Raw genomic sequence first — 72,089 nt, 5'->3', positions numbered from 1 at the left:
CTGAGTCAGTGATGCTGATGCTGTTGTTATTATGCTTGCAATGAGAGTTGTTACTGTTGTAGTTATGTCTGTCATTTGTCCTTGTTAGCAAGTTCTATTTGCCCTCTCTTGCCTTTTTTCAACACAGTTTCTTTCTTTGAGTCATATGGTTGCGAGATCCTCTCAAACTCCATCTCTTTATTTATTTGTTTCTTTTTTTTTTTTTTTCTCATTCTCCTTCTCATAATAGCAATCACTGCTGCCACCATGCATGTAATGCTAGTTGCTCTCATTCTTTTTCATTTGCTAGTGGAAACTTTGTTTCTTCTTGTTGCTCTCTTTTCTTTCTTTTTTCTCTTTTGCAGAGGATTCGAAAAAACACAGCTCTTCCCTGCAGTTGTAAACATTCCAGGATTGGATGCAGGCAGAAGAAAAACACTCTCACTAACTGTTTTCTTTTTTTTAGCATAAACCGTTGCAAACAAACACCTGAACATGTCTTCTTCACAAGAAAACAACACTGTTGTTGCCCCTTCTCCGAACTCTAAAGCGAAAAAAAAGAAAAGAAGGCAGTCACAAGAACAGAGAGACTTAAAGCTCAAAAACAAAGTCAGGGCCGCATTAGTTGCAGCGTGTGGCTCCGTAAACAGGGTTGTACCTTTCTATGGTACCAAGAAGAGGTACGCTGTTAGCTGTCCGATGCCTTTGTGCAAACATTCCTCCACAAGCATTAAAAGACACTTGACTAAAAAAGATCATTCTTGGACTTTGGATGAAGCTTCCATCTTTTACTCTGCAATGGTCAGGAAGTTTCAGCATGCTCGTCTCGAACGCAAGTCCGGCTGTCCAAAACCTTACCCCTGTTTGCAATGTTGGAAGTATTACGACCGACTGGACATACACTTGAAAGAGACTCATTTCTACGATTCCAAGACGATCAAACAAAAGATTGCAGAGGCAAAGCGGTACGACAACGACAAGCTCTATGTCCCTCAATTTATTCGACCTGCCTTCTTTGGTATTAAGCCAGTAGCTGAACAAGCGTCTGCATCAGGCTCTGCATCCTCTGCTCCTGGGCCTTCCTCCTCTTTTTCTTCTCCGGTTCTTTCCTCTGATCCTCTTTTAAGCTTGCCCTCATCAGTTGCTGGTTCGTCCGAGGCTCCTTCTGCAAACCACTGCACCTCTGTAGAAAACAAAGAGCTGAACACCGAATCCGTCCTAGACTCTGATTTTAATTGCTTAAAGCACTTGGTTTCCAACTCCTCCGTCTTGACAGAAGATAAGAGACTCTTGTTTCAGCTGGACAAAGATGCTTTTCACTTTTATTACCAGTCAGCAGATGAGCTCTTCAGAGATTTTGAAAAGTGGCTTGTGGTAGCCAACAACAACACTTTGTCACAAGCAAAGATCTACAAAAATGCAGTTGTTGAAATATTGACATGTTGTGACAGCACGCTGACGCTGCACCCGAACGCTCTCACCAATTCCAACGTTTTGGAGGATAGATACTTTTCCATGCACTTTAAAAACATTCAGCTCAATTCCAAGCTGAGTGAACTTGACCAAACAAAAGCCATGTCTTGTCACACGTTGTACAACCGCCTCGTCTACCTTTGTCTCCTGTTTCGTTTCAGTGAAGCCAGGAATGTCTATTTCGGACTTTCTCATGAGGCCATCCGACGTTTGCGCTGCAAGGTGGAGGAGTTACAAAAAGTGCTGAGGCCCTTTCGTTCTTTGAGGAGGAGCCTTGTGAAAAGCAAAAAATGCATCAACATCATCAATGTCAGTTTGCTGACCGAATATGGCAAGTCTGCATACGTAAGAGAGTTAGTGGAATCGATTAGAAAGCCGTCTCTTACACCGACTAGAGACAATGCTGTGTCTCTACGAAACCATCTTCTGCTCTCTGTCACTGTAATTAACAGTTTAAGAAAATCTAACATTGCTCTTTTGAACATTAGAGACTACATGGCTGCTGAGAAGAGTGAGTGTGGATACTGCATTGTGCAAGAGCGCTACAAAACAGCATACAAGTACGGAGCCAAAAACATTCTAGTGCCGAACGACTTGAAAGTGTTGATCGATATTTATTTGCTGAGATACAGAGACCTTCTTGTCAACGACTCTCACTACATGGCTGCAGACACCAAGACTGTTTTGGAGTTGAGCGACTGCTACAGGCCCCTTTTTCCATCGATGAGACCCAACAAAGACGAATGTGTGACACTCGGTGCAACTAGAGTGCCTGTTTACCAGATGGGTTCCTCTGCTATCTCCTCTTGCCTGACGTCCTGCTTCAGAAAAAGCCAAGTAAACATTCCCATGAAGCGTCTTACTCCCACTTGCATTCGCGGTTCGATAGCCACTTACTTTGCCAACAACAGCAAAGAAGATCGCGAGCGGTTTGCTACACTCTACATGAAGCACAGCAGGAACACAATGGATAGCTTTTATGTGTCCCAGTGGAACGCTGCAGAGGAGTTGCGCTTTGCCCTGGGCATCGGACAGTCCTTCGGAGTCATAGAGTCTTTGACTGTTGAAAAGTCTGAGAGACCACCAAAGAAGGAGAAGGATGTGATGGACTGGCTCCAAACTAATGCAGAGGAGTACGGTTTTCATGAGGTTGAGGACATCTTTGAGGAAGATTTAGACTCCGGTTCTGACTCTGAAGAATGTGCTGCTACTTTCAGCTGTACCACAGTGGTTCCGTTTTCTCCAGCTGTAGAAAACAATGTTCCTTTAGAGGATAGCAACGTCCATGCCGTAGATTTCTTGTGTGAACCTACCTCAACTCCTGTTTCGTCTGTTCCATCTGAACAAACAATCGCTGGTCCAGTTCTTGAACTATCCCCTGCTCTTGCACAACTAGTTCCTAACGAACAAGCTGTTTGTATGGATGTAGATCAGACTCTAGCTGTTCCTGTTGGCACAGCTTGTTCTCCTCTTGCATTAACATTATTTCCTGATGAACCGGATTTTATTGAACACCATGCAAAACTTTCTCCAGTTTACTTTAATGAGCAAGTGGTTGCCAAACCTGTTTCTGCTTCTCCTTCTCAGCAAGTCGCTTTCTGTCCTTCAAAAGAGGTCTTTTCTGTTCCTCTGACTCCTAGCCTTGTTGCTTTTCAGCAAACATTGGCCAAACCCAGTTTGTTTCTTTCATCTGATCCAGTTTCAGCTGTTCCTGTCCAACAGGCTGGTACTGTTCTTGCAAAGCAGCTCTCACCTTATGCTGTTCAATCTGTTGGTAGCCTATTTAGCCAAAGTCTTGCCTCTACATCCAGAGGTAAATTCTTTTTGATTTTTGATTTTTGATTTTTATGCAAATCTCAACACGCTTTCAAAAAATGAAAATGCCCAAATCAACTCCTTGCCCTATTGTTATTGTTAGAGCTGTAAAAAAAACAAAACAAAACAAAAAAACAACACAGAAGTGTGTATGTATTTGTTGCAGGACTAATTCTGTGATTGCTTAAATGTTTATACAAGTGAATGATACTAAAACTGATTATGTTTTAGAAGTAAAAGATCCAAGAAGAAAAAAAATCAAGTTGGAAATGCCATCTTTCACTCAAGAACTCATCGGTAATGTAAAACCTAATTTATACAAAGATATATAAACACAAACCTCTTCTTGCACAATTTCAGATGGTTAACTGTTAACAAAAACTAGCCATCATTGCTAAGTGCACTTTTAGAAAGTTGTGTCTACCCGATTTCTAATGATGAAGTTAGAAACATCACCGTTAGAAATCATGCACAGCTTGTTATCATCTCTAACACTTAGAAACTGTTGATGGTTTTTATGAATTAGAAAAATGAACATGGTTTTATTTTATTTCAGGATCAACTCAGCCAAGAACAAAGGAAAACAAAGCAGAAGTTAGCCAATGCCATTTAGGTAATCTTTCAAAAACCAGTTATTGCTATCAGTGCAAACAATAAGGTCAACAAAAAAAAATAAATAAAAAAACAGAATAAATCTTGTCTTACTTCAGAACCAAATGAATATTTGATTTAATCACTTTGTGTTATGACTTGAGTTTGTAAAATTTTAGATGAAATAGTTGAAGAGCTGAATGCTTGCCCTGGCCACAACGAATGGTTCAACACCAGAAGTTTTCCACGATGTGCAGCTTTGGTGTTGGCATACATCTTGCAAGACGTGTTTACAGATGTAAGCTCAAGTTGCTCGTACAAAGATTACCTTGGCATCTTGGCAAATCATAGCAGTGACAAGCTCATTCATGTCTTGCAAAAGTACTCCTACCAAAGCCATATTAAAGACAAAATTAAAAACATGAAGCTAAAAATTCAAGAAGAGGGTAGTTTAGAAAAGTTTGTTCAATATGGCAATATCGTGAAACCATTTATGTAGTTTAGATAAGTTTGTTCAGTTTGGCAATAAAGATGGGCCTTTTGTGTAGTTTGTTTTATCTATGCTTTTGCAAATATTTTTATCTGTTTCGCTAAAGACATAATAAACAAGAAGTTCTGTTAAACTGTTCTCACATTTCTTATTTAAAGATAGTTCAAACTTTTTTTTATCTTTAAAAAAAAAAAAAAGAAGTCGTTTTGTTATTCTGTGAAAACTTTTAATAGAGTTGCATTTAGAATTACTTCTGATGTTTTTAAGAGTTTGTTAAAAAGCAAAATAATATTTCCTGTGATGTTAAACTGCATAAGTGAAATTTAAAAAAGGAAAACTGCTCCAACCATTTTTCGGAAAAAGAAATCAAAAAGTTCCTTATTTTAAAAGATCTAGACATCCATTTCTTCTTCAGCAAAATAGCGAGGCTTTTTTATGAACTCTTACTCTCTATTTTTTCATATCTTTACACAAAGGATTTTATTTAGTTCAATGTAAACATACATAGAAGTATATTATGTTTTTTTTTTTTTTTTTGTTTTTATGCAGTCTAACTTTTGTTTCACTTCTATTTTATTTTACGTTTATCTTGTATTTTATCATGCCTTATTGGTTTTTGCGTTTTGTGATGTCAAGCTGCGTAAGCTAAACTTAAAAGGGGAAAACTACGCTAACTTTTCTTTGAAAAAATATTCAAGAAGTACCTTAAACGAAAGAGAAAGCACACGAATCTTGCCATCCAATTCTTCTTCTGCAAAGTAGCGAGGCTTTTTATGTACTTTTGCTCTCTAATTTATCTCTATTTACGCAAAGGGTTTTATTTCAATGTAAACACGTATAAAAGAATACTTTGTTAAAAATAATGTTAAAGGAGTTGCGTAAAAAAAAACGTCTGAATAAAGTTTCTTTACAAAAAAAACAACTAAGAAACAAGCGCGCCTAAGAAAAACCAGATCGCGATTCACTAAGTCAAAAAACGAAAGAAACAAAGTTTAAAAGGTCTTTCTAGACAACAAATTCTATTTTTGGCAATGCAGTTTTTGTATTTATGCAACCTAACTTTTGTTTGACTTCTATTTTATTTTACGTTTACCTTGTATTTTATCTTGCCTTTTTGTGTTTTGTGATGTCAAGCTACATAATCTAAACTTAAAAGAAGGAAACTAGGCTAACTTTTCTAGTAGAATATTATGTTGTTGGTTTTGTATGCAGCCTAACTTTAGTTTCATCTATATTTTATTATTTTGCGTTTATCTTATATTTTATCTTGTCTTTTTGAGTTTTGTATTTTGTGATGTCAAGCTACATAATTTAAACTTAAAAGAAGAAAACTAGGCTAACTTTTCTTTGAAAAATTGTTCAAAAACTACCTTACACCGATAGAGATAGCTCACGAATTTAAAAAGTTGCATCTATTCATCTTCTTCTTCAGCAAAGTAAAGCTTTTTATGCACTTTTACTCTCTAACTTACCTATATTTGCGTAAAGGATTTTATTTAATTCAATTTAAACATAACTAGTAGAATATTATGTTGTTGGTTTTGTATGCAGCCTAACTTTTGTTTCATCTATATTTTATTTTGCGTTTATCTTATATTTTATCTTGTCTTTTTGAGTTTTATATTTTGTGATGTCAAGCTACATAAGCTAAACTTTAAAGAGGAAATTTACGCTAACCTGTCTTTGAAAAACTATTCAAAAACTACCTTTAACAAAGTAGCGAGGCTTTTTATGCGCTTTTACTCTCTAACATACCTATTTTTGCGCAAAGGATTTTATTTAATTCAATTTAAACATGCCTAGTAGATTATTATGTTGTTGGTTTTTTATGCAGCCTAACTTTAGCTACATCTATTTTTCATTTTACGTTTGTCTTATATTTTATTTTATCTTTTTGTGTTCTGTGATGTCAAGCTACATAAGCTAATGTTAAAAGAGGAAAGCTGCGCTAACCTTTCTTTGAAAAACTATTCGAAATCTATTTTTGAGATAATCTAGATTTAAAAGAGGAACACTACGCTAATTTTGCTTTGAAAAAACTCTCGAAAACTAACTTATTCGATAGAGATAGCACACAAATTTAAAAAATTGTATCTACTCATCCACTTCTTCTACAGCAAAGTACTGAGGCTTTTTATGCACTTTTATTCTCTAACATACCTATATTTGCGCAAAGGATTTCATTTAACTCAATGTAAACATACATAGAAGAGTATTGTTACCCGTTTGTTTTATGCAGCCTAACTTTAGTTTCATCTATACATTATATTGCGTTTACCTTATATTTTATCTTGCCTTTGTTAGTTTTGTGTTTTGTTATGTCAAGCTTCATAATCTAATCTTAAAAGGGGAAAACTGCGCTAACTTTTCTTTGAAAAAGTACTCAAAAAGGACCTAAATCGATATAGATAGCTCACAATTTTAAAAAGTTGCATATAGTCATCTTCTTCTTCAGCAAAGTATCGAGGCTTTTTATGGATTTTTACTCTAACTTTCCTATATTTGCGCAAAGGACATTATTTAATTCAACTTAAACATGCCTAGTAGATTATTATGTTGTTGGTTTTTTATGCAGTCTAAACTTTGTTACATCTATATTTTACGATTAACTTATATTTTATCTTGCCTTTTTGAGCTTTGTGTTCTGTGATGTCAAGCTACATAGTCTAAATATAAAAGAGGAAAACTACGCTAAACTTGCTTTGAAAAACTACTCAAAAACTACCTTTAACAAAGTAGCGAGGCTTTTCATGCACTTTTACTCTCTAACATACCTACATTTGCGCAAAGGACATTATTTAATTCAATTTAAACATGCCTAGTAGATTATTATGTTGTTGGTTTTTTATGCAGCCTAACTTTAGTTTCATCTATATTATGTTTTAGGTTTATCATATATTTTATCTTTTCTTTTTGAGTTTTGAGTTTTGTGATGCCAAGCAACTTAAGCTAAACTTAAAAGTGGAATGCTACGCTAACCTTTCTTTGAAAATCTATTCATAAACTACCCTAGACAAAAGCTAGATTTAAAAGAGGAAAACTACACTATTTTTACTTTGAAAAAACTTTCGAAAACTACCTTAATCGATAGAGATAGCACACGATTTTAAAAAATTGCATATAGTCATCCACTACTTCTGCAGCAATGTAGCGAGGCTCTTTATGCACTTTTTCTCACTAGTTTGCTTATATTTACGCAAAGGAATTCATTTAATTCAATCCAAACATATATAGAAGATTATTATGTTACGATTTTTTTTTTCTTTTATGCAGCCTAACATTTATTTCACCTACATTTTATTTTACGATTAACTTTTATATTACCTTTCCTTTTAGTGTTTTGTGTTTTGTGATGTCAAGCTACATAAGCCAAACTTTAAAGAGGAAAACTACGCTAAGCTTTCTTTGAAAAACTATTCAAAAACTACCTTAAACAAAGTAGCGAGGCTTTTTATGCACTTTTACTCTCTAACATACCTACATTTGTGCATAGGGTTTTATTAGATTCTTGTAGGTTATTACGTTGTTGTTTTTTTATGCAGTCTAAATTTAGCTTCATCTATATTTTATTTTACGTTTATCTTATATTTTATTTTATCTTTTTGAATTTTGTGTTTTGTGATGTCAAGCTACATTAGCTAAACTTAAAAGAGGAAAGCTACGCTAACCTTTCTTTGAAAAGCTGTTCAAAAACTACCTTAGACATAATCTAGATTTAAAAGAGAAAGACTACGCTATTTTTGCTTTGAAAAATCTTTCGAAAACTACCTTAATCGATAGAGATAGCACAGGATTTTAAAAAGTTGTATCTAGTCATCCACTTCTTTCACAGCAAAGAAGCGAGGCTTTCTATGCGCTTTTACTCTCTAACATACCTATTTTTGCGCAAAGGATTTTATTTAATTCAATTTAAACATGCCTAGTAGATTATTATGTTGTTGGTTTTTTATGCTGCCTAACTTTAGCTACATCTATTTTTCATTTTACGTTTGTCTTATATTTTATTTTATCTTTTTGTGTTCTGTGATGTCAAGCTACATAAGCTAATGTTAAAAGAGGAAAGCTGCGCTAACCTTTCTTTGAAAAACTATTCGAAATCTATTTTTGAGATAATCTAGATTTAAAAGAGGAACACTACGCTAATTTTGCTTTGAAAAAACTCTCGAAAACTACCTTATTCAATAGAGATAGCACACAAATTTAAAAAATTGTATCTACTCATCCACTTCTTCTTTTTATGGATTTTTACTCTCTTATTTACCCAAATTTGCGCAAAGGACTTTACTTAATTCAACTTAAACATGTCTAGTAGATTATTAAGTTGTTTGTTTTTTATGCAGCCTAACTTTAGTTTCATTTATATTTTATTTTACGTTTATCTGATACTTTATCTTGTCTTTTTGTGTGTTGTTTTGTCAAGCTACATAAGCTAAACTTAAAAGTGGAAAAGTACGCTAACCTTTCTTTGAAAATCTATTCAAAAACTGCCTTAGACATAAGCTAGATTTAAAAGAGGAAGACTACGCTATTTATGCTTTTAAAAAACTTTCGAAAAATACCTTAATCCATTGAGGTAGTGCACGAATTTACAGTCATCCACTTCTTCTATAGCAAAGTAGCGAGGCTTTTTATGCACTTTTGCGTTCTAATTTATCTCTGTTTACGCATATGGTTTTTGTTTATTTCTATGTAATGATATACAAAAGAGTATTTTGTTAAAGATTATGCTGCAGGAGCTGCGTAAAAAAACTCTGGCGACCTTTCCTTAAGAAAAAAGCAACTGAAAGACATGTGCGCCTTAGAAAATTCAAATCGCGATTCACCAAATTAAAAGACGAAAAGAACGAACTTTAAAAGCTCTCACTAGACATTTGTGTTTATGATAGGCAATGCAGTTTTTGATTTTATGCAGCCTAACATTTGTTTCATCTATATCTTATTTTACGTTTATCTTATACTTTATCTTGCCTTTTTGAGTTTAGTATTTTGTGATGTCATGCTAAATAAACTATACTTTGCTAATTTTTATTTGAAAAAATATTCAAAAACTACCTGAATTATAAGCTAGATCTAAAGGAGGAAAACTACGCTAACTTTTCTTTAAAAAAATATTTAAAAACTACTTTAAACATAAGCTATATCCAAAAGAGGAAAACTATGCTAACTTTTCTTTAAAAAAATATTTAAAAACTACCTCAAACATAAGCTAGATCTAAAAGAGGAAAACTACGCTAACTTTTCTTTGAAAAAATACTCAAAAACTACCTTAAACATAAGCTAGATCTAAAAGAGGAAAACTACGCTAACTTTTCTTTGAAAAAATACTCAAAAACTACCTTAAACATAAGCTAGATCTAAAAGAGGAAAACTACGCTAACAATTCTTTGAAAAAATATTCGAAAACTACCTTTAAACATGATTTAGATTTAATAGATGAAAACTACGCTAACATTTCTTTGAAAAAACATTCAAAAACTACCTTTAAACATGATTTAAATTTAATAGATGAAAACTACGCTAACATTTCTTTGAAAAAACATTCAAAAACTACCTTTAAACATGATTTAAATTTAAAAAAGGAAAACTACGCTAACATTTCTTTGAAAAAATATTCAAAAAGTACCTTAATCGAAAGAGATAGCACACGAAATTAAAAAGTTGCATTTAGTCATCCGTTTCTTCTTCATCAAAGTAGCGAGGCGTTTATGCACTTTTTATTCTCTAAGTTATCTCTACTTACGCAAATGGCTTTTGTTTATTTCAATGTAAAACTTTTCAAAAGAGTATTTTGTTAAAGATTATGCTGCAGGGGCTGTGTAAGAAAACTCTGGTGACCTTTCTTTAAGAAAACGCAACTAAAGTAGATGTGCGCCTAAGAAAATCCAAATTGCGATTCACTAAATTAAAAGACATATACAACAAACTTTAAAAGTGAAACTATTTTTACAAGCGTATTTGGTAAAGATGAAATGTTCTTATGACATTTTAACGTTACGAAAGGGATTTTCTTCTGTTCAAATATTTATTACAATTTAAAGTGTTAAATAATGTTACAGAAACGACCTAAAACGCCTGTTGTATTAATTTAAACGAACAAAATAGATAAAAAAAAAGAAAAACTATCATTAAAAAAAAAAAAGTAAAAAAAGAAAAGAAATAGAAGTTGAGGAAAAATAAAAATAAGAACTTCTAACAAAGAGCTCTTCTTTTTATTTTTCAGATTTTAGATGCTTAATTCCTTGAATGAAAAGATGAACTGATGACTCACTACTAAGGTTGTTCCTAGCCTTCCGTTCTCAAACTAGGCCATTCTGAGAGGCTGTTTGATTAAGTACCGTTGATAGTAGTATCGCACGTAAGAGACTTCTAAAACTCTGATTATTAATTCCTGGAATGAAGAGATGACTTCATACTCACTAACGAGGTTGTTCTTAGCCATCCGTTCTTAAACTAAGCAAAACAGTGAAGTTGTTTGATTAAGTATCACAGTTTGCTGATTTGCACATGCACCATTGCCGAAACTGTGATGCTTGGTTCCTTGATTGGATTGAAGAAGCTCATCACCATGCATTTTACAAGCTGTCCGTTGTTATGTTTTGCAATTCAGTGGTTCTGTTTTGCAATTCATTTTCTGTTTGTTTAAGTATCATCGATGGTGGTGTCGTGCATGCAAACTTTCCGAAACTCTGATGCTTGTTTTTCTTGAATGGAGAGATGAGCTTATACTTTAGGTGACTTTTAAAACTGCAGTAATTAGTGCCTCGAATGGAAAAACGAACTCATTCATTACAGACCAAGGTTGTTCCTGGCCATCCGTTAACATATTAGGCAACAGTACAGCGAAGCTGTTTGTTTTACAAGCTTTTGTCGTTTCGAGAAATCACTACATTAAGCATTCGATGGTGATACACGACTGATGGCCAGGTTCTGATTTTCGAATGAAAAGAAGAGTCGCATCCGACCACCGGTCGGCTTTCGACGCAAAACAGCTGTACACACTCGTCCAACGATCCAGTGACTAACTGTTGCAACGAGAAAGTTAGCTTTATTTGTCGTGCAGATTGTCCGCTTTGACGTAAAATGCTAGAAATTTGCTGAACGCTCGGTTTGCGCCGCCCAAGAGTCATTCTGTTTCTGCGTTGCCAGCGTCTGTCGGCTAAATACAACTGTAGACTCCGCGCAAGCTTTTTCACCGCAAAAGTTGTACAGAGCCACACCGAAGGCTAAAATCGACTTTAAGGTCGAAGGTTAAAATCGACCCTAGAGGTTTGAAAACGACGTCACGAAATTTTCAAGACATCATCGAAGAAAATTACGGCGGCCAAATGCAACTCTTAGTACTAACTCTACTAATCTTAGTACGTTAAGCATTCCAGTCGAGAGATCAGACGTTTTTTCGTCACCTAAGAGACCGGCCGATGCGTTTGCGACGCTGCGGAAAGAAAGAAGATGGCAAACCACAGGGTTGTTACCGTAACAAACCTCCGTGAGTACCTCCATCTCGAGTGGCTTTTGAAGAAACGTTCGTTTTAAACTCAAAGGGATGGTTGTTAAAGCTCACAAACGCCTGGTTAACGATTTTCTAACGGCAGACACCGTGTTTACAATGGATACAGACCGATTAACTGAGCCCAAAGCGCAAGATCTATCAGAAAACTCCTCTAGGTCGATGCAACGAGACGACTAGACACGTGCGTCTAAAGGCATTTTACAATTGAAGGACGCCCCTCGTGGGCCCTAACCCTAACCCTAACCCTAACCCTAACCCTAACCCTAACCCTAACCCTAACCCTAACCCTAACCCAACGTCCAGTGACTAACTGTTGCAACGAGAAAGTTAGCTATCTCTTTCGATTAAGGTACTTTTTGAATATTTTTTCAAAGAAATGTTAGCGTAGTTTTCCTTTTTTAAATTTAAATCATGTTTAAAGGTAGTTTTTGAATGTTTTTTCAAAGAAATGTTAGCGTAGTTTTCATCTATTAAATCTAAATCATGTTTAAAGGTAGTTTTCGAATATTTTTTCAAAGAATTGTTAGCGTAGTTTTCCTCTTTTAGATCTAGCTTATGTTTAAGGTAGTTTTTGAGTATTTTTTCAAAGAAAAGTTAGCGTAGTTTTCCTCTTTTAGATCTAGCTTATGTTTAAGGTAGTTTTTAAATATTTTTTTAAAGAAAAGTTGGCATAGCTTTCCTCTTTTGGATATAGCTTATGTTTAAAGTAGTTTTTAAATATTTTTTTAAAGAAAAGTTAGCGTAGTTTTCCTCCTTTAGATCTAGCTTATAATTCAGGTAGTTTTTGAATATTTTTTCAAATAAAAATTAGCAAAGTATAGTTTATTTAGCATGACATCACAAAATACTAAACTCAAAAAGGCAAGATAAAGTATAAGATAAACGTAAAATAAGATATAGATGAAACAAATGTTAGGCTGCATAAAATCAAAAACTGCATTGCCTATCATAAACACAAATGTCTAGTGAGAGCTTTTAAAGTTCGTTCTTTTCGTCTTTTAATTTGGTGAATCGCGATTTGAATTTTCTAAGGCGCACATGTCTTCCAGTTGCTTTTTTCTTAAGGAAAGGTCGCCAGAGTTTTTTTACGCAGCTCCTGCAGCATAATCTTTAACAAAATACTCTTTTGTATATCATTACATAGAAATAAACAAAAACCATATGCGTAAACAGAGATAAATTAGAACGCAAAAGTGCATAAAAAGCCTCGCTACTTTGCTATAGAAGAAGTGGATGACTAGATACAACTTTGTAAATTCGTGTACTATCTAAATGGATTAAGGTATTTTTCGAAAGTTTTTTAAAAGCATAAATAGCGTAGTCTTCCTCTTTTAAATCTAGCTTATGTCTAAGGCAGTTTTTGAATAGATTTTCAAAGAAAGGTTAGCGTAGTTTTCCACTTTTAAGTTTAGCTTATGTAGCTTGACAAAACAACACACAAAAAGACAAGATAAAGTATCAGATAAACGTAAAATAAAATATAAATGAAACTAAAGTTAGGCTGCATAAAAAACAAACAACTTAATAATCTACTAGACATGTTTAAGTTGAATTAAGTAAAGTCCTTTGCGCAAATTTGGGTAAATAAGGGAGTAAAAATACATAAAAAGCCTCGATACTTTGCTGAAGAAGAAGATGACTATATGCAACTTTTTAAAATCGTGAGCTATCTATATCGATTTAGTTTCTTTTTGAGTACTTTTTCAAAAAAAGGTTAGCGTAGCTTTCCTCTTTTAACATTAGCTCATGTAGCTTGACATCACAGAACACAAAACTAACAAAGGCAAGATAAAATATAAGGTAAACGCAATATAAAATATAGATGAAACTAAAGTTAGGCTGCATAAAATAAACGGGTAACAATACTCTTCTATGTATGTTTATATTGAGTTAAATGAAATCCTTTGCGCAAATATAGGTATGTTAGAGAATAAAAGTGCATAAAAAGCCTCAGTACTTTGCTGTAGAAGAAGTGGATGAGTAGATACAATTTTTTAAATTTGTGTGCTATCTCTATCGAATAAGGTAGTTTTCGAGAGTTTTTTCAAAGCAAAATTAGCGTAGTGTTCCTCTTTTAAATCTAGATTATCTCAAAAATAGATTTCGAATAGTTTTTCAAAGAAAGGTTAGCGCAGCTTTCCTCTTTTAACATTAGCTTATGTAGCTTGACATCACAGAACCCAAAAAGATAAAATAAAATATATGACAAACGTAAAATGAAAAATAGATGTAGCTAAAGTTAGGCTGCATAAAAAACCAACAACATAATAATCTACTAGGCATGTTTAAATTGAATTAAATAAAATCCTTTGCGCAAAAATAGGTATGTTAGAGAGTAAAAGTGCATAGAAAGCCTCGCTACTTTGCTGTGAAAGAAGTGGATGACTAGATACAACTTTTTAAAATCCTGTGCTATCTCTATCGATTAAGGTAGTTTTCGAAAGTTTTTTCAAAGCAAAAATAGCGTAGTCTTCCTCTTTTTAATCTAGATTATGTCTAAAGTAGTTTTTGAACAGCTTTTCAAAGAAAGGTTAGCGTAGCTTTCCTCTTTTAAGTTTAGCTTATGTAGCTTGACATCACAAAACACAAAACTCAAAAAGACAAAATAAAATATAAGATAAGCGTAAAATAAAATATAGATGGAGCTAAAGTTAGACTGCATAAAAAAACAACAACGTAATACTCTTTTAGAATCTAATAAAACCCTATGCGCAAATGTAGGTATGTTAGAGAGTAAAAGTGCATAAAAAGCCTCGCTACTTTGTTTAAGGTAGTTTTTGAATAGTTTTTCAAAGAAAGCTTAGCGTAGTTTTCCTCTTTAAAGTTTGGCTTATGTAGCTTGACATCACAAAACACAAAACACTAAAAGGAAAGGTAATATAAAAGTTAATCGTAAAATAAAATGTAGGTAAAATAAATGTTAGGCTGCATAAAAGAAAAAAAAAATCGTAGCATAATAATCTTCTATATATGTTTGGATTGAATTAAATGAATTCCTTTGCGTAAATGTAAGAAAACTAGTGAGAAAAAGTACATAAAGAGCCTCGCTACATTGCTGCAGAAGAAGTGGATGACTATATGCAACTTTTTAAAATCGTGTGCTATCTCTATAGATTAAGGTAGTTTTTGAAACGAAAGTTTTTTCAAAGTAAAAATAGTGTAGTTTTCCTCTTTTAAATCTAGCTTTTGTCTAGGGTAGTTTATGAATAGACTTTCAAAGAAAGGTTAGCGTAGCATTCCACTTTTAAGTTTAGCTTAAGTTGCTTGGCATCACAAAACACAAAACTCAAAAAGAAAAGATAAAATATAAGTTAATCGTAAAATATAGATGAAACAAAGTTTAGACTGCATAAAAAACAAACAACATAATAATCTACTAGGCATGTTTAAGTTGAATTAAATAATGTCCTTTGCGCAAATATAGGAAAGTTAGAGTGAAAATCCATAAAAAGCCTCGATACTTTGCTGAAGAAGAAGATGACTATATGCAACTTTTTAAAATCGTGAGCTATCTATATCGATTTAGGTCCTTATTGAGTACTTTTTCAAAGAAAAGTTAGCGCAGTTTTCCCCTTTTAAGATTAGATTATGAAGCTTGACATAACAAAACACAAAACTAACAAAGGCAAGATAGAATATAAGGTAAACGCAATATAAAATATAGATGAAACTAAAGTTAGGCTGCATAAAATAAACGGGTAACAATACTCTTCTATGTATGTTTACATTGAGTTAAATGAAATCCTTTGCGCAAATATAGGTATGTTAGAGAATAAAAGTGCATAAAAAGCCTCAGTACTTTGCAGTAGAAGAAGTGGATGAGTAGATACAATTTTTTAAATTTGTGTGCTATCTCTATCGAATAAGGTAGTTTTCGAGAGTTTTTTCAAAGCAAAATTAGCGTAGTGTTCCTCTTTTAAATCTAGATTATCTCAAAAATAGATTCCGAATAGTTTTTCAAAGAAAGGTTAGCGCAGCTTTCCTCTTTTAACATTAGCTTATGTAGCTTGACATCACAGAACACAAAAAGATAAAATAAAATATAAGACAAACGTAAAATGAAAAATAGATGTAGCTAAAGTTAGGCTGCATAAAAAACCAACAACATAATAATCTACTAGGCATGTTTAAATTGAATTAAATAAAATCCTTTGCGCAAAAATAGGTATGTTAGAGAGTAAAAGCGCATAAAAAGCCTCGCTACTTTGTTTAAGGTAGTTTTTGAATAGTTTTTCAAAGAAAGGTTAGCGCAGCTTTCCTCTTTTAACATTAGCTTATGTAGCTTGACATCACAGAACACAAAAAGATAAAATAAAATATAAGACAAACGTAAAATGAAAAATAGATGTAGCTAAAGTTAGGCTGCATAAAAAACCAACAACATAATAATCTACTAGGCATGTTTAAATTGAATTAAATAAAATCCTTTGCGCAAAAATAGGTATGTTAGAGAGTAAAAGTGCATAGAAAGCCTCGCTACTTTGCTGTGAAAGAAGTGGATGACTAGATACAACTTTTTAAAATCCTGTGCTATCTCTATCGATTAAGGTAGTTTTCGAAAGTTTTTTCAAAGCAAAAATAGCGTAGTCTTCCTCTTTTTAATCTAGATTATGTCTAAAGTAGTTTTTGAACAGCTTTTCAAAGAAAGGTTAGCGTAGCTTTCCTCTTTTAAGTTTAGCTTATGTAGCTTGACATCACAAAACACAAAACTCAAAAAGACAAAATAAAATATAAGATAAGCGTAAAATAAAATATAGATGGAGCTAAAGTTAGACTGCATAAAAAAACAACAACGTAATACTCTTTTAGAATCTAATAAAACCCTATGCGCAAATGTAGGTATGTTAGAGAGTAAAAGTGCATAAAAAGCCTCGCTACTTTGTTTAAGGTAGTTTTTGAATAGTTTTTCAAAGAAAGCTTAGCGTAGTTTTCCTCTTTAAAGTTTGGCTTATGTAGCTTGACATCACAAAACACAAAACACTAAAAGGAAAGGTAATATAAAAGTTAATCGTAAAATAAAATGTAGGTAAAATAAATGTTAGGCTGCATAAAAGAAAAAAAAAATCGTAGCATAATAATCTTCTATATATGTTTGGATTGAATTAAATGAATTCCTTTGCGTAAATGTAAGAAAACTAGTGAGAAAAAGTACATAAAGAGCCTCGCTACATTGCTGCAGAAGAAGTGGATGACTATATGCAACTTTTTAAAATCGTGTGCTATCTCTATAGATTAAGGTAGTTTTTGAAACGAAAGTTTTTTCAAAGTAAAAATAGTGTAGTTTTCCTCTTTTAAATCTAGCTTTTGTCTAGGGTAGTTTATGAATAGACTTTCAAAGAAAGGTTAGCGTAGCATTCCACTTTTAAGTTTAGCTTAAGTTGCTTGGCATCACAAAACACAAAACTCAAAAAGAAAAGATAAAATATAAGTTAATCGTAAAATATAGATGAAACAAAGTTTAGACTGCATAAAAAACAAACAACATAATAATCTACTAGGCATGTTTAAGTTGAATTAAATAATGTCCTTTGCGCAAATATAGGAAAGTTAGAGTGAAAATCCATAAAAAGCCTCGATACTTTGCTGAAGAAGAAGATGACTATATGCAACTTTTTAAAATCGTGAGCTATCTATATCGATTTAGGTCCTTATTGAGTACTTTTTCAAAGAAAAGTTAGCGCAGTTTTCCCCTTTTAAGATTAGATTATGAAGCTTGACATAACAAAACACAAAACTAACAAAGGCAAGATAGAATATAAGGTAAACGCAATATAAAATATAGATGAAACTAAAGTTAGGCTGCATAAAATAAACGGGTAACAATACTCTTCTATGTATGTTTACATTGAGTTAAATGAAATCCTTTGCGCAAATATAGGTATGTTAGAGAATAAAAGTGCATAAAAAGCCTCAGTACTTTGCAGTAGAAGAAGTGGATGAGTAGATACAATTTTTTAAATTTGTGTGCTATCTCTATCGAATAAGGTAGTTTTCGAGAGTTTTTTCAAAGCAAAATTAGCGTAGTGTTCCTCTTTTAAATCTAGATTATCTCAAAAATAGATTCCGAATAGTTTTTCAAAGAAAGGTTAGCGCAGCTTTCCTCTTTTAACATTAGCTTATGTAGCTTGACATCACAGAACACAAAAAGATAAAATAAAATATAAGACAAACGTAAAATGAAAAATAGATGTAGCTAAAGTTAGGCTGCATAAAAAACCAACAACATAATAATCTACTAGGCATGTTTAAATTGAATTAAATAAAATCCTTTGCGCAAAAATAGGTATGTTAGAGAGTAAAAGCGCATAAAAAGCCTCGCTACTTTGTTTAAGGTAGTTTTTGAATAGTTTTTCAAAGAAAGGTTAGCGCAGCTTTCCTCTTTTAACATTAGCTTATGTAGCTTGACATCACAGAACACAAAAAGATAAAATAAAATATAAGACAAACGTAAAATGAAAAATAGATGTAGCTAAAGTTAGGCTGCATGAAAAACCAACAACATAATAATCTACTAGGCATGTTTAAATTGAATTAAATAAAATCCTTTGCGCAAAAATAGGTATGTTAGAGAGTAAAAGTGCATAAAAAGCTTTACTTTGCTGAAGAAGAAGATGAATAGATGCAACTTTTTAAATTCGTGAGCTATCTCTATCGGTGTAAGGTAGTTTTTGAACAATTTTTCAAAGAAAAGTTAGCCTAGTTTTCTTCTTTTAAGTTTAAATTATGTAGCTTGACATCACAAAATACAAAACTCAAAAAGACAAGATAAAATATAAGATAAACGCAAAATAATAAAATATAGATGAAACTAAAGTTAGGCTGCATACAAAACCAACAACATAATATTCTACTAGAAAAGTTAGCCTAGTTTCCTTCTTTTAAGTTTAGATTATGTAGCTTGACATCACAAAACACAAAAAGGCAAGATAAAATACAAGGTAAACGTAAAATAAAATAGAAGTCAAACAAAAGTTAGGTTGCATAAATACAAAAACTGCATTGCCAAAAATAGAATTTGTTGTCTAGAAAGACCTTTTAAACTTTGTTTCTTTCGTTTTTTGACTTAGTGAATCGCGATCTGGTTTTTCTTAGGCGCGCTTGTTTCTAAGTTGTTTTTTTTGTAAAGAAACTTTATTCAGACGTTTTTTTTACGCAACTCCTTTAACATTATTTTTACCAAAGTATTCTTTTATACGTGTTTACATTGAAATAAAACCCTTTGCGTAAATAGAGATAAATTAGAGAGCAAAAGTACATAAAAAGCCTCGCTACTTTGCAGAAGAAGAATTGGATGGCAAGATTCGTGTGCTTTCTCTTTCGTTTAAGGTACTTCTTGAATATTTTTTCAAAGAAAAGTTAGCGTAGTTTTCCTCTTTTAAGTTTAGCTTACGCAGCTTGACATCACAAAACGCAAAAACCAATAAGGCATGATAAAATACAAGATAAACGTAAAATAAAATAGAAGTGAAACAAAAGTTAGACTGCATAAAAAAAAAACAAACAAAAAAAAACATCATATACTTCTATGTATGTTTACATTGAACTAAATAAAATCCTTTAGATTAAATATCTAAAATCCTAAATATATGAAAAAATAGAGAGTAAGAGTTCATAAAAAAGCCTCGCTATTTTGCTGAAGAAGAAATGGATGTCTAGATCTTTTAAAATAAGGAACTTTTTGATTTCTTTTTCCGAAAAATGGTTGGAGCAGTTTTCCTTTTTTAAATTTCACTTATGCAGTTTAACATCACAGGAAATATTATTTTGCTTTTTAACAAACTCTTAAAAACATCAGAAGTAATTCTAAATGCAACTCTATTAAAAGTTTTCACAGAATAACAAAACGACTTCTTTTTTTTTTTTTTAAAGATAAAAAAAAGTTTGAACTATCTTTAAATAAGAAATGTGAGAACAGTTTAACAGAACTTCTTGTTTATTATGTCTTTAGCGAAACAGATAAAAATATTTGCAAAAGCATAGATAAAACAAACTACACAAAAGGCCCATCTTTATTGCCAAACTGAACAAACTTATCTAAACTACATAAATGGTCTCACGATATTGCCATATTGAACAAACTTTTCTAAACTACCCTCTTTTTGAATTTTTAGCTTCATGTTTTTAATTTTGTCTTTAATATGGCTTCGGTAGGAGTACTTTTGCAAGACATGAATGAGCTTGTCACTGCTATGATTTGCCAAGATGCCAAGGTAATCTTTGTACGAGCAACTTGAGCTTACATCTGTAAACACGTCTTGCAAGATGTATGCCAACACCAAAGCTGCACATCGAGGAAAACTTCTGGTGTTGAACCATTCGTTGTGGCCAGGGCAAGCATTCAGCTTTTCAACTATTTCATCTAAAATTTTACAAACTCAAGTCATAACACAAAGAGATTAAATCGAACATTCATTTGGTTCTGAAGCATGACAAGATTTATTTTGTTTTTTTATTTGTTTTTTTTGTTGACCTTATTGTTTGCACTGATAGCAATAACTGGTTTTTGAAAGATTACCTAATTGGCATTGGCTAACTTCTGCTTTGTTTTCCTTTGGTCTTGTCTGAGTTGATCCTGAAATAAAATAAAACCATGTTCATTTTTCTAATTCATAAAAACCATCAACAGTTTCTAAGTGTTAGAGATGATAACAAGCTGTGCATGATTTCTAACGGTCATGTTTCTAACTTCATCATTAGAAATCGGGTAGACACAACTTTCTAAAAGTGCACTTAGCAATGATGGCTAGATTTTGTTAACAGTTAACCATCTGAAATTGTGCAAGAAGAGGTTTGTGTTTATATATCTTTGTATAAATTAGGTTTTACATTACCGATGAGTTCTTGAGTGAAAGATGGCATTTCCAACTTGATTTTTTTTCTTCTTGGATCTTTTACTTCTAAAACATAATCAGTTTTAGTATCATTCACTTGTATAAACATTTAAGCAATCACAGAATTAGTCCTGCAACAAATATATACACACTTCTGTGTTGTTCTTTTTTTTTTTTCGTCTTTTTTTATTGTTTTTTTTTTTTTTTTTTTTTTTTTTTACAGCTTTAACATTAACAATAGGGCAAGGAGTTGATTTGGGCATTTTCATTTTTTGAAAGCGTGTTGAGATTTGCATAAAAATCAAAAATCAAAAAGAATTTACCTCTGGATGTACAAGCAAGACTTTGGCTAAGTAGACTACCAACAGATTGAACAGCACCAGGTGAGGGCTGTTTTTCAAGAACAGTATCAGCCTGTTGGACTGGAACAGCTGAAAGAAACAAACTGGGTTTGGCCATCGTTTGCTGACGAGCAACAAGATTAGGAGCCAGAGGAACAGAAAAGACCTCTTTTGAAGGATTAAAAACAACATGCAGAGAAGGAGTAACAGGAACAGGTTTGGCATCCACTTGCTTATGAGCAGGTTCAAGAAGAGCTGGTTCAAGATGAGCAGCTTCAAGAGGAGCATGGAAAACACGTGTGACAGCCATAAGATTATCTTGCTGTGAAGCAACATTAGACACTGTTTCCAGCAGAACAGAAAAGACCTCTTTTGAAGGACTGAAAGCAACTTGTTGAGCAGGAGCAGCAGAAACAGGTTTGGCAACCACTTGCTCACTAAAGTAAACTGGAGAAAGTTGTGCATGGTGTTCAATAAAATCCGGTTCATCAGGAAATAATGTTAATGCAAGAGGAGAACAAGCTGTGCCAACAGGAACAGCTAGAGTCTGATCTACATCCATACAAACAGCTTGTTCGTTAGGAACTAGTTGTGCAAGAGCAGGGGATAGTTCAAGAACTGGACCAGCGATTGTTTGTTCAGATGGAACAGACGAAACAGGAGTTGAGCTAGGTTCACACAAGAAATCTACAACATGTTCGTTGCTGTCCTCTAAAGGAGCATTGTTTTCTACAGCTGGAGAAAATGGAACCACTGTGGTACAACCGAAAGTAGCAGCACATTCTTCAGAGTCAGAACCGGAGTCTGAATCTTCCTCAAAAATGTCCTCAACATCATGAAAACCGTACTCCTCTGCATTAGTTCGGAGCCAGTCCATCACATCCTTCTCCTCCTTTGGTGGTCTCTCAGACTTTTCAACAGTCAAAGACTCTATGACTCCGAAGGACTGTCCGATGCCTAGGGCAAAGCGCAACTCCTCTGCAGCGTTCCACTGGGACACATAAAAGCTATCCATTGTGTGTCTGCTGTGCTTCATGTAGAGTGTAGCAAACCGCTCGCGATCTTCTTTGCTGTTGTTGGCAAAGTAAGTGGCTATCGAACCGCGAATGCAAGTGGGAGTAAGACGCTTCATGGGAATGTTTACTTGGCTTTTTCTGAAGCAGGACGTCAGGCTAGAGGTGATAGCAGAGGAACCCATCTGGTAAACAGGCACTCTAGTTGCACCTAGTGTCACACCTTCGTCTTTGTTGGCTCTCACCGAAAGAAAAAGGGGTCTGTAGCAGTCGCTCAACTCCAAAACAGTCTTGGTGTCTGCAGCCATGTAGTGAGAGTCGTTGACAAGAAGGTCTCTGTATCTCAGCAAATAAATATCGATCAAAACTTTCAAGTCGTTCGGCACTAGAATGTTTTTGGCTCCGTACTTGTATGCTGTTTTGTAGCGCTCTTGCACAATGCAATATCCACACTCACTCTTCTCAGCAGCCATGTAGTCTCTAATGTTTAAAAGAGCAACGTTAGATTTTCTTAAACTGTTAATTACAGTGACAGAGAGCAGAAGATGGTTTCGTAGAGACACAGCATTGTCTCTAGTCAGCGGAAGAGACGCCTTTCTAATCGATTCCACTAAGTCTCTTACGTATGCAGACTTGCCATATTCGGTCAGCAAACTGACATTGATGATGTTGATGCTTTTTCTTCTTTTCACAAGGCTCCTCCTCAAAGAACGAAAGGGCCTCAGCACTTTTCGCAACTCATCCACCTTGCAGCGCAAACGTCGGATGGCCTCATGAGAAAGTCCGAAATAGACGTTTCTAGCTTCACTGAAACGAAACAGGAGACAAAGGGAGACAAGGCGGTTGTACAACGTGTGACAAGACATGGCTTTTGTTTGGTCAAGTTCACTCAGCTTGGAATTGAGCTGAATTTTCTTAAAGTGCAAGGAGAAGTATCTATCCTCCAAAACATTGGAATTGGTGAGGGCGTTTGGGTGCAGCGTCAACGTGCTGTCACAACAAGTCAATATTTCCACAACTGCATTTTTGTAGATCTTTGCTTGTGACCAAGTGTTGTTGTTGGCTACCACAAGCCACTTTTCAAAGTCTCTGAAGAGCTCATCTGCTGACTGGTAATAAAAGTGAAAAGCATCTTTGTCCAGCTGAAACAAGAGTCTCTTTTCTTCGGTCAAGACATAGGAGCTGGAAACCAAGTGCTCTAAGGAATCGAAATCAGAGTCAAGGACGGATTCGGTGTTCAGCTCTTTGTTTTCTACAGAGGTGCATTGGTTTGCAGAAGGAGCCTCGGACGAACCAGCAACTGGTGAGGGCAAGCTTAAAAGAGGATCAGAGGAAAGAACCGGAGAAGAAAAAGAGGAGGAAGGCCCAGGAGCAGAGGATGCAGAGCCTGATGCAGACGCTTGTTCAGCTACTGGCTTAATACCAAAGAAGGCAGGTCGAATAAATTGAGGGACATAGAGCTTGTCGTTGTCGTATCGCTTTGCCTCTGCAATCTTTTGTTTGATCATCTTGGAATCGTAGAAATGAGTCTCTTTCAAGTGTATGTCCAGTCGGTCGTAATACTTCCAACATTGCAAACAGGGGTAAGGTTTTGGACAGCCGGACTTGCGTTCGAGACGAGCATGCTGAAACTTCCTGACCATTGCAGAGTAAAAGATGGAAGCTTCATCCAAAGTCCAAGAATGATCTTTTTTAGTCAAGTGTCTTTTAATGCTTGTGGAGGAATGTTTGCACAAAGGCATCGGACAGCTAACAGCGTACCTCTTCTTGGTACCATAGAAAGGTACAACCCTGTTTACGGAGCCACACGCTGCAACTAATGCGGCCCTGACTTTGTTTTTGAGCTTTAAGTCTCTCTGTTCTTGTGACTGCTTTCTTTTCTTTTTTTTTTGCTTTAGAGTTTGGAGAAGAAGCAACAACAGAGTTGTTTTCTTGTGAAGAAGACATGTTCAGGTGTTTGTTTGCAACGGTTTAAGCTAAAAAAAAAAGAAAACAGTTAGTGAGAGTTTTTTTTCTTCTGCCTGTATCCAATCCTGGAATGTTGCGTGGATTGATGAGAAACACAACTACAGCGAAGAGCTGTGTTTTTTCGAGTCCTCTGCAAAAGAGCAAGAAGAAAGTAAAGAGAGCAACAAGAAGAAACAAAGCTTGCACTAGCAAAAGAAGAAGAACGAGAGCAACTAGCATTACATGCATGGTGGCAACAGTGATTGCTATTATGAGAAGGAGAATGAGAAAAAAAAAAGAAACAAATAAATAAAGAGATGGAGTTTGAGAGGATCTCGCAACCATATGACTCAAAGAAAGAAACTGTGTTGAAAAAAGGCAAGAGAGGGCAAATAGAACTTGCTAACAAGGACAAATGACAGACATAACTACAACAGTAACAACTCTCATTGCAAGCATAATAACAACAACAGCATCAGCATCACTGACTCAGAGAGTGTTGAAAAAACAAAACAGATTAAAAAAAACAAGCAAAGTGGCTGAACAGTAACAACAACCATTGCATGTATAACAACAGCAACAGCATCACTTAATCAGAGGGTATTGATAAAAAAAACAAACAAAACAAAAACAAAAAAGAAAAAAAACAAAACAAATAAAAAAACAAAACAAGCAAACTGGGTGAACAGTAACAACTCTCATTGCAAGCATAATAACAACAGCAACATCACTGACTCAGAGAGTGTTAACAAAATAAAATAGATTATAAACAAGCAAAGTGGGTGAACAGTAACAACTCTCATTGCAAGCATAAAAACCAACTACAGCAACAGCAGCATCAGCAACAGCATCACTGACTCAGAGGATATTGATAAAAAAAAAACAACTAACAAACACACAAACAAAAACGAATAAAAGCAAAGTTGCTGAACAGTAACAACTATCATTGCAAGTAAAACAACAACAACAGCATCAGCAACATCATCACCGATTCAGAGAGTGGTGATAAAATAAGATAGATTAAAAAACAACCAAAGCGGCTGAACAGTAACAACTCTAATTACAAGTAAAATAACAAAAGCAGCATCACTGACTCACAAGGTTTTGATAAAACAAAAAACAAAAAACAAACAAAGCAAGCCAAGTCGGTGAGCATTAACAAACACTCATTGCAACTATAATAACAACAACAGCAACAGCATCACTGACTCAATGGGAGTTAATAAACAAAAACAAAAACACAAACAAAGCAAGCAAAGTGGGTGAACATTAATAAGACTCATTGCAACTATAACAACGACAACAGCAACACTATCACTGACTCATAGGGTGTTGATGAAAAAAAAGCTAACAAAAACACAAACAAAACAAGCAAAGTGGGTGAATATTAATAAGACTCATTGCAACTATAACAACGACAACAGCAACACTATCACTGACTAGGAGGGTGTTGATGAAAAAAAAACAAACAAAAACACAAACAAAACAAGCAAAGTGGGTGAACATTAACAACACTCATTGCAACTATAACAACGACAACAGAAACAGCATCACTGACTCAAAGGGTATTGATAAACAAAAACAAAAACACAAACAAAACAAGCAAAGTGGGTGAACATTAACAAACACTCATTGCAGCTATAACAAAAACAACAGCAACAGCATCACTGGCTCAAAGGGTGTTGGTAAAATAAAAAAATTAATAAAAACAAAACAAGCAAAGTGGGTGAACATTAACAAACACTCATTGCAGCTATAACAAAAACAACAGCAACAGCATCACTGGCTCAAAGGGTGTTGGTAAAATAAAAAAATTAATAAAAACAAAACAAGCAAAGTGGGTGAACATTAACAAACACTCATTGCAGCTATAACAAAAACAACAGCAACAGCATCACTGGCTCAAAGGGTGTTGGTAAAATAAAAAAATTAATAAAAACAAAACAAGCAAAGTGGGTGAACATTAACAAACACTCATTGCAGCTATAACAAAAACAACAGCAACAGCATCACTGGCTCAAAGGGTGTTGGTAAAATAAAAAAATTAATAAAAACAAAACAAGCAAAGTGGGTGAACATTAACAAACACTCATTGCAGCTATAACAAAAACAACAGCAACAGCATCACTGGCTCAAAGGGTGTTGGTAAAATAAAAAAATTAATAAAAACAAAACAAGCAAAGTGGGTGAACATTAACAACACTCATTGCAGCTATAACAAAAACAACAGCAACAGCATCACTGGCTCAAAGGGTGTTGATAAAATAAAGAAATAAAAACAAAACAAGCAAAGTGGGTGAACATTAACAAACACTCATTGCAGCTATAACAAAAACAACAGCAACAGCATCACTGGCTCAAAGGGTGTTGGTAAAATAAAAAAATTAATAAAAACAAAACAAGCAAAGTGGGTGAACATTAACAACACTCATTGCAGCTATAACAAAAACAACAGCAACAGCATCACTGGCTCAAAGGGTGTTGGTAAAATAAAAAAATAAATAAAAACAAAACAAGCAAAGTGGGTGAACATTAACAAACACTCATTGCAGCTATAACAAAAACAACAGCAACAGCATCACTGGCCCAAAGGGTGTTGGTAAAATAAATAAAAAAAAAAAAACAAAACAAGCAAAGTGGGTGAACATTAACAACACTCATTGCAAGCATAAAAACTTACTCAGAGAGTGTTTATAAATAAAACAAAAAACAAAAAACAAAAATACAAGCCAAGTGGGTGATTACTAACAGCGCAAACAGCAGCAACAACAGTGTCTTTAGAAACAACAAACAAGTACAACAGCAACAACTGCTTTTACAGAGTATAACAATAACAACAACATGGCACTAACAACAACAAAAGGGTTGGAATAAAAACCTATAGGCAAAAGGAGAGCTGCATTCAGACAAGATCGATTACAAAGAGGCTCTTCTTTTGGACAGAGGAGAAACTGCTTTTGAGGGACAGAGGGACTTTTGTTGTTGTTGTTGTGCAGAAACCAACAAACTTTTATTGAACCGAATATAACCGAACATAACCGAAAGTCTTGTTTGCTTCTGTTTTGTGCCATCAAGAAGGGAAAACAAAACATCACGAAACAAACGAAGCAAACGAAACAAACAAACAAACGAACGAAACAAACAAAAAAACGATTAAATAAATAAACAAACAAACGAAACAAACAAACAAACAAAAACAAATAGGAAAAACAGAAAACGCTGTACCGAAACCTCGCCATTTTTATCCTTCCTCGAGCTTTCTTTGGGCGCCAAAGACCGAGAAAGTTGAGCAAACGTGACGTTGAGGGGGGGGGGGGGGGTACTTAAGGCCAGCAGACCGACCAATGGCACGCTTAGGAGAGACCCACGTGAATGTTACATTTTCTTTCTATGCTAGCTGGATCCGCTCAAAGTCTGGAATTTCCAGCATTCACGTGTCATCACTCCAGCCACCAGATTGGCCCACACTTTGCATACTTTCAAGACTAGAACTTCACTTAATCACAAATTGAGCCAAAAAAAAACTAAGTCTCGCATGGCGACAACTTTTCCAAAAGCAAACAAAGGCAAACGAAGGCAAACGAAGAAAAAACAAAAACAAGTAAACAAAAACAAAACCGAAAAGGGAGAGAGAGAGTGAGTCGACTCATTTCTTTCGACTGCCTTAAACGAGAAGTCTAAAACGTTTAAAAGTTGAAAACTAAGTTTTTTAAATGAACTGCACCGAAAAAACTTTACGACAGTTTAGCTGGTCAAAAAAGCAGAGGAAAATATTTTAATAAAATTTAAGCGTTCTAAAGATGTCCATTTTTGTTTTTGTTTTATTTGTTTTGGTTTGTTTCTGGTTTGTTTCTTTTTTTAAATTCTAGCGATCGAGCATATTTGAACGGTTTCATCAACCTGTTGGCGCACGTGCTCGAGGGCTAGAACTTTGATTGCTTTTGTTGTTGAGAATAGAGAATGTCCGAGCAGGTTTTTTTATCGATTTCATCGCTTGTGGCGAGGCAAAAATCAAAACGCTTTTTGGACGAAAGAAAAGAGATTAAAAGGAAAAAAGAGAAGAAAAAAAAAACAAAAAAATAGGTTATGTGTCATAAACATTTATTTTCTCACGCGATGACGTCTAGTTTTGTTACAGTAATTAAAATATGGTATCAAGTTTGTAATTTCTATCTTATTTTTAGTTACGGATAATTGCCAATTATGTCACGTTTAGTATACACAACGCTGTTTTCTTAATAGCAATATGATACAAACAAGTTATAAAAAAAAAAAGCGTTCGCTCGATCTTCCTTAGTCAGTTGAACAAAAAGAAATTTTCACAACATATGATTGATTTGGTTGTCCTAGCAAGCTGTTTTAGCAAACGGCTAGAGGTTGCAACTGTTGTTCATTGAAAACGAAACATCTAGCGTCAGCAAGAAATTTTTGAATACATAATGTACACAAAAGTGGCACTAACAAATGAAAATGTAAAAAAAATTGTTTACCTTGATGCCAGACTCGCAGAGATGTTGTCGCTCGTTGCTATCGACTGCGAACAGCTTTGTTGTTTTTCGAAGTGCCTCTTTATTCTACTTATAGCCGAAGTTTTGGCTTCGAAAAAAAATACGAACGTCGTTAAGCACAACGAGCTGCTTTAATTGTTGTTCGTGCGAAAACGAAATGCTTAAAACGGATAAAAGTGTTGGCGTAATTATACTTTTCGACCGCGATGCAGTTTGTCAACTCTAGCGTACTTTTTTGGCTCGTGGAGCAAAAGCCTCATGATAATAGCAAAGGCTTAAAATGTCCTAACATGTCAGCAAAGGCTTAATATGCTTAATAAACTGTGGTTAAGTTTTTGCGGTGCAGTTCATTTACAACTTAATTTGCAATTTGCTGGCACAAGCAAACGTTTATGACTTCTCGTCTAAGGCAGTTGAGCGAAATCAGTCGACTCACTCTTTCTCCCTTTTCTGTTTTGTTTTTGTTTTTGTTTTTGTTTTTGTTTTTGTTTGTGTTTTTGTTTTTGTTTGTGTTTTTGTTTTTGTTTGTGTTTTTGTTTTTGTTTGTGTTTTTGTTTTTGTTTGTGTTTTTGTTTTTGTTTGTGTTTTTGTTTTTGTTTGTGTTTTTGTTTGTGTTTTTGTTTTTCTTTGTTCGTCTTCGTTTAAAATATAAAGAATTCGAAAGGAAGGTTGTTGCTTTGTTTGCTTATTGAAAGTTGTCGCCAGTTGTGAGGCTTAGTTTTGTATTTGTTTACTTTTTAAAATATCGAGGAAAATATTTTAGGACATCGCATTCTAAAGGTGCCTTTTTAATAAAACATCTAACGATTTAGCTTTTAACGTTATGCTCAAAAGAATGCCCGTTTCGGTTTCTTTTTTCTTTTTTTTCTTTTTTTTCTTTTGTTTCAATTGGGCAGAGTGCTCATTTGAGCAGCCCATTCATGATCCAAAATTATGAACTCTGTACAAGATACGTTTCATGGACTGTAGAAATTTCAGGAAACCAACACAGTGACTAGTTGGTAGTGTGTGTTAGTTCCACCTTTATTCACGGTAGAGCGGACCTGTTCGAGTACTCGAACATTGGGTCACGTCTGAAACGTGAGAATGCTAGAGTGCGTTTTACTAACAATTTTATCGCTTGTGGCCAGGAAAGCAAAACTTTCCGTTTTTGTCTTTTGCATCCTAAAGGAGCCTTTTTAATAAAACCTCTAACGATTTAGCTTTTAACGTTATGCTTAAAAGAATGCCCGTTTTGGTTTCATTTTTTTTTTCTGTTTGTTTTTGTTTTTGTTTTTTTTTTCAATTCGGCATTTTAAGGGTGCCTTTATAACAAGATCTAACGATTTAGCGTTTAATGTTGTGCTCAAAAAAAAAAAAAGTGCCTTTTATATCTCTCAATGGTCTCCAACGATAAAACTGCCGACCAATCGCAACGATTAAACAGCCGACCAATGGCAGCTCAATAGTCTCCAAACATGACACTGCCGACCAATGGCAGCTCAGTGGTTTGAGAAGTGAGATCATTCGATTTCGCTTTATTATCTCCAGTTTGAACTAGTGCTTGGCTTTTATAAAAATTGTCAAATTTTGCCAAGCAAATCTTATACGAAACGCTACTTTGATGTCAAACCTTCGTTACTCCCTATTCCCTTCTAGCGGAGGGCCGGCTAAAAGCTAGAAAAAAAGAGAAAAGGAAACTTTTTTCTTTTTTTCTTTTTCTTTTTTTTTTTTTTTTAAGAGGGGTGGGGGGGAAGGAGTAAGAGAATTACGGGGTTAGGATTGGAGGGGGATGAGGTTACGGTTTGGAAGCCTGGGGACAAAGAAAAATTGCGTTCGTATAGTGTCCACGAGGGTCGTCCTTCGGTTGTAACGTGCCGCTAGGTGCACGCGTCTAGTAGTTTCGTTGCATCGACCTAGAGGAGTTTTCAGATAGATCTTGCGCTTTGGGCTCAGTTAATCGGTCTGTATCCATTGTAAACACGGTGTCTGCCGTTAGAAAATCGTTAACCAGGCGTTTGTGAGCTTTAACAACCATCCCTTTGAGTTTAAAACGAACGTTTCTTCAAAAGCCACTCGAGATGGAGGTACTCACGGAGGTTTGTTACGGCAACAACTCTGTGGTTTGCCATCTTCTTTCTTTCCGCAGCGTCGCAAACGCATCGGCCGGTCTCTTAGGTGACGAAAAAACGTCTGATCTCTCGACTGGAATGCTTAACGTACTAAGATTAGTAGAGTTAGTACTAAGAGTTGCATCTGGCCGCCGTAATTTTCTTCGATGATGTCTTGAAAATTTCGTGACGTCGTTTTCAAACCTCTAGGGTCGATTTTAACCTTCGACCTTAAAGTCGATTTTAGCCTTCGGTGTGGCTCTGTACAACTTTTGCGGTGAAAAAGCTTGCGCGGAGTCTACAGTTGTATTTAGCCGACAGACGCTGGCAACGCAGAAACAGAATGACTCTTGGGCGGCGCAAACCGAGTGTTCAGCAAATTTCTAGCATTTTACGTCAAAGCGGACAATCTGCACGACAAATAAAGCACGCGAAATTAAAAAGTTGCATCTAGTCATCCGTTTCTTCTTCATCAAAGTAGCGAGGCGTTTATGCACTTTTTATTCTCTAATTTATCTCTACTTACGCAAATGGCTTTTGTTTATTTCAATGTAAAACTTTTCAAAAGAGTATTTTGTTAAAGATTATGCTGCAGGGGCTGTGTTAGAAAACTCTGGTGACCTTTCTTTAAGAAAAAGCAACTAAAGTAGATGTGCGCCTAAGAAAATCCAAATTGCGATTCACTAAATTAAAAGACATATACAACAAACTTTAAAAGTTAAACTATTTTTACAAGCGTATTTGGTAAAGATGAAATGTTCTTATGACATTTTAACGTTACGAAAAGGATTTTCTTCTGTTCAAATATTTATTACAATTTAAAGTGTTAAATAATGTTACAGAAACGACCTAAAACGCCTGTTGTATTAATTTAAACGAACAAAATAGATAAAAAAAAAGAAAAACTATCATTAAAAAAAAAAAAGAAAAAAAGAAAAGAAATAGAAGTTGAGGAAAAATAAAAATAAGAACTTCTAACAAAGAGCTCTTCTTTTTACTTTTCAGGTTTTAGATGCTTAATTCCTTGAATGAAAAGTTGAACTGATGACCCACTACTAAGGTTGTTCCAAGCCTTCCGTTCTCAAACTAGGCCATTCTGAGAGGCTGTTTGATTAAGTACCGTTGATTGTAGTATCGCACGTAAGAGACTTCTAAAACTCTGATTATTAATTCCTTGAATGAAGAGATGACTTCATACTCACTAACGAGGTTGTTCTTAGCCATCCGTTCTTAAACTAAGCAAAACAGTGAAGTTGTTTGATTAAGTATCACAGTTTGCTGATTTGCACATGCACCATTGCCGAAACTGTGATGCTTGGTTCCTTGATTGGATTGAAGAAGCTCATCACCATGCTTTTTACAAGCTGTCCGTTGTTATGTTTTGCAATTCAGTGGTTCTGTTTTGCAATTCATTTTCTGTTTGTTTAAGTATCATCGATGGTGGTGTCGTGCATGCAAACTTTCCGAAACTCTGATGCTTGTTTTTCTTGAATGGAGAGATGAGCTTATACTTTAGGTGACTTTTAAAACTGCAGTAATTAGTGCCTCGAACGGAAAAACGAACTCATTCATTACAGACCAAAGTTGTTCCTGGCCATCCGTTAACATATTAGGCAACAGTACAGCGAAGCTGTTTGTTTTACAAGCTTTTGTCGTTTCGAGAAATCACTACATTAAGCATTCGATGGTGATACACGACTGATGGCCAGGTTCTGATTTTCGAATGAAAAGAAGAGTCGCATCCGACCACCGGTCGGCTTTCGACGCAAAACAGCTGTACACACTCGTCCAACGTCCAGTGACTAACTGTTGCAACGAGAAAGTTAGCTTTATTTGTCGTGCAGATTGTCCGCTTTGACGTAAAATGCTAGAAATTTGCTGAACACTCGGTTTGCGCCGCCCAAGAGTCATTCTGTTTCTGCGTTGCCAGCGTCTGTCGGCTAAATACAACTGTAGACTCCGCGCAAGCTTTTTCACCGCAAAAGTTGTACAGAGCCACACCGAAGGCTAAAATCGACTTTAAGGTCGAAGGTTAAAATCGACCCTAGAGGTTTGAAAACGACGTCACGAAATTTTCAAGACATCATCGAAGAAAATTACGGCGGCCAGATGCAACTCTTAGTACTAACTCTACTAACCTTAGTACGTTAAGCATTCCAGTCGAGAGATCAGACGTTTTTTCGTCACCTAAGAGACCGGCCGATGCGTTTGCGACGCTGCGGAAAGAAAGAAGATGGCAAACCACAGGGTTGTTACCGTAACAAACCTCCGTGAGTACCTCCATCTCGAGTGGCTTTTGAAGAAACGTTCGTTTTAAACTCAAAGGGATGGTTGTTAAAGCTCACAAACGCCTGGTTAACGATTTTCTAACGGCAGACACCGTGTTTACAATGGATACAGACCGATTAACTGAGCCCAAAGCGCAAGATCTATCTGAAAACTCCTCTAGGTCGATGCAACGAGACGACTAGACACGTGCGTCTAAAGGCATTTTACAATTGAAGGACGCCCCTCGTGGGCCCTTTAACCCTAACCCTAACCCTAACCCTAACCCTAACCCTAACCAGGGTTAGAGTTAGGGTAAGGGTTAGGGTTGGGGTTAGGGTTTTTTGTTATTTTTTGTTATTTTTTGTTTTTTTTTGTTATTTTTTGTTTTTGTTATTTATTATACATAGTTTACTGTTTTATATTTTGGGTTAGAGTTAGGGTTAGGGCGATGGGGTGAAGTTAGTAAGAGGCGGCGCGTTAGCATGGCTATGAGGTTTTTTGTCGTCCGATGCCCGAGGGAAGAGAATTAAGGTGGAGTGCAAACACAGATGTAGGGGCGGAGGAAATTATATGTAGGTAGTGAACGGTACAAAGCCGATGGTACGGTCTGGGTTAGTTTAGGAAGAAGTCGTTGCCAAATGCTCCTCATGCCCTTGCCTTGAGGTAAGGGCAGCGGTTTAGGGTTAGTTGCTTTTTTAGTGTTTGTAGCCTACCTTCTCTGTAAGGTTCAGATCTCCCAGGACCCCGGCCACGAATCCAGGGCGATTCACCAGCCCTCACAGGACGGGCCGGCAAGGGTATCGGTCCAACTCGACCAAGCGGTACGGGCTGGAAGGTCTCCGGTAACGGTCCACACAGTGCAAACTGATAGGGGTGGTTCCACAGATCGAACGGCATAGATTAACCGGAGACCAGCCGCGAGCCACAAAGTGCAAATTATCCGAAGCAGCTACACCAAACCGAACGCGGTATGGGTGGCCGGAAACTAGTCGGGAACCACAAAGTGCAAATTATCCGAAGCGGTTCGCCAAGCCAAACGATGGGGATTCGCCCGGAGCAACCGACCAGAACTGAAAAGTGCAAATTATCCGAAGCAGTTCCCCAGACCAGGGGTGAGAGTCGACCGGGAACCCCGCCATGAGCCACAAATATGTCTATCGGAAATCTTAAAGAAAAAAAATAGGAAATAGCACACACAAATAATTTTTAAATATAACAGACTGTCATTCAAGATAAATCATACAATAACCTTATGAATTTAAAAAAATATACAGTGGTGGCAAAAAGTCTTGGAACAACATATTTTATGTTATGATAAATTTTTATACTAAAAATAATAAACGATAACAGTAAAATAAATTAACAAATAAATAATTTGTAAGTATTTTTTTAAACAACATCCTCTTTAAAAATATACCTCAAAACTTCAAAATTTCTACTTTAGATCAAAAATAAATTTTTTTGGTCGTTAAATGTTTTGTTCCAAGACTTTTGGCCACTGCTCTCTCTCTCTCTCTCTCTCTCTCTCTATATATATATATATATATATACATATATATATATATATATATATATATATATATATATATATATATATATATATATATATATATATATATATATATATATATATACCTATATATATATATATACATACACATATCAACACATATACAGACATACGCAAGCATAGCCACACGCAACAAAAAATTAATACATTAAATACATAACATAACATACATACATACATACACACATACATACATACATACATACATACATACATACATACATACATACATACATACATACATACATACATACATACATACATACATACATACATATATACATACATGCATACATACATACATACATACATACATACATACATACATACATACATACATACATACATACATACATACATACATACATACATACATACATACATACATACATACATACATACATACATACATACATACATACATACATACATACATATATACAGCGGTGGCCAAAAGTCTTGGAACAAAACATTTAACGACCAAAAAAATTTATTTTTGATCTAAAGTATAAATTTTGAAGGTTTGAGGTATATTTTCAAAGAGAATTTAGTTTAAAAAAATACTTACAACTTATTTGTTTTTTTATTTATTTTACTGTTACCGTTTATTATTTTTAGTATAAAAATTTATCATAACATAAAGTATGTTGTTCCAAGACTTTTGGCCACCACTGTACATACATACATACATATATACATACATACATACATACATACATACATACATACATACATACATACATACATACATACATACATACATACATACATACATACAGACATACATACATACATACATACATACATACATACATACATACATACATACATACATACATACATACATACATACATACATACATACATACATTCATACATACATACATGCATACATCTATGCGATTAAATAAAAAATAGTATGCGAAATATGAATATATGCATCGTGCATGAAGCTACAAAGTACTGATATTGGTGTCATCTGTAATGAATGCATTTTAATCTTTTTAATTACGTGCTTGCAGTTAATATGCATGTTCGTTTTATTTTTACAAAAGTTATGTTAATACTGAAGGAAAAAAATAGTACCTATAACTTAGCAATGTGTAAACCAAAAATCTTTCCTTTAGCTCCCTTAATTTTTTAAAAACCTCATGCAATAAATTGACTGACCTTTTAAGCATATACTAAAACGGAAAAACTCAATATTATATGATTCTTAACGTAAAGCCTGATTTTTAAATAATGCATTGAAAAAAAGATATTTTCCTCTAGCTCTTTGAAGACAGTTGATATACCCAGCAAGCATATCAACGTTGAAAAAACGTTGAAAAAATGTTGAAATTTATGTTTGAAAAGCTGTTAATTTTTGGTTAAAATGGAAACGCAAACCTACGTTGAAACCAAACGTTAGTTAAACGTTGAAAACAAACCACAGATCAACGTTATATTAACGTTGATTTAGCGTTGGTTCAACGAGCATTTCTTATATTACAATAATGTTATTGTGAGTAGAATATTCTACTCACAATAACAATATTGCATAGATAAGAAATATTGTGCAGGTGGTAAGAATCATTGCATGTGCTATTACTACTAGACATTGCCGATTCTGGCGCATTGACATTTTCTTGATACCACATTAACATTTTTTATAATTCCGCATTGTGATTTTTAGAAATACCGCATTGACATTTTCTTAATACTACATTGATACTTTTCCATAGTTAATGAATTCAAGATGGCATCGTGTTTTTAATTTTCTGCAATTATGAATTGTGAATTCTAACGAATTGTCATTTTTGTTGACTTACCTTTTTGTGTCCTCGATAATCTTTCTGCACTCTGCGATCAAGCTTTTTGCATCTGTCTCTACCTCGTGTTCTAGACTGAAGAGTTGATCATAATCCATAAATGTAAAGCACGGTTTTATAATTAAAAGGTTGGGGTAAAATTCCATCCGAGTTTTGCAAACAGATGGGAGCAAATGTCGTCGTAAAATCTTTTCTTGTCGATAGTCTTTAAAACTGAAAAATCTTCCAGACGACACGGATGACTTCTATTTTGGAGCAACTGAAACAAAATGTACTGCGCGTTCATGAAACTCTTTCTTTTTAATTCTTTCGGCTTGCCTTTTCCGTGCACCAGATCGTACAAGAAAGACAAATCCTTAAAATCTTTGATGAGCTGTTCTTCTAGGTACTCTATATCATCTCGCTTACCGACGAGCACGTAATAGATGTAGTTGGCGTTTTCATACTGATTCGTGTAGTTGAGTAGTTTTAAAAAGATCAAAATGTGTTCTTTGGTGATGCGAGAGTATTTCACATTGGTGTTTTCAGAATCAATCAACAAGTTGAGCGCTTTGAATTTTTTCTCTAATTTTTCAAAGACTTCTTCAGGAATCTTGCATTTTTGTTTGCCCTGATATTGTTTTATACATTCTTGAAAACGAATGATGCGCGAGTAAGTGTATTTGTTCATCGAGTTGGATCGATCGTTGTCTTTATACGGGACAGCTGTTTCTAACATTTCTTGCTGCCCCGAGCACACGAGACAGAATTTTTTATTGCTGTCGTCCATTTCAAACTGGCTGGGATCGTCGTTGATGCAAAACTTGCATTTGGTGCGCGAGACGAGTTTCTGAGTGATTTTAATATCGGTCCACTGTCGTTGAGAAAGCGTTTCTTCAGCAATGGTAAAATATTGACGTTGAAGCTGGTTTTTTTCTTCGTCAAATTTGGCACGGTCTTCAAACGAAAGCTGCGTCTGCAGGATGTCTTGATATCGCTGAATGAGGTGGTTTGTCTTGGCGATAAAAGTCATTTTCTCGGTCTTGCGTTTATTCCATTCGTCCTTGATCTCCATCAGATGCTTCAGAGCTTCCTCCGACAGGTCGTGTTTGTTTTCCAAAAGAAGAAATATGGATTTTAAGTGCTCTATATCGTCGATGTTATCCTTGTCAAACTTATCCATAATTTTCGTGTTTAATAAGACAATGCTCATTTTTTTAATGAGAGCTAGTTCATTCTTTTAATTCGTCATCGTATTTGTTCTATTACTGTTGACGATACTGAAAAAAAATTTTTTAAAATGACTTAAATAAAATTCTTTTTATATTAAATGGATGCGATATATAAAGATGATCTTATTAATATGCTTAGTGGTGAAGAAGTGAAATGTTCTACTGAGAAATCTAGTCGATATATTAAATTCGAAAAAAACGTTCGAAAGCTTCCAAAGTGTGTTAAAATATCGTTTATAGAAATGATTAAAACAACACCATTAGAAGAAGTTTTAAGAAGATTAAAATCTACTTTTGATACATATAATCGTATTGAAATGAGAAAAACAAAGGTTAAAGGGTTATCGAATGCTTTCTCAGCAAAAAGAATTTATCACCATTATAATGGAGAAATTGTTAGTCATGCGAAAGCAAATTTAGATACAAGTAAAGAATAATTTTATATATCAGTAATATATATATAAAATTTACAAGAGTTTATTCATAGAATAGCACCTAAAAAGGGAATGCTATTAAAGGGTGAGTTTGGTCCTAGCAATAATCCAGATCCAATAGATTGATAGTCTTTTCCATTTTTAACAAAGAGTCCTTCACCAATAGTAGGTTTCACCCAAGGTCTTAAAAAAACTCCTGATCCTGCAGCAGTCATTTTCATTCCACTTCCATTCTTTTTCAAGTAAACGATTCCTCTTCCTGCAATTTTATCAACCATAGCAGAGCCAGCAGAAGAACCTACACCTGCTAACAATCCGGTGGCGAGAGCAGGAACTACTCTTGTAGCAATAGTGCTGCCTAACATACCTAGTAACGGTAGAAGAGCTCCGATGAATCCACCTTCAATGGTTGAGTTGTGCGCAAGTTGTCTTTTGCTCAGTTTGAGTGTAACACCTTTACCAGCTTCATACGCTTTTGTAATTTTTTTCAATTGCGCATGAGTGATAGCGAGAATATGTTCACCGTTCAAGTCTTGATGAGATAGTCTTATATTGACATTAGTCTTGTCTTGAATCGCTTTTTTTACTTTGTCAGATTGACTTTGTGAAATGTTTAATTTTACTTTTTGGTAACTCATTTTTTAAATAAAAGAAAAAAATTATCGTTGAACAGCGCTGCTCGTAAAAAGGTCTTGAAGCACAGAGGTTATTCTTTCTCTCACGTGAAATCTGAGGATAATGTCTTCACCTCTAAAGTCGATCAAGTTACCGTTTTGATCTAAAATTCTTGTTTCCATTCTTGAAATTCTACCCACCACGATAGGTAAGTATATCAAGTGGAAAGGCTTTTCGGTAATTTTGTAGCCTGGAGGAGTGTCAGGATGAAAAGAGTAAATGTCAGATGTTCTTTTTCCGTTATCATAAGATGCTCCGATCACATCGTTTGTGATTCTGATGATGGTCACATCGTCTATTCTCGAAAGTGCTTCAGACTCGTAATAGTCAATATAACTTGTGACTTTATCCGGATTAGCCGGATCTTCTTTTTTCTCTACATAGGTATATTCTGCTTTATTAAATCCAAGAACAGGAGCTAAACTGTTATTCACGTTGAAATCCACCCAATATTTTGTTGTAGTTCCAGGTTTTCCAAATTTCAGAGTAGATCTTAAAGTCATTAGGTTTGCACCGATAACAACACCATCCTTTCTATACAAGGTTCCAACTTGTTTTTCCATTTCCTTCTGAAGATAATCATTAATCTCGCTAATTTCATACGCTCCTTCTTCGATGTAAATGGTGTAGCTGTTTGAACCGGCGTTGGGACTGTATCTGAAAACATTATTTGTCGAATTGATGTTGGTGTAGCTGTGAATAGTGTCAAAGCCAACAAGAGCCATTTCATACTTTTTATTAGGATCAAATTCGATGGGGTTGTCAAACTCGGTTTGGATGACGCTGTTTCTTATGGTTGGAGTTTCTTTTTTTGCTTTTGCAAGGAGATAAAATCCGCTCATCTTTTTATATAGAGTTGGGAAAATAAAAATTGTCAAATCCGCTTCGATATTTCCCACAATCCTTTTTAGAGGATAAATCAATGACAGCGAATCCGTGAGGTTGTGACCAACAATATTTACAAAACTTTTTAAACTCTTCTATTTTCATATCGCTTGAAACATGATCTTGATAAATGTGGTTTATGTTTTTAAAGTCTTGAGGAAACAAGCAAATGAAATTAGCATTTTCTCGAATGGTTTGTCTAGGCAGCATAAAATAGTTTTGAGCGAGGTAAAAGCAGTCAACGTTAGAATGTCTTCCTCGGATGTAATATTTTTCACACTTGTTTTGTTTAGTCAATTGCAAATCGTCAAAGATCATTAAATTGTTTTTGGATGAATCAAGATCTTCAGGATTAGGCACATCGTCAGCCGTTTCGAAAAATTGGCATTCCATATCCTCTGTGTTATCCCATTTTTTTGAAATTTCATCAATAACACATTCAGGGCTTACGTTTAATTCCTCAATTTTGCTTTGAAGTTAAACAAATCAAGAATAACTCCCTTTGGCAATTTCTTCTCGAACGAGCTTTTGAGTATTTTATATTCTGGCTGAAAAAGGGATTTTCCAAAGACTTGCAAATGGTTGTAATCTAGCCATCCAGGTCTTAAAAGTAAATTGAGTAGCAACGTTGTTTTCCCACATCCTGATTTCCCAATAATGATTCCGCGTATACTTCTAGGCAAAAGCTTGTTGTTTTTCCTTTTGCTTTTATTTACATTCCATGATAAATCAATCACTTCCATTTTTTATTATGTTGAATATAAAAAAATGTATTGTGTTAAATGTAAAAAAATAACGGAAACGAACAACTTATACCATTCTATAAGCAAAAGCAATAGAAATATGCTTAAAGGAGCTTGTGTCGTCTGTGGAAGAGGCAAATGCAAGTTTGTTTCTGCGAATGAAATCAATGGAGGAGACTTGGTGGAATCGATCAACAATTTTTCGAAAAAAATAAAGCTTCCATGGGCAAAGTTTCCAGGAGAAATGCACATTCCAGGGATGAATTTTGCAGGACCGGGAACCAATTTAGACAAAAGACTCACATCCACAGATATGTATCAAGAGTGGAGTAAACCGGTGGATAGAGTAGACAATACAGCATACCACCACGATTTAGCTTACAAATATTTAAACGATGTTAAAAGCAGAAATGTAGCAGATCAAATGATGCTTGAAGAAATGAACTCCATTCCAAACCCTACTCAAAAAGAGATAAACGAAAGAAAACTGATCACTCCCATCATCAAAGCCAAAGCTAAATTCGGATTAGGTCTAAAAAAAAAAAAGCACCGGAGAACCTGAAATGGACGGATCAACTTGCAAACGAGCTTCATAAACCAGTGATACATCATTTTAAAAGAAGAAAAGTGTTTGTGAACGACATCGACGAAATATGGGCTGCTGATTTGGTTGACATGCATTCGTTTTCAAAATTCAACAACGGGGTAAAATATTTGCTCATGGTGATCGACGTGTTTTCAAAGTATGGATGGATCGTTCCGTTAAAGAGTAAAACTGGAGTTGATGTAGCTAACGCTCTAAGAAAAATATTTGAGGAGAGAAAGTGTACAAAGATGTGGGTGGATAAAGGTAAAGAATTTTATAACAAGCATGTACAAGCTCTAGGAGTGCAATTATACTCCACTGAAAATGAAGAAAAAAGTTCTGTTGTTGAACGATGGAATAGAACGATGAAAGAGAGAATGTTTAAATATTTTTCAGCCAACAACACTCATAAATACATTGACGTATTGGATGAGATGGTGAAAAATTACAACAACACCAAGCACTCTTCCATCAAAATGACTCCAATGGAAGCTAGCGATGAAAAGAATAAAGGTAGGGTATGGTGGAATCTGTATGGAAAGGATCAAACATTACCAGCAAAACCAAAATTCTTAATGGGTGACAAAGTGAGGATCGTAAAAAAGAAGTCTCATTTTGAAAAGGGGTATACACCGAGATGGACTGAAGAGGTTTTTACCGTGTTAAATGTTCAGCATACGAATCCACCCACGTATAAAATCGCTGACGCTAACGGTGAAGAAATTAAAGGTACCTTTTACGAACAAGAAATGCAAAAGACCAATCAAGACATATTTAGAATTGAAAAAGTCATTCGTAAGCAAAAGAACAGATCCTTAGTCAAATGGTTTGGATATCCAGACTCTTTCAACTCATGGGTGAATAATGAAGAATTGATACGTTTGCAAAAATAGTCACGTCGTTTTGTACGGCAAGAAAAAAATTTTTATTTTGAGTTAAATAAAAATCTTGTATATAGAAAAGAAATGAATTTTATTACAATTGAAAATTTTGATGAGAGCAAATTATCAGTTGGAGAAATTTACGCGGCAACAAAACCAGTCGTATATCAAAAAGTACCAGTAAAATATTCTTATCCAACTGGAGATGGTCCTCTTGTATTACGAACACCTACATTATTTTCGTATGGCGTATGCGAGAATAAAGAACCAGCAACACAAAAATTGACTGGCTATTCCATGCCATTCGTTTGCTTTGATGCTAAAAAGGGTAAAACTGAAGAAGAAGAAAAGTTTATTAGCACAATGGAAAAAATTACTTTGTTTATTAGAGGTGAAGTGGATAAATTGTCAGCCAAGCTTAAAAAGGGAGGAAGAAAAAAGCAAATTAATTCAAACGAATTGAGTATTTTAAAATATAAAGCTGAACATCCTGAAGCAGCACCAGTCTTTTATGCCAAAATGTATATAACTAAAAATCCTTTACACGGATCTGAAGACGAAATATCCATTACTTCTACATTTTATAGAAAGAAAACAGATATTGATATACAAAATGGAGTCAAAGGAGAACGTCATAATAAAAATTTGGTCTTATCTTCTGGACATGATTTTATCAATCAACGATGTTACGCTATTGGAGGACTTCGAATTGATGGGGTGTATATTGGTCCTTCGATTGTGTCTATTCAAGTTAAACTGTCTGAAGCCATCATCGTAAAAAATGCAACTTTACATCGCAGCCTTATGATGTGTGAAGACTTGAATTTAGAAATGAAAGAAGATGAAATAGAACAGGATGAAATGTGAAATTTTTAAAATTTTTCTGAATTTTAAAAAATGATCAACGTTGAAGGAATTGTACTACCGAACAAACCTCTGACCAACTTTCAATTAATAGATGCTGTGAAAAAGCTCAAAATTAAAAACTTTAGAGGTGTTTTTGTGAGGGATGAATTGCCTAAAAAGCCAAGAAAAAAAGAATGCGGCATTGTGAATACAGGAGATTCGAGCACAGATGGATTTCATTGGGTGTGTTGGTATAAAGACGCTGACAAAAAATACAGTTTTGACTCTTATGCTCAGCCTCCTCTTGTCGAGCTAGTTCATTATTTGAAAAGCCCGGTTTATTATAACAGCGAGAGAGTTCAATTTGGTGATACGTCTTATTGTGGTCACTTGTGTCTCTACGTCTTGAAAAAATTACAGGAAGGGGTGGACTTTCAAAGCGTTGTTAACACACTTTGGTGAAAAATTTTTTCCCTCATTAAAAAATGATTGACAAACTTGGAAGAACTGAATTAGGGAGGTATTTTTATGATCCTTATTCAGCAACAGCTATAACAGGTGATCTCTATGTCAGAACAGATGGAAACAGCACCATCACTGCAGATTTAGATTACAACTCTCATAAAATCATCAATTTGGGTGAACCCACCAACGCACACGATGCAGCTACGAAGAATTATGTAGATACGCATTCGTCAGGTGGAGGATCATCGATTGGAACTGCAGATTTGGATTTAAATTTTCACAAAGCCATCAATTTGAATGAGCCAACTAATTTGCATGACGCCGCCACCAAAAACTACGTTGACGTCAGCTCAAGTCAGTGTGTTAAAACAGATGGATCCAGCACCATCACAAGGATCATCGACATGAACTCTCACAAGTTGATTAATGTGAGCGATCCAACCAATTTAAAAGACGCTGCAACAAAAGGCTATGTAGACACCAAAGTCGCTTACAACGCTATTTCATACACCGACATCAACATGACAGCTCATAAACTAACTAATTTGGCTGAACCTACATCAGCTTCGGATTCAGCTACTAAAAATTACGTGGACACGCATGCTTCGGGTGGATCAGTCATAGGTACAGCAGACTTGGATTTGAATTCGCACAAATTGATCAACGTGACTGATCCAGTCAACGCGCAAGATGGAACTACAAAGAATTATGTAGACTTGCTGTTGCAAAAATCAAGTCTGACCAGTGTCGTTCCAGGATCTAGTTTTACCAGTTTGGGATTCAAGTCTCAGACAGTGGCAGCATTAACCACTTCTCCTGTGTTTGCGTTTTCTGGAAAATCTGGTGTGCTGAGAAGATTGTGGTTGGCTTTATACAGCTCCTCTGGAACAAATATTCCCGGTCAAGTTTTCATTCGAATCTTCACTGACGGAGAAATCAATGTAGGGAATTATGCAGAAACCACGGAAGGAATTGGAGTGGATCAAACAGGTCTTGCTACTGATTTGCTTTTTTCACCATTGGGAGGAGCTTTTTACGCCAATTCTTTGCAGGGATGCAACATGTTTAACACCACTTCCTTAGGAGGATATTTCACATTGGACATGCCTTTCAGAAACGACGTCTCCATTCAACTCGTCAACAGAAATAATACTGCCATCACGTACTGGATTCAACCGTTCATTTCCACACTTGCTTCCATTCCTGCAACCATCCCTCTTTACAAGCTGTACTGCAGAACGTTTCGATATTTGAATACCACTTATGGCAGCGAATACGTTTTGTTGAACACCAACGGGAAAGGAAATGGTGTGTCGTTGAAATACATCAGGATGCACATCATTGGAGCATCTGGAAACTGGTGGGAATCCAGAGTTAGAATGTACGACGGAAATCTACCTCCAGGTAACGGTACTGTACTCACTCCTTGGACACCGTACAACACCAACAATTACACGTATTTTTCAGGATATGACGGTGACAGCACATGCTTCTTTTCCTCATCCGGACTGGAAGATTTTTATTTGTCCTCGTGGAATGGATCAAATGTGACTTCCTTCAACAACAAATCGACTGGACTGTTGTATCAATCCACATCCTCCATCGGTTCCGCCACCACCATCTCCTTTTACAGAAATTTTGGAGAAGCAGATTCTATGCCTACTGTCGCAGCTGGAAGAAGACTCGTTGTCACGCTCAACTCTGGTGATGCTCAAGTCGGCCAATCCGGAAGCTTTTACCTTCTTCTAGGACAAGCCTATTATTACGCTTAAAAAATCACTAGTGATTTCCATGAATCCGCAAACGGATTTACATGGATCTAATGTACAGATAAAAAAAATTTGAATTTTGAGTTAAATAAATTTCTTTTCATATAAAAAATAACAATGAGTATGTCAGATAATGAATTTTTAGAAGATCAGTGCGATGAACTCTATGAAAGCGAAGACGATGATAGTTCTGTTGCTGAGGATAGGCCTTACAATTGGCATATGTTGGTTAACCCTGAAGATGATGATCCAGAGGATATACCTAACAATAATATTGAAGCGAGTGCAAACAGAATACGTCCTCGCAATAGACTTATATTTGTTGACGCTGAAGATGATGATGATCCTGAAGATTTGCCTTACAATGGACCTTACAATGATACTATAGTTTTAGATTACAATTCGATGAGTGTTGAAGAACAAAATGAATATGATGATTATATATATAATGAATTTTTACAAGATATGCGTAATGTAAGCGTAGAATACATTAATGAGGAGGAGAAAAGAAATAGATTAAAGATTGAGGCGTTGATTGAAGGTTTTAAAAAAGATGAATATAGAACGTGTGCTTCTGCTGCTTAAAAACAATAATCATTTTATTCTCTTTACATGTGAGGAATAAAATGATGTATAAAAAATAATTTTTTTGTGATAATAAAATGGAGAATCATGTGCATAAAAAAAATTTTTTTAATAACGATCGAAAGGCTCGCCATAAATCATATCTTTTTTTCGACAAGTATTTGAAGCATCCTCCTGTAAAAGTGGGAAGTAAGTATGAAATATTTGCTCAAAAAGACATTACGCTCAATAAACTGAGTCATCAGAAAATAACTTTTATGTTTGGAATAAAACTTAAAAGCGGATTAGCTTTAGTGAATTTGAGGGAAAGCATAAAATCAAAACTGGATTATTTCAATGATCAAATTATAATATCAGAGTCGGTGGATAATGTGATCATGGAAATTCACAGTAACAGCAAGTCAGATGTTATTATTAAAAAAGGGGAAAGTTTAGGCTTTGTCATTTTCATAAATGAGTGAAAAAAAATATTTTTTTTCGTTTAATATAAAATGGAATACAATCACGATGCTAAATCTAACGCAAAAGCGCATGGACTTTATCCAGTTCTTCCAACAGCTCCTGCAGATGATGGAGGACACAATTACCGTCTTCAAAAAATAAGCGAAGTCCAAAAAGAGATGGACAACGAGAGGAAAAAGAGAGTGCATCTCAGCAAAAAGTATCATCGCGCTTTCAGAATCATTTCTTTTGTAGACTCTACGTTGCAAGCAGGTGGTGTTGCACTTGGAGTTGTTGGAATTGGAACTTTGAGCACCATCGCTGCTGCTCCTATTGCGATTGCGTGTGAAGGTGTGGCTATTGGAATGGGGTTTTTATCCATTGTAGGAGGACAAGTCAACAAAAAACTAGCATTAAAAGTGGAGAAGCATGAAAAGATTAAAGTGTTGGCAGAGTCGAAATTGAACACCATCAACAGTCACATTTCAAAGGCTTTAGTAGACAACATTGTGAGCGATTCAGAGTATGAATTGATTTTAGACGAGCTTCAAAAGTTTAAGAGTCTGATGAAAGAAATAAGAACTAAAACAAAAATCAACATTGACGAGATAACTAAAGAGTCGTTGATCCAAAAAGGAAGAGAAGATGCAATAAAAGCGTTCAACAACATGTTTAAAAAATCATAGATTTTCCACGGATCTAAAGGATCTAAGAAAAATTAATTTAAAAAAACATAGATAAGTTTACGTTTAAGTTTTTTTCTTGCGTTTTAAAAAATGTCCTTTTTTAAAATACTAGACCCTAACAAGAGGGATGAACTGGTGAAAGAATTTGTTGAAAGAAGAAAAAGAATCTATCAAGATAGTTTGAATGAGAATATTTATGATTCTAATCTTCAGACTGATTTGAGCAAGCTTTACAAGCCTCTGATTGAAAGCAATGAAAAGATGATCAAGAGCATCGAAGAAAGACGCAATGAACAAGCACCTCCCATTTTTGATGAGACAAATCATTTAGGAGACATTTCATCCTTCTATTTAAATAAGTATAATAAGCGATTCGTAAACGATGTTAAAAGAAATTTCGAACTTAGTAAAATTAGTGATAAATTATACTTTGGAAAAATGGAGGTGGAGGTGGATGGAAATGATATCATTGTTGGAGGAGAAAGGTATAAAGGAACAAAAGGTCTTTGGGAGCTTATGACAGAATCTAAAGCTCCAAACGAATTAATGAGCAATGTTACCGATGAAGATTTGGAAAATTATGAAAAAATTATTTTCAACTCTGGTGCTATTTTTTCTAATGCAAATCCAAACAAGCCAAAAGCCTCCAGAAGCGAAAAATACCGGAAAATTATAGGTCCTTTTTGGGATAAATTTAAAAGTGAAACTAAATTCAAAAAAGGTCGTGGTGTGATTATACTTCCAAGCGATTCAAACGCTCTTGTGGAAAAGCTCAACTTGAGCATCGCTGCAGGACATGCTGGAAATAAAGAGTCGAGAAATGTAGCTGTTTCCATTTGCGATGAGCTGTTGAGGCAGAATAGGATTAATAAAGACGAGTACAAGGCTATCATGGCGTATATCGATATGAAATAAAAAAAATCTTTGGAAATAAAAAAATGATCGTTTATAGAAATAGATATGTTAAGAAGCATATTGTAGGCGGAAGTGGAATCATGGACACGCTTAAGAATTTCTTGAGAAGAGCAGCATCTTCAAGCGCTTCAAGAGCGGCATCTACTTTGGCTAATAAAATTGCAAAAACTGAACTGGGAAGAGAAGCCATCATGGCTACTAAATCTGCAGGAAAAGAGCTAGCTTCTGCAGCTATTTCCACTGCTAAAGACGTAGCTATTGATAAAGGTAAAAAGACTATTGAGAAATTGTATGCCAAGACTGGAACTCAAAAACCGCGTGAAGCTGCAAAGAATGATCTCACTCTTAAAAGCAAGGAAATTATTTCAAGCATTGTTAACAAAGCAGCGGCAGCAGCACCACCAGTTATAGATGAATATTCTATGTTTGGATCAGGATTGTCAAAGAACAACGCGATTAGAATACAAGACTTGGTAAAAAGAGGAAATGGACTTTTGATTGCATGAGGATCTAAAAAATTTTTTTCTTCGACATATAAAAATGGCAAATTCCGATGTTTTAAATTTTACAGAAGAGATTATTGTTGATGAAGAAATTGAGAGATTCGAGTTTCACGAATACGAGCCTGTGAGTAAAAATCTAAATGTGGATGGAGAAATAAGAATCAATATTGAGCAGCAAGATTTGTTCACGCTTCCATCTGAGGCATACCTTTTGGTTGAAGGAAGACTTTTAAAAGCAGATGGAACTTCCTACGCTGATGCAGACCTCGTTACTCTTGTTAACAACGGTATCATGTATATGTTCAGTCAGATTACTTATCGTTTGGGAGACCGAGATTTAGAAACCATTTACGAACCTGGGCAAGCTACCACCATGATTGGATACCTCAAATATCCAATAGAGTTTCAATTGTCTGAAGGAATGAATCAGCTGTGGCAAAGAGACACAACAGCTTTAGCAAATGAAACCAACACTGGATTTGTACAAAGACGAGATTACATCATCAAGCAAAGTGAAGAAAAAGGATCGTTTTCGTTCTGCATTCCTTTAAAGCACATTTTTGGATTTTGCGATGATTACGATAAAGTGATCTATGGACTTAGGCATACACTTACTCTTGTGAGAAAGAGCGATAGTGATGCTATTTTTAGAGCAGAAACAGCAGCTGCAGGAAAAATAGATCTTAACAAAATATCCTTGTTTATGCCTCATGTCACACCCTCTATCGCAGCTAGTAACAATCTTTACAAAATTATTGAATCAAAAGTAGATGTTCCAATTTCGTTCAGATCTAGACAATGTGACACCATCGCTGTTCCTGTATCCAACAACTTTAGTTGGACGCTAAGCACAAAATCTGGTAGTGAAAGACCAAGGTATGTCATTGTTGGATTTCAAACCAATAAATCTGGAAGTCAAGTAGAGAATCCTTCAGTCTTTAATCACTGCGACTTGAAGAACATGTATGTCACTTTAAACAGTGAAAGGTATCCTGCTGTTGATTACAATTTAGACTTTAATAACAACAAATACTCAAGAGCATATAGAGACGCCTCTAAGTTTGACAATAGACTTTATGGGGTAAACGAACTTATATCTCAACCTAATTTGACTGCCTTAAATTATAGATACATTTGTCCTCTTTTTGTTTTCGACGTAAGCAAGCAGTCTGAGAGGTTAAAATCGGGAGTGGTAGATATGAAAATAAAAGCGACATTCAATGCAAACGTTCCTGCAAACACTCAAGCCTTTGCTGTCGTCATTTCCGATAGTTTGTTTACACTTAAATCAGATGGAAACAGATTGAATTTTGTTTATTAGATGCAGAGCATTCAATTCATTGAAATGTTTTCAAAAATAATATTTTTAAAATAAAAAATGAGATATACGAAAAAGGATTTGAAAAAATTACTGAAAGAAAACGGAATTTCTAAAACGTCAAACAATAAAATGTCATTATTAATGCTTGCGATTGAGAACAACTTGATTGATAAAAACATATTGATTAAAGACGTGAAGGAAGATCGACCTGTGGGTAGACCGAAAAAGGATTTAAATCTGTTAAAAGAAGAATAAAATGATTCAGTTTTTTCCATTTTTTCTAGAATGTAGTATCAAAGAGGCTGACATAAATAAAAAAAGACATCTTGAGCTTCTTGCATTTGGAAAAACAGGTGTGTTTCACGAATCTGTTTACGTCACTGAAAACGAAAATTTTAATATTCCAAAAGAGTACAGTGAGGAAGAGAGAGACAAGCTTTACCTACTTGTATGGAGTGGTGAGACAGAATATTCACGAATGGAAAAGAAAATCAAAGAGCATCTCAGTACTTGGAAAGTCTTGCCTAAAAAAGAAAAGCTAAGAATGATTGACAATTATGTGCTTGGTTTGGATTGTGATTTCAAGGAGAAGAAAAAGATTTCTGGAAATCTAAAAAGCGCAATTTTAAATCACTCACTAGGTTCCAATGACATTGTGTATGAAAACTTTAGAATCCTTCAAATCCATGTAAATTCTTCAGATGTTAGAAATGAAAAAAATGATTTAAATAAAATCTTGATATAATAAAAATATGCCTTACACAAGAAAGTTTTTGAAAAATTTGTTAAAAGAAAATAATGTTTCTAAAACGTCAGACAATAAAATGTCGCTCATGATGATTGCTGTTGAGAACAACTTGATTGATAAAGATGCCATTTTGGAAAACTCGAAAGAGGTGAGACCAGTTGGAAGACCTAGAAAAAATGAGAAAAAAGAAAAGAAGCCTCTTGATCCTAAATATGTTAGACTTGGTTTAATTAGAAATAATCCTTTACGTTTGAAAATAACTCATGTTGATACTGGTGAGGTAGTGGAATACAAGTCTGCTTATGAATCACAGAAAAAGACGGGTCATGGATGGCAGTACTTTGAATGTAGAAATGGAAAAGTAGTAGATGGATACAAATATGAGATTTCTGGAGGAAGAAGTTTTTAAATTCAATATAAGAATTTAAAAAATTGAAAAATGATATAAATAAAAAAATCTTGTTTCAATAAAATGGAAAACAAAACGGTGAAAGAATTAAAAGAAATTGCCAAAGGGCAAAAAATAAGAGGATACTCTAAAATGAGAAAGGGGGAACTTATAATGGCTTTGCAGCCTCCTAGAGTTTTCTCTGCTCCTGCTACTTTTCGTAGACGAACGACTGAGGCAAGACCGCTGCCTGAAAGACCTACCATGGTTAGGTTTGTTCGACCAGCTGTAAAAGTTTCTATAAAGCCGACAAAAGTTTCTGTAAAGCCGACAAAAGTGCAGTTTGTTGTCAAACCTTCCGCAGTGATAAAACCTCCTATTGCTCCGAAACCAGCAATCATTCCACCAAGACCTGTGGTAAAGCCTCCTATTGCTCCGAAACCAATTCATTTGCAAAAAAACATCCTTGATGAGCCTGTTTTAGATTTAACACCTGTCATAACACCAAAACCAGTCATTCCACCGAGACCTTCATTTTTTTCAAGTCTGAAGGCAGCTGCAAAAAGTGTGGCGTCGTATGTTAAAACTAAGTTTGATGATGTTAAAGATTGGATAGAACCCTACGTTCCTGAAGTAGTCAAGAAGAAGGTAAGTGAATCAGCAAAACAAATCGATAAAAAGATAAAGTCTATCAAATCACTTGTATTAAAAACAGTGTATAAAAAACCCTTGCCAAAGCCTTATAAAATAAAATTCAAGTTGACTGAACATTCAGCGGAGGGTTCTGTGAGACAATTTTCTTATAGACCTTCTTCTCGATATAACGACCTTGCAACCTTTTTTAATTTGGTGAGAGAGTCTGCCATTCAAACCATGGAAGGAGAAAGAAATACAAAGGTAAGAATTATTTTAACGTGTGAAATGAAATCTGTAAGCATGATGACTGGTGAAGAAGTGACTCGAGAAGCGAGCTTTTCATCAAGATCAGAGATTATTCTAGCGACTACGGATGTAAGAGAGCTCATGGGTGAAATGGAAGAAAAAGTCTTGGAAAATAGTGTTAAATACAATGCTTTAGGATCTAATTGCACTATATCTAAGATTTTAAGAATGGACATTAACTTTACTGATTACGAGCCTATCAGTGGTTCTTCCTATATTGAGTTGTCTAAAGAGCTGAAAGACAAAAAGGCGATCATCAACATGGAAAACAAGGACGATCAATGCTTTAAATGGTCAGTCACTCGAGCGTTGAATTTAAAAAATAGAGACAACGAAAGAATTGATAAAGACTTGGTTCTAAAATCAGAAGAACTGAATTGGGAAGGAATAGAGTTTCCTGTCAAGCTTAATAAAATCAATAAGTTTGAGAAAAATAATCCAGACATTAGCATCAACGTCTTTGGGTATGAAAATAAAAAACTTTACCCTTTGAAAATATCTGACTTTGTAGATCGAAAGCACTGCATTGATTTGTTGCTTATTTCAAACGAAGACACTGACCATTACTGTCTCATTAAAAGTTTGAGTCGGTTATTATCTGCACAAACATCAAATCATCAGCACAAAATGTATTATTGCAGAAATTGCTTACAAGGTTATGACCAGGAAGAAAAGCTTCAACAGCATCAACCTTATTGCTATGACAACGATGCAGTAAGAATCGAACTTCCTAAAGAAGGAACGACCGTTCATTTTAAAAACTATAACAAGTCTATGAGAGTTCCATACGTTGTATATGCAGACTTTGAAAGTTTCATCAAACCCAACGAGGATAACACTGAATATAATCATAAAGAGTCGTACACCAAACAATATCAAAAGCACGTACCAAGCTCCTTCTGCTATTATATCAAATGCTTTGACGATAGCCTTTACAAAGGAGAACCAGTCATGTACACAGCTGAAAGCGATGAGGATGACGTAGCTCAAAAGTTTATAACCATGCTTGAAGCCGACCTTATAAAGATTCTCGACAAGATTGATATAGTAAAAAAGAAAGTGGTAACGGATGAGGATGAAAAGAATTTTGAGACTGCAACTCTATGTCATATTTGTGAATCAGATCTTAACAGTGACAAAGTGTGGGATCACTGTCATTTAACTGGAAAGTATCGAGGAGCTGCTCATAACAAATGCAACTTGAATTATAAACTTCCAAAATTCATACCCATCATTTTCCATAATTTGTCTGGTTATGACAGTCATTTGTTCATCAAGAAATTAGGTGGAAAGCTCAATTGCATACCCAACAATGAAGAAAAATATATCAGTTTCTCTAAACAAATCAAAGTAAGAGAATTTATTAATAAGAAAGGTAAACTTCAGGAAGTATGGAAAGAGCTAAGGTTTATCGACAGCTACAGGTTCATGAGTTTCAAGTTAGAAGATCTAGCTAAAAATCTAAACAACGACCAATGCAAAAACGTTGCTCAATATTACTCTGGAGAAAAGTTTAATTTATTAAGAAAAAAAGGTGTTTACCCTTATGACTGGGTGGACTCGATTGAAAAGTTCTCCGAAACGCAATTGCCTCCTATTGAAGCATTCTATTCCAAACTGAATGATGAGGGAATAAGCTGTGAAGACTATGCGCATGCTCAAAACGTTTGGAATGTATTTGGATGTAAAACGTTTAAAGATTATCAAGAACTGTACAACAAGTCAGACGTTCTGATACTTGCTGATATCTTTGAAAATTTCAGAGACGTGTGCCGTACCTATTACAAGCTTGATCCTGCTTGGTATTACACCTCACCTGGTTTGGGTTGGGATGCCATGTTAAAACTAACTGGAATTCGGTTAGAGCTTCTGTCTGATATTGATATGCTTAATATGATAGAAAAAGGGATACGCGGTGGAATTTGCATGATCAGCAAACGACATGGAACTGCTAATAACAAATACATGAGTGATTATGATCCTTCACAACCTTCGAAATTCATTCAGTATTTAGACGCAAATAATTTATATGGATGGGCTATGTGTAAGCCTCTTCCTTTTAGAGGATTCAGATGGATGACTGAAGAGGAGCTTGCTAATTGGAAATCCATGCCTTGTATTCTCGAAGTCGATTTAACCTATCCCGAAAGCCTACACGATTTACACAACGACTATCCTTTAGCTCCTGAAAGACTAAAAATTAATAAAGTGGACAAGCTCGTTCCTAATTTAAACAACAAAGAAAAATACGTCATTCATCATGAAAACCTAAAACTCTATGAACGACTTGGATTGATCACTACTAAAATTCATCGAGGTGTCACCTTTGAAGAAGAACCCTTCATGAAACAATACATCGATCTCAACACTGGATTAAGAGCAAAAGCTAAAAACGAGTTTGAAAAAGAATTTTTTAAACTCATGAATAACTCTGTCTTTGGAAAAACCATGGAGAATATTCGAAAGCATGTTGATATTAAACTAATCACCACAAGAAAAGAAGTCTTGAAATTGTCAAGAAAGTCTAATTATGATAGAAATACCATTTTTGATGAAAACCTTACTGCAGTTCATATGAAAAGAACAAAACTCTTTTACAACAAGCCTGTTTACTTAGGACTAAGCGTTCTAGACATAAGCAAAACTTTGATGTTTGATTTCCATTACTACTATATCAAACCTAAATACGGAGATTGCGCGAAATTACTCATGACTGACACTGACTCGCTCATCTATGAAATCGAAACGAAAGATTTTTATCAAGACATTTCTGGCGATCTTGAAACCAAATTTGACACGAGCAACTTTTCTAAAGACCATCCTGCTATTGAAAACGCTGGGTTTAAAGTAGGGTTAAATAATAAGATTATCGGTATGTTCAAAGACGAAGCCGGTGGAAAACTAATTAAAGAGTTTGTTGGGCTTCGTCCTAAGCTCTACTCTTACAAAACCTATGAAAAAGAAGAGAAAAGATGCAAAGGGGTTAAAAATAAAGTCGTTCAAAAACACATCACTCATCAAGATTATAAAGACTGCTTATTAAGTGGAAATGAAAAGCTTGCAGCCATGAACGTTATCCGATCTCATCAGCATAACATTTACACCGAAGAAATCAACAAAGTTGCACTCAGCGCTAACGATGATAAAAGACATGTTCAAGAGGATGGTATTCACACCCTAGCCCTTGGACACTACAAACTAAAACCGTGCTTTACATTTATGGATTATGATCAACTCTTCAGTCTAGAACACGAGGTAGAGACAGATGCAAAAAGCTTGATCGCAGAGTGCAGAAAGATTATCGAGGACACAAAAAGGTAAGTCAACAAAAATGACAATTCGTTAGAATTCACAATTCATAATTGCAGAAAATTAAAAACACGATGCCATCTTGAATTCATTAACTATGGAAAAGTATCAATGTAGTATTAAGAAAATGTCAATGCGGTATTTCTAAAAATCACAATGCGGAATTATAAAAAATGTTAATGTGGTATCAAGAAAATGTCAATGCGCCAGAATCGGCAATGTCTAGTAGTGCTATTTTTTCAAAGTTTATCCAAGCCTTTACTAATTCAAGCTAAATTGTGACTATTAACATATCCTATCAAATTTCAATACAATATAAAGACTGCAAAAGTTGATTTTATATATCTTATTATAGTTTCACAAATGATCTGCCCATTCGTCATTTTGTAAATGCAGATAACTAAACTGTAAATGAAAGCAAATAAAACCACAAAGATAATTTAAACATTTTTAAAACAAAAAATTATACAAAATAAAAATATTTTGGAAAACGATCTTGATAAAATACTTCTTGGTCATATATATCAACACCTTCTGTATCACCTTCTGTCATCACACTCTCCTCTTGATTTGATGCTCGCTTTCCACCGTCCAAACGATATGGTGCAAACTTCAAACAATCTGCAATATACCGTCGTACATCGTGTTTTTTTATCTTAAAACATCGGGTAACTGCATCTAAATTAAAACAACTTATTAGCTTTTAACAACTATAAACGGTGTTCTAAATTGAACGAAAAATTCAACAAAAACAACTTTTTTCTGACTTGACCACCTAAGTTTACCAAAACAACCTGTATAAGTTGTGTGAAACATGACATAAGAATACAGATAAACATGGATGAATCCGTCAGGCAGAGGTCTCAAAACATTTCAGTAAGATATTCGTGCATTTTACAAGCATTAATATTAACCTTCACATTGTTTACAAGCGAGTGTAAACATTTAACGATCAATAGTGGGGAAAAAACAACTTAATATTGATCCAATTTATCCAAGATAGCAACTCTTTTGGATGAAGCATACATCACACAAATAAAACATATAAAAATGTGTATATATATAAATATACATATATATATACATATATATATATATATATATATATATATATATATATATATATATATATATATATATATATATATATATATATATATATATATATATATATATTTAAACCTGGATGAACCTAAAGTCGACTACGATATGCTTTTATACTTTAGGTCGACAGAATTTAATTCTTTTGATTTTGTCAATAATCAATAATTTTTCTTTTTATAGCAACTTATCATTGATTTATTTTACATTTAAAGAGGAAGCGACCGATTTTTGAGGGAAATGTTAGAAAATGTCGACATAGCGTTTTGCATTGCACGTTCCGTTGACCTAACGCAACTAAAACATTGGATCGACTTTAAGTCGACTAAATAAATATTAAGTTGATATATGAAAACATTTAGCTGAACATGAAGCCATTAAAAACGTACAGAATGTAACAGAAATCTTACGATAATTCTTTCTTGATTAGTTTAAGTGTTAAATGTTTATTTCAGTTTTTAGGTTATTTAGCAAACTTCGTTTTGAATGTTTAATTTTTATCAATTTTTTTTCATTGTCAATTCACAAAATTTTGGTAATACTGGAAAAAAATAGGCCATCGTTAAGGAACGTTTTAAAGCTGAGATACTTATTGAGGATGTGAAATAATACAACAAAAAACAAAAACAACTCAATTACAATATCATAGAAATATGTTTTTTAAGATTAAGATCCTCTTTACTTTTTCTTAATGCACGTTCGTTGACGATGCGCGTTCGAACAGGATTACGAGGAACCTTGTTTCCATCCGCAAATTGGTTCATTTCATCACGGCCTAAAAAAAACAAGATGTCAACTTATCAGCAAAATTGGTATCTTAACCCTTTGCACAGCGCTGGTGACTGACGCAAGGCATTCATCTAATTGTTTGAATATCCATTTGCATAATTTCTTTTTTTTTTTACTTATATTTATACAGAATTCAAAATATAATATTTCTACTTAAAATTACGAGTATGCTGTAGCTTCAGGTATATCATACAAGAAAAAAATCCGGAGTGCAAACGGTTAATGACATGTATGACACACGTCTACACTGTTGTACATGACCGTTTAACAAAGAGTTATTTTTCCCATTAACGATCTCGTATACGGTGTCGTATATTTGAGGTCTCAGTTGTACATGTTTCGGATTTTTATGTTACAATATTAATCGCATCAGAAATAATCAAATAAGAACTCTTGTGTTACACTATATCCCACAAAATCGCTGTTTATAATTTGTATAATTTTTTTAAAACACGGAGCCTTCGTTTGTAATAAAAAAAAAAAAAACTCCCCTAAATTTTTTACGAGGAAGAAGAAGAATCCTTTTTCAGGTTTAAAGTAAAAAAAACTTTTCATCTGCCGACCATAACGGATTTATTTATCCCGATTTGTAACCACCACCCCCCCCCACCCCCTAAAAAAATCAAAAAAAAACAACAAAATATTCACGTTTTTAATTTTACATAATTCATTTAAGGGAATCTAAAAAAATCGCATATTTAAAGTACTGGTTTTCATACTATTTGGTATTTTTTTTAAAAAGTTGTTATTGCTGTCAAAAATGCTTAATGCATTTTTTACTGTTCGCTTCTAATAGTTGAAACTTACTTTTTAAAATATAAAACAGGCAATCCAATGTCTTTCAAACATTCTTAGATAAATTTTGCATACTCAAACACCCCCTGATATTTGCATAGATGTTTACTGCAGTGCTCATTAACATTTTAGATTTAAACGCCTAAAGGCACTTTGTTCATTAATGTTAAGAAATTCAAGGAAAAATATTAATGGAATTTATACAAATAATAACTATTACTTGTATTTTAAAGGTGTTAATAATTAGTATTTTAGTGATATTAATTTAGCTATAAATAACAATAGTTATTAATAATAAAGGAAAGCAAAGTAATCGTTATTTAATAAATTGATTTAGATATATTAAATGTGGTTATTTTATCATAGCAAAATAAAATTCTCATGAGAATAAAAAGTTAACAATTAGATACATAGTAACCGAACCCCTTTCCCTAATTGAGATTTAAGAAAATAGGACAGTTTAAAACTCTGCATGTCTTATTAAAAAGACTTGAATCACTCAGTGCAAGTTCTATATAACTAATTAAAAACAAAAAAGTTAACTCTAAATTAATTTTAAAATATGCTCATGAAAAATCTACGATCAAATAATAAAACATACTCGGAAATCCTTTATCGCGAGCTATGTAGCTCCCAAAGGTAGCTTCAAACAATTCTTTTTGGTTTTCAGTCCATTGGAAATAAATTCTTGCTAATTGCAAAAAAAAAAAAAAAAAAGAAAGGCGTAAAACTTCAAAGTAAACAAACTGTTAATCATGTTATAGCTATTTTAAAAGAGTCATTGTTTAAAAAAAATTGATAAAAACATTTTAAACCATTCTACATTAAACTATTTTATTCACATAAGTAACATTATTTAACAAAATTAGATCTCATTGATTTAATGCATAAGTTACCAAATTTGTCACTTTTACATTTAACATTATCCAATTCATCCTCCTTCTCATCATTGTTGGATGAACTAACATATCCTTAGAAAAACGTTTTTAGATCAAACTTAAGTCAAAATTTGTTAGCTGTAACAGAAAAATAGAAATGAGAAGAGTTTACACTCAAAACTTTGGGGATAAACAACCTCTAAATGTTCCACCAATTTTTTTTTTTTAATTTGTGAGCAAAAGTAAAATTAGAAATCATTTTTAAAAAATTTCATATCTTGTTTTATTATCTTTCACAAAAAGGTACTCCAATAACAATATACTACAATTCATGATACATTCTAGCTAATGTATATTTTCTGATTTTTTTTTTTTTTTCCCATTAGAGGGTTTGTTTCGGAGATTTCCTTTAATTTTGACAGATTAAACCATCATTCTTGACAATTATTTATCATCCAATATGTTTGCACAATAATACTTTAACATATTTCCAATATGTAATGCAAGGAAAAATTCCAAGTAAAGAACTTTAAATTTATACTAGGATATACGCCATTCAGTTTAAAACATTTATCTACTATGTAAAATGATTAAGTCAAAAAAAGTATGATAGAAAGATATATTTCTTAGATATTTACATACTTTTCCTCCTAGCTTCTTTTGATTTAATTGGCTTTAAATCTGAAATCAAAGAGGTTGATATTTTTCCTTTTACTAAATCATGACTTTGGGAACTGTATGAACCAGACAGACCCTGGTCAATTGCTTTAAGAAGCTGACCTGCAAAAAAAAAAAAAAATTAAAATTAGCAAGAATTACCTGCAAAAAAATTAGTAACAAAAATCCGTTTAAAAAAAACAAACACATTTAGACATTAAAAAAACACATTTAGAAATTAAAAAATACAATTTACAAAAAATATCATGTTTGCTTAGTACAAAACGAGAGGAAAAATGAACTGTTTAAGCAAACATGGTATTTAACGGCAATAAAAAATTAGAATGGAAGCTGACCTGTTGCTCTTAATTGTTGTTCTACTTGGGGCACTTGATATATGTTTTTGTTCACATCACCACTGTGTCCAAAGTGGTCAAACACAAGCTGTTGATTTGATTCTGATAAACCAAGAGCTCCAATCAAAGAAGATACTTTATGCCTATTCATAGTACCAGTAAGTTTGCCATCTACATTAGCTTTTTTGCAACAAGACACTAACACATGCCAGCCTGAAACATGACTATCACTTCCTTTTGTAGATGCAAACAAGTATTGATTTTGAGGAGCTATTCCAGAATCTTTTCTTGCTTCTGCTGAGCTTAAAAATTCCATTGAAGGTACTAGGTCTGGAGGAAAAAAAACAGGCACTAGCTTATTTCCTTTCCCTTCCTGAAAAGTTATTCGATTCCCAGTTGATATTTCATCTATGTATGACCTTCTAGCTGCTTCTCCTACCCATGTCCCAGCAACAGCTTCTTTCCATTGGTAAATAAATAGCCTAGCTGGTTCACCACCTCAACGACCGTTAAAAATTGTTAATCTTGTACATGCAGCATCTCTCACATCCACAAACACAGAACTTGGAAATCTTAGGGAAAAAAAACCACTGTCTACTATCTTATTCAAGTAATTTTGTAATATTTTCAGTGCTTGTTCATCAGGTAAGTTTGCCGGTTTTCTTGTTGATTTGTTTCTTTTTTGGTGAATTTGGTATAAGGCATCCCCAAAAAGTTCATGCTGAATTATAGCAAATATTGATATAAAATCTCTAACCATCTCAGCTTCATTGTTTCGAGATTCCACCATAAAATGAACTTGTACCATATTAGCAACTTGTTTAATAACATTTTGCAAATGAACTTTTAAACCAGACTTCATTCCATTTGAATCTTCAGTTAGTTCACGTATAGCATTATTTAAATGACTAATGTTCTCTTTTTTAAACATATCTGATGCATCACTTGATGAACCCAGTGACTTTTTAAATGTCATATAAAGTCGAGCAAGTTGCCTCATAGTTCCTCTAACACGCTTCTCCACTTCAAACTTTCTCTCTTTTTTACACTTATTAGCTTTATATATACGTGCACCTATCATAATTATGATAGGATCACTTTTAGCCAATGTTGATATATCGTCCTGGATCATCTTATTTATAACTGCCTTAAAGTCATTTTCTAAACCATCAATCCTTACCAATGTTTCCATTGGCATCAGTGGAATCATAACTTGGCCATTATCTCAACCACAATGAATTTGGTGCCTAGCCTTATATGGTTTTGCATAACAACCCTTACATACAGGACAAATCACAAGATTCTCAGCATCAGCATCACCATCAAGAGCTTTTCTCTCTCGAATAAATTTTGGATCATCTTTTTTCATTTCCATCAAATTATGATTAAAAATTCCTTTTTTCCGAAGTAAACCAAATGCTTCAACTTGCTCCCTTTTTGAAAGAGATAAAGCCTTTATTATAGCTGGCTCATCTTTGTGGACTAGTTTTAGGTGGCGCGTTAAAGCACTTTGAAGTTTACCATCCTCACAAAATGGACATGGTCTGTGAATTTTCTTTTTAGATGGTATTTTCTTTTTAGCACTAAAACTGACTTCTTTGCTTTCATTAAGGCTACCACCAACCATATCATCATCTGTTTCAACTACATCAAGAGCATCTAATAATCCAATAGCTGAATCATTCATCAAACTTATTTCATTAATAGAATCAGTCTCAGAAAATAGCGTAGGCGATAAATCTGTGGAATACTAAAAAAATGAAAATTGATAAACATTTCAAACCCAACCCTGGATGCATTATTAACACACTACAGGCAAATTTATTATCAATAAATAAACCTGCTACTTTTACATATTATACAAAAAAGCATTAAATTTAATTTTTCCCTTAATGAATTAACATTCTGCAAGATAAAGTTATAAATATATACAAAATAACCTTCTCTCCAAAAAGTACAGTTTTCTTGGATCCACTGTTGTCTGAATCAAAAATAATTAAAACAATAAATGAAAATATAAAAAACAGCACAAGAAAAATATTTATTTATCAACTTAATTTCTTTAAATTATAGTAATTCTGACTATTATTTACAAGTAGATTATATTTACATAAAAAACAAAGATGATTTCCTAAATAAATTTAAACAATTAAAGCAAACTTTAAAAAGAAATATAAAATTTCACAATTTTAAACACTTACATAAAAAAAAAAAAAAAAAACAGCAGAGTACCATAATAAGGAGATTGTAACAAAAGAGAACAATTCTGAAGGATTTCACTGTAAGAAATTTCTTCATCTGAATCTTCCACATCAGAAAAAAGAAGACCATCATCTTCCATCTTTTAGTGAAAACAAACACATAAAAATCAATTATAAGTTCAAAATATTGAAGATAAATCATTTATAAAACTTCAATTCAATACCTTTAATCCTTTAGTGACTTTTGAGATTGGAGTGGAATGCACATTACACACCTGGTTATATTACATATATTATTAACTGAAAAAATAAATTTCTCATACAAAGTTAAAAATTATAAATCTGTGTGACTGTTATATAATTTAAAAACTAATACCTCAATTTTTTTGGAGTCTTTAGATGAACCAGTGACTGCCTGTTCATTTTCCACCTTGTTAGGATAAACATTAATGCAAAAAATTTTTAACAACCAATAAGAATCCAAAAAAAACTAAAAGTTGAGTAACATTGATAGTTTTTAAGAACAATCAAAATTAAACATTTCAAACTATCTTTTATACTTTCTCCAAGAAAATATAAGAAGTGAAACTAAAGTACCTTGGTTGAACTCAAAACAGAAAAATCAACAGCAGACGAATTTGAGCAGCAATAACATTTTCATTCTAATTAAAATATTTTTTAAAAATAAATTAACATCTGATATAAATTTAACTTCAAAACCGAAATGAAACAAATATAATACTAATTAATTTGAAATATTAACTAATAATTAACACAAGGTATTAAATAAAAAAACCATCTTTAATCATTCAAAAACTAAAGCAAATCAAATAACTAAAACAAGCCTAAAAGAAAAATCATTTACAACCCATATATTTATATATGAACCAAAAGAATTTACCTCAGTACAAAACACAAATGGTTGCAGATTTTCAACCTAAAAAGACAAGACAAAAGATAAATTGATAAAAAACATCTTCATTATTAAACTGACAAAGTTTCATCTAAGGTAAACTTTAATACAATACAATAGCAAAAACAAACTAAATCAGTGTTTGAAAATATTTTTGAGTTAGAATAGAGAAATATATATGCAAAAGATACTCAATAGAAATTGTAAATTGTGTCTACATAATGAAAATGTTGATATCATAAAATAGAGAAGACAAACTGTATCAGTGTTGAAAAAGAGGGTTGTATTAAAGTAGAGAAATATATATGCAAAACATTCTCAAAAGACTTTGAAAACAGTGAGTCTACTTCAAATAGATTATAATTAATACAATAGAAAAGACCAGCAGCATCAGTGAAGGAAAGTTGTGTTGATTTAAGGCAGACAAATACAAATGCAAAACATTCTCACTAGACTTAGCAAATTGTGTGTCTACTTAAGGTACATTTTATTATCATACAAAGAAAATAAAAACCTATCAGTGAAAGAAAGTGGTGTTGACTTTAGGCAGAGAAATATATATGCAAAACATTCTAACAAGACATTGAAAACTGTGAGTCTAACTAAAGTAGACTTTGATATCATACAATAGAAAAGACAAGCTGCATCAGTGAAGGAAAGTTGTGTTGACTTTAAGTAGGAAAATAGAGTAGACATTGATTTTAAGGGAGATTTGGAATCATACAGTTAAAGAAATATTTTCTAAGTGCCTATTGTAGTGTTTAATTAGAGAAATAAACAAAGAAAAAAATTTTGTTAAGTTCTTTATGTATTTCTTTAGATTTTTGTAAAGCAGATGACCTAAAAATAATAGGACAATGAAGAGTTAATACAATCCCTCTAGTAATTGACTTGCAGTGCTCAACATTAATTACAATTAATAATGTACAAAATAATTCTTTACCATATTGCGCCATGGCATTTCATTTGGATCATCTCCATAATCATATCTATTTATCAAAAGTATGGTTTTGAAAAAAACAATTTTTTTTTCTTTAGAGATTTTGCAGAAGAAAGATAAAATCCGTATTTTAAGTTTTAATGCTACAGCATTTAAAGAGTAAGAAGGAATATAGAAAATCATATGTAATTATAAAATGTAAAACTCGATAAATGGTTTTGTGAGCATTAATTAGATAAAATTAGGTTCTTATCACTAAACAGTTCATTAAAATTTGACAGATTTAGTTGCTAAAGTACCAATTTTAATATTATTCTTGAAATTCAGATTTTAGAGAAGTTTTACATAATTATTAGGGTTAAGGAAGCGTGCAAGAATAAGCATTAAAATAACCAACCTTATTTCTGTGCCTATATCAATGTCTTTAACTGCGTAAAGTGCCAAATATGATGATTGATTTGAAACATAACGCTTCTTTACTGCATTTGAATATTTAAATGGTGAATCATTCACATATCTTAAGGAAACCAAATTTTCCATTAAAACCCTTTAGAAGATATAAACTAGGACACAAGCATCAGCTTATTGAGGTGCTTTAAAAATTAAGAAAGCAGTATATGATTACAAAAAAACTATTTAGACAATTAACAGCTTTATATTCATCAAATTTATCTAGAAATGAAGTTTCATTGCCTTTGGATATTCATACCTTCCAGCTTGCAAAGAATAAGTAGCATCAATACTAAAATAAAAATTACATAGATGTAACCAAGAAAAAGGTCAAGATGCCATTTACTTCAAAAAGTTTAACATACAAAACATCATAGTGTAGACTTCTTCACAAAAAGATACTGACCAAAATTTCCCATTGCTTCCCATTACATTGTAATAGATGAAGCAACCGATTCTATTACTCTTGTATTTTTCCTCTCTTTTGAGTGCTTCACTTTCAGAAATCTTTTCTCCTAAGTAATTTAAATAGTCTAAACTATGTAAAGGCATTTCTGATTATGCATTTATATTTAAGAAGTTGTTTTTAAAAAAATGATTTTCTGCTAGATTTGATTAAACATCTCATCACCCACCTGCATATTCTAAAAGAAAGTCTCTTTTCCTAAACCTTTTTGTTGATATTACTCCATACCCTAAATTATAAAAAAGTATAATAAATTTTAAATTTTACTACAAATTCACGACTTTGTATTTACTTGATAAATTATAGCAAAATACTACTGAAAATACAGCTAATAAAAAAGAAATGATTGAAAACCAAATAAAATGACAAACCTATAACTGAATTTATCAAAACAACTTTGATACCACCTGGATCTTTTCCAGACCCAAAATAATATTCGATTAAAGAGTTTTTATTTGTCAGGCCACGCTTTGGCCTAGCCGCCATAATTCACTTTTCAGCCGGCTTGCAATTATTCCGCGAAAAGAGCGTAATGGAGAAAACAAGGTAAAATGCAATTGTATATTTTTTATATTTTGAAATACTTTAACATAATTTATCCCTGGTTAATTACACTAAACTAACTTTATAGATTGTTATTGTAGAAACATTATAGAGACGTAAAGTCGTTAATATATTCATATTAACTAATTAAAAAAAACAAATGAAGTTACTGTCGACCGAACGGCTAATTCCAAACACCGTGTCTACCTGACGCAAATTCGATAGATATACAAGAAGAAAAAGACAATTGCTGATTAACCTTCATTCTCATTATTAAACATAAAAAAACTTATATGGCGAAGAAAATGTTGCTCCACAGCAATAAATAGACCTAAGATTTATAACCTATTAAAAAACGCATTGACCATAAAATTATGTGTATCGTAAAGTCGACATCAAAATTGTCGACTTAAGAAAACTGTCGACCTGAGGCACTAAATTAAACCGTAATTTGTCGACTTTAGGTTGATCAATAATTATATATATATATGTATATATACACACACACACACACACACACACACACACACACACACTTACACACACACATACCAATAACTCGTCTGTAAATATTTAAAGTTTGAAATTCTGTCTTTTTTATTTGTTTTGCGTTAGATCCAGTCAAATTAAACTTTGCTTGCAGTTTATTTGCCATTAACCTGTAAAGGCAAAATAAATTTAATTTAAAAAATACAGTAAAAACTATATTAACTAAATCATGATAAAATTATGCAATAAAACAGCAATGGATATCACAATTAAGAATTGAAAAAGCACACATGAATACAACTGAGTAGTTAGTAGACAGTTTATATTTGATTTGAACAGGTATATTGAAATATACCTGTTTAATACCATTGTCACACATTTTTTAGCGCTGCTCCCACCAAGTCTAGAAAGTTCTTTCACCTGTAATTGAAAAGTAATTTTACAGGTTATAATATATATTGAAACCTGTGCATATATATGGGTGTGTGTATGTATATAAATTCTTCTAATAGCTTGAAAACACGCAAATCATTCAAATTTTATAAAAATGACAGACCTCTAGTAGAAAAAAAATTCAAAACATGAAAATGTTTTGAATGTTTCTTATATAAAATTTAGAATAGCTCACGCTGCCTTATTTTTCATACAATAAGTTCATATAATTAGTTTAAAACAATTAAAACCTTACAAATAATTTAAACTCTTTAGGGTTTGTTAACCCTGCATCAAAGTTAATTAAATCTGCAAGCTCAGTAAATGGTTGGGGAAGATGATAAACACCATCTTTATTTTCTTTAAAAGTATGAACTAATCTAAACAGATCGTCAAGCTTTGTATTGATCTGTTCCAACTTTTGAATTACTATCAATTGAAATGCTAAATATGAAAAGAATAAACTGATTTCTGTGTCAAAAATCTTTATCAAACTAATGTTCCAGCCTGCATATCAAAGCATCAGACTTTTTCAAGTTATCAGCAATCTAGAATGACACAACAGTGTCATTCTAGATTGCTGATAACAAATAACAATACAATAAAACAACAAAAAAACTGGCAAAAAAAGTAAGCTCAGAAACTATATTACCTTTATCATCATTGTTGTTTAAAAAGACTTCATCACGTACACTTGCAGAGTCTTGCCTTAGTGGCAAAATCAATGGGATCACTGAAGATATCATACAATCATTTTCTGGCTCAACCACAGAGTCACTCCTTTGGCTATTTTTTGGCATGCTAACACATGAACTGCCTGAAAATGATTTAAGTGGTAAACAACCTAATATAATTTTAGCAAAAACAGATGCTATTACAAAAAATAAACTCACAAGGACAAACCTTACAATTTTTATCAATATTTTTTTTAACATTACATTTTCTTTATACTAATGTTGATTTTAAATATAGAGTATATATTTACCTTTCTTTTTCTTTTTAAGAGACATCTCTCTTGCACTACTTTCACTTTCATCTTTGTCATTCAAGAACTTTTTAACATCTAAACAATAAAAAATTAACTAAATCCTAACAAGAACTAACAATCAATTTTACCAAAAGGACAACTGACTTGTTTACAATATATCTTTAAATATTTGATAAACATTAACAAAAAAATTAATATATTTTTTTAAAATTCATAAAAAGCTGCAGCAAAAAAAATAATGGTGCAATCACAAAATTATGCAAGTGCTCACCTAAAGTAGATTTCTTTGTTCACTCGATTTTCTTATTAGGAGGAACAGGAAGTGGGAATGTGATTTGTTTCTTATCAGGAGAACTTCATTTGCGCACTTATAAAATTTTACAAAACAAACATTACAGTTTTTTCCAAGTCTTTATAAACAAAGGAGAATTTATCTGGCCATTTTTCACCTAGTTGTTTTAACTTTTAATTTTAAAATATAGCATTGTAGAGCTTTAAAAAATAGGAAAACTTAACCAACAATTCAAAAGTTATGAAAAATCAAAGTTTGTGGCTAGTTTGTAAGAAATTTTTTTTGTTTGTAATTACAATTAAAAACAATAAAAAAAATACTTACAAACTTACAACAGGTCTCATGTCTAGTTATGCAATCTAAATCCTCCTTAAATTTGTAACTTTAGGAACCCTTTAAAAAGATATTTACTGAAATGTAAAAAGGTTTACCTGATATAGGAGGGTTATTACATTTTTTACTTATTACATCCATTACTCCACTGGTCTCTCCAGCAGTAACATTGTCACCATACTCATCACATACACTTTTATCATTATCTAAAGCAAATGAAAAATGAAAATATTAAAAATAAAATGAAAATATTAAAAATAAAATGAAAATATTAAAAATAAAATGAAAATATTAAAAATAAAAAAAATAAAAAAAAAAGGGGACAAATGGTGTTCAATATTAGTAAATTTAAAAAATTAACAAATAAAAAGTGTTATTGTAATCATTTTTCCTTATGTTAACACAATATTTTAAAATACCTGTAATTTTGACATATTTTAGTTTAAACTTAAGCCAATCATCTGTTGGGTCATATCTTTTTTTATTTGCTGATTCCACCTTTCGATTTGGCCAATAAACAAAGCCATTCTTTATCCAATTTGACGGAATTGTATTTTCGTACTCAGAAACAACACCTTCTTTTGAATACTCAAACCAAACTGCTCTGGCCCACACCATAGTTCAAAGATTTTGACTGTAAGTTGGATGTTATTAGCTGATAATAAATTGAAAAAACCTGTAAAACCTTTAGCAAGAAGTTTTGAGGAGAGAATTTATTCTAGTATATTCAAAGTGTTTAATTCTCTTAATAGTGCTTATTTTTTAAACAGTTATATTTTTTATCTTAGGAAACATTTTGCGAAGTATAACTAAAAGAAATATGAATATTTTCAAGCATCAAGCATACTTATAAATTGTTTAATAACAGAAAATAAAATTTTTTTGACTAATTTTCAATACAATAAGACAAAATATAGTTTGCACATCATATTTTATTGTGAACTGTTTCAGGTTTACTCTTCAAAAAAAAAACAAAAAAAAAACAAATACTGCACATCATACTTTAGGTGTGAATATTTCATGGAAAATTAAACTTCCTCTGTTTTGAAAAACTGTTCCAATTTATAAATTGGAACAGTATTTTGAAACAAAATTTTTCATTAAAAAAACAAACAACTTTTTTAAAAAATAATTGTGTAATGTAGTAGACTATATTATCGGCATAAAAATGTTCATTACATTATAGAAAAATGTCTAAATTTTATGTAAAAAATGTGTTTAATTAACAACATAACTTATTTTTCTAATTCTTTATGTTAAATGCAAAGTATCAGAACAGTATTCGGAACAGGGGGAGTATTAAATTACAGCAACAGTAATAATATAAATATAAATGAAACAACTATAAACTACTGAATTTTTAATAAAAGGTATCTATAATTCAACATTGTGATGCAGTGGTAAAATAACAGTCCCAGTTTTATAATGGAGTAGCACATGCTTTATTTTTTATTTCAATTTTTTTAATGACTTTTCTCTGAAACCTATTGTTTGCATGCAGAAAATAAATATCCAAGAGTTTTGAGCAACATGGTTTGCTAAAAAACCCATCTAGTCTGCACAACTTGTAAACATTACATTCAATATCATTTTCATTTAAAATTTTTGTAATGCAGATCACTTTTGGTGAATGAAGGAAAAACCAGCTGTCTTTGTTATTAGATGCAGTTTTTGTTTTCATAATCTTCTCATTTTCATAAGAACTAGTATTTTCAATTTCAATGATTCTTTTAGCAATCTGTGACAATGGATTTTGACGTTTACGAATATACTTTTTAAGAGTTCTAAGGTAATTCTCAAAAGTGAAACCAGAGATTTCTTGCAAGCTAATTTAATAAAACAATTATGAAAGTATTGCTACACCTTTAAAGTGTAGCTAAGATGACCTTAGCTTTAAAAATAGCTAAGCTAAGGTGACCTTAGCTTTAAAGGTCCTCTTTTAAAAAAATCTTTTTGGAAACTATAGAACTAATTTTTCATTTTTGTTTCATACTTTTGATCTTATAATGTTATGCTATAATATTCTTAGGTTATAAAACGAAATTCAAAATAATAAACAAAATACATAACAATCAAAAAGAAAATTCAAAAGTATAAAAAGTAAACATACCTTATGTTTATTCTTTTTTAGGTTCTTATAGGTAGATATTTCATTTAAAAATATTTTCTTTTTATTGAAGTCAGAACTAAGGAAACCAAAGAATTTGACAATTATTCAAATTAAAGCATGCAAAAAATTTATAAATGTCATTAGAATATATACTTATCACATTTTTTTGCATTATTATGTTGCGTTAAAAAAGATACTATATAAAATATTGTTTAATTAAAATGTGTTGTATAAAAACTCCACGTTATCAACACATTTATTTGAAAGAAATTTTTTTTTATTGCAAAAAAAAAAAAAAAAATTGTGAATGTCTTCTAAATGTGTTGTTTTGTGCCTTCAGTCATTAGACATTTTTTCTTTAAAAAAAGCAATAATCGCTTTCAGATTGATTTAAACTAGCAATAAGCAATCCGTAAAACGGGTTATGGTCGGTCTGTTAATTTATAGTGGCTGTTTTCCACAATTTAAAGTTGCGAAACCATAACTAATACCCTTTTAGAAAAACGCCTTCAAATTTAAAAAATTAAACCATCTGTTAAGTTAAAATAAAAAGTATGCGGAGGTAAAATAATTTAGGGGAGAGTGGGGTATTGGCGAACAGCTAAGCGGGAATGCGAATTAAAGACAACTATAACTATATATTGATGATATTTATTGCTTATCGTTTAGTCTAACTATTCAGTTAAAAACACTCAAAAGCAATTTTCATACATCTTATAAAAAAATAGAAAATTCGATCAAAAACAAAACCATTGGTGTTCGGAATTACCCTACGTACGTGGGGTAATTCCGAACATACCGTTGTATTAATTATAGGTTGTATTAATATACCCTAAATATAATACGTGTTAAAAAACTCCATGATTATGATACTTTGCAACTACATAAAAAAAAGTTTAGGTTTTATATACTTAGTATAGCCAATACATAAATGTTTCGCAAGTAAAAATTACATGAAACAAAGAGAAAAACTTAGAATAGATCTATCGTGAACAACATGCGCATCTATACTACACTACTGTACGTCTGGAACTGATCATGGAACACACTCTCGCCAGGGGGAAAAAAATTTGTCAAGTTTCCTAATCGAACATGCCGTAATGACCTTGTTCGGATTTACCCCGCGTTCGCCAATACCCCACTCTCCCCTACCAATTATTTAATATTGAGTAATTTACCATTGACATAGGTCATATCAGTGTTAGGCAGAACCATTTTCCTCGATATTACCAAGTTCAACGCAATACGTTTTTAGTTACTGACTCAAAATAATAACACTTCATCATGCTTTAAATTGACAAAAAAGTGAAGCTAAATTCTTGTGATATTTTTTATAACATGAACTTTAATTTATAAGATTAATATAAAGCGAACGTTAATTATACATGAATTATTAACTTTTTGGTATCCCCTTGATACATGTTTCTTTAAAAAAGGAAACAGTCTTTAAAACGTTAAATTCTCTTCAATATTTTGACACTAATAAAGGACCTCCCTTCCCCGTTTTTGCCGTTTTACCTTAATGGTGGTCAGGAGAATATTTTTATTAAGAGTAGTCAGGTTTTTGATGAAGACCTTTTACCAGAATACCGAAATGTAAAACAATGATTTACGTGTATAAGAATTATTTTTTTTTAATATTTATAAAAATTTAACATATATAAGAATTTTTTCTTTCCTCAAAAGTGTTGCAAATGCGAACTAAGCTAATTAATTAGTTAAAAACCTTATAAAATTTAAGTAACTCGTTATTTGAAAAATGCGCGAAACTACAATATTAACCACCAAATTACTTACAGCAAATTATTAGGCTTAAAATAGAGAAAACTTAAAAAAAAATTGAACTAATGGCATACATTTATATCATTTTAACTGACCAAAATTTAAAATAAAAGGTAATCAGGTTTCTTTTTATAAATCGTATAAATGCGTCAATCATAAATCTTGAAGAAAATAAAAATGGAACTATGATACTATAATTACAACAACAAAAAAACAAAACAAAAATAAAACACCACATAAAAACTGAAAATCGATGTACCTATTTATAGTAAGCCATTTTGACATGTCAGTTAATATAAACATTTATCGAAAATGTAACAATAAAATCTGTTTTGAAATATAAAAGGATTAACAATACATATATATATATATATATATATATATATATATATATATATATATATATATATATATATATATATATATATATATATATATATATATATATATATATATATATATATATATATATATATATATATACATATATATATATATATATATATATATATATATATATATATATATATATATATATATATATACATATATATATATATATATATATATATATATATATATATATATATATATATAAAAACCAAGTTAAGATATAAATTGCATTTAAAGCATAATGTTGTCTTGGCTTTCAGTAAATAAATAAAAGCAGTAAGTTCCAATAATGAAACAACCTATTATTCATTTTTAACAATAGTCACCAACATGAAGGTGTCTATTGTTAAAAATGAATACCAACACAAAACATCACAACAATAACACATAACAATAGAATATTTACATCCTTGATCCTAAAATCCAGTGAAGATAACAACCCAAATTAAAATATGAAAGGCAAAATTAGAAAACCAATTTAAAGTTAATTATATTTATATTTTTACTAAACATATAAATACATAAAAGTATATTTGTTTTTATGTTCAATATTAGTTATTCAATTACTTCAAATTTAGGACATGAAAACACCCTAGATTTAAAGATCAAGG

General features: G+C 33.1%; 4 protein-coding genes and 1 pseudogene across 6 annotated transcripts in view; 2 read left to right on the top strand and 3 right to left on the bottom strand.

The window, feature by feature from the left end:
* LOC149892591 (uncharacterized) overlaps positions 1-4,439 on the top strand; it is a 6,400-nt gene extending 1,961 nt beyond the window's left edge. The window contains exons 2-5 of one of the 2 annotated variants that reach the window (XM_090080054.1): positions 446-3,265; positions 3,499-3,564; positions 3,824-3,880; positions 4,038-4,439. In XM_090080054.1, coding sequence (XP_089936180.1) covers positions 475-3,265; positions 3,499-3,564; positions 3,824-3,880; positions 4,038-4,357 — 3,234 coding nt within the window. In that variant the 5' untranslated portion in view covers positions 446-474 and the 3' untranslated portion in view covers positions 4,358-4,439. Of the gene's footprint in view, positions 1-319; positions 3,266-3,498; positions 3,565-3,823; positions 3,881-4,037 lie in introns of those variants that run through there. The other variant, XM_090080053.1, reaches the window with a different exon arrangement.
* A 15,355-nt stretch (positions 4,440-19,794) lies between these two features.
* On the bottom strand, positions 19,795-24,021 carry LOC149892590 (uncharacterized). Its single transcript, XM_090080057.1, has 4 exons — positions 21,013-24,021; positions 20,690-20,755; positions 20,374-20,430; positions 19,795-20,217 (listed from the first exon to the last, which is right to left on the bottom strand). The coding sequence occupies exons 1-4, from the start codon at positions 23,783-23,785 to the stop codon at positions 19,898-19,900; spliced, it is 3,216 nt and encodes a 1,071-aa protein (XP_089936183.1). The 5' UTR covers positions 23,786-24,021; the 3' UTR covers positions 19,795-19,897.
* A 24,133-nt stretch (positions 24,022-48,154) lies between these two features.
* Positions 48,155-49,183, top strand: LOC149892589 (uncharacterized). The gene has a single exon (XM_090078142.1). It carries the CDS (start codon positions 48,155-48,157, stop codon positions 49,181-49,183), a length of 1,029 nt encoding a protein of 342 aa, XP_089934268.1.
* Positions 49,184-55,033: 5,850 nt separating this feature from the next.
* Positions 55,034-67,231, bottom strand: LOC149892587 (uncharacterized). Its single transcript, XM_090078141.1, has 4 exons — positions 66,840-67,231; positions 66,566-66,643; positions 66,233-66,397; positions 55,034-55,248 (listed from the first exon to the last, which is right to left on the bottom strand). Exons 2-4 carry the CDS (start codon positions 66,588-66,590, stop codon positions 55,034-55,036), a joined length of 405 nt encoding a protein of 134 aa, XP_089934267.1. The 5' UTR covers positions 66,591-66,643; positions 66,840-67,231.
* On the bottom strand, positions 56,307-65,200 carry LOC149892588 (uncharacterized; annotated as a pseudogene). Its single transcript, XR_016450337.1, has 17 exons — positions 64,488-65,200; positions 64,286-64,345; positions 64,057-64,165; positions 63,910-63,942; positions 63,598-63,717; positions 63,204-63,249; positions 62,249-62,284; positions 61,963-62,009; positions 61,873-61,906; positions 61,724-61,777; positions 61,572-61,622; positions 61,379-61,487; positions 61,087-61,127; positions 59,147-60,896; positions 58,776-58,913; positions 57,857-57,946; positions 56,307-56,446 (listed from the first exon to the last, which is right to left on the bottom strand). The product of XR_016450337.1 is annotated as an uncharacterized LOC149892588 (transcript).
* Positions 67,232-72,089: the final 4,858 nt, after the last annotated feature.

Source organism: Hydra viridissima, unplaced genomic scaffold, assembly GCF_058129835.1.
Source record: "Hydra viridissima isolate aposymbiotic clone 2 unplaced genomic scaffold, HvirCarnegie_v1 scaffold_2, whole genome shotgun sequence".
Classification (NCBI taxonomy): Eukaryota; Metazoa; Cnidaria; class Hydrozoa; order Anthoathecata; family Hydridae; genus Hydra; species Hydra viridissima.
Note: the sequence above shows the minus strand (reverse complement) of the source record. Positions and strands in the feature narration are given on the sequence as shown.

What these genes read in the sequence shown, in the direction of transcription:
- LOC149892590 (XM_090080057.1), bottom strand. Translation starts at nt 23,785, where the DNA reads ATGCCTTTGTGCAAACATTCCTCCACAAGCATTAAAAGACACTTGACT. An exon ending in TCTTGCTTGTACATCCAGAG is followed by an intron (nt 20,756 to 21,012) that starts GTAAATTCTTTT and finishes ATTATGTTTTAG; the next exon opens with AAGTAAAAGATCCAAGAAGA. An exon ending in AGTTAGCCAATGCCAATTAG is followed by an intron (nt 20,218 to 20,373) that starts GTAATCTTTCAA and finishes GTAAAATTTTAG; the next exon opens with ATGAAATAGTTGAAAAGCTG.
- LOC149892589 (XM_090078142.1), top strand. Translation starts at nt 48,155, where the DNA reads ATGTATATGTTCAGTCAGATTACTTATCGTTTGGGAGACCGAGATTTA.
- LOC149892587 (XM_090078141.1), bottom strand. Translation starts at nt 66,590, where the DNA reads ATGTCTCTTAAAAAGAAAAAGAAAG. An exon ending in TCTTAAAAAGAAAAAGAAAG is followed by an intron (nt 66,398 to 66,565) that starts GTAAATATATAC and finishes AATCATTTTCAG; the next exon opens with GCAGTTCATGTGTTAGCATG. An exon ending in AAACAACAATGATGATAAAG is followed by an intron (nt 55,249 to 66,232) that starts GTAATATAGTTT and finishes GTTTTAATTTAG; the next exon opens with ATGCAGTTACCCGATGTTTT.